Source organism: Eleutherodactylus coqui, chromosome 6, assembly GCF_035609145.1.
Source record: "Eleutherodactylus coqui strain aEleCoq1 chromosome 6, aEleCoq1.hap1, whole genome shotgun sequence".
Classification (NCBI taxonomy): Eukaryota; Metazoa; Chordata; class Amphibia; order Anura; family Eleutherodactylidae; genus Eleutherodactylus; species Eleutherodactylus coqui.
In genome coordinates, this window is record NC_089842.1 from 112,350,115 (window position 1) to 112,422,203 (window position 72,089).

Sequence of the window (72,089 nt, forward strand, 5' to 3'; positions counted from 1 at the left end):
TGTAAGATTCCATTATGATGTCATAATTCAAAATTCCATTATGATGTCATAATGTAAAAATTTTATTATGATATCATAATGCAAAATTCCATTATGATGTCATAATGTAAAATTCCATTATGATGTCATAATGTAAAATTCCATTATGATGTCATAATGCAAAATTCCATTATGATGTCATAATGTAAAAATTCCATTATGATGGCATAATGCAAAATTCCATTATGATGTCATAATGTAAAATTCCATTATGATGTCATAATGCAAAATTCCATTATGATGTCATAATGTAAAATTCCATTATGATGTCATAATGCAAAATTCCATTATGATGTCATAATGTAAAATTCCATTACGATGTCATAATGCAAAATTCCATTATGATGTCATAATGTAAAATTCCATTACGATGTCATAATGCAAAATTCCATTATGATGTCATAATGCAAAATTCCATTATGATGTCATAATGTAAAATTCCATTATGATGTCATAATGTAACATTCCATTATGATGTCATAATGCAAAATTCCATTATGATGTCATAATGTGACATTCCATTATGATGTCATAATGTAACATTCCATTATGATGTCATAATGCAAAATTCCATTATGATGTCATAATGTAACATTCCATTATGATGTCATAATGCAAAATTCCATTATGATGTCATAATGTGACATTCCATTATGATGTCATAATGTAACATTCCATTATGATGTCATAATGCAAAATTCCATTATGATGTCATAATGTAAAATTCCATTATGATGGCATAATGTAAAAATTCCATTATGATGTCATAATGCAAAATTCCATTATGATGTCATAATGCAAAATGCCATTATGATGTCATAATGCTAAATTCCATTATGATGTCATAATGTAAAATTCCATTATGATGTCATAATGTAACATTCCATTATGATGTTATAATGCAAAATTCCATTATGATGTCATAATGTAACATTCCATTATGATGTCATAATGTGACATTCCATTATGATGTCATAATGCAACATTCCATTATGATGTCATAATGCAAAATTCCATTATGATGTCATAATGTGACATTCCATTATGATGTCATATTGTAACATTCCATTATGATGTCATAATGCAAAATTCCATTATGATGTCATAAAGTAAAATTCCATTATGATGTCATAATGTAAAAATTCCTTTATGATGTCATAATGCAAAATTCCATTATGATGTCATAATGGAAAATTCCATTATGATGTCATAATGCAACATTCCATTATGATGTCATAATGCAAAATTCCATTATGATGTCATAATGCAACATTCCATTATGATGGCATAATGTAAAATGCCATTATGATGTAATAATGCAACATTCCATTATGATGTCATAATGTAAAATTCCATTATGATGTCATAATGCAACATTCCATTATGATGTCATAATGTAACATTCCATTATGATGTCATAATGCAAAATTCCATTATGATGTCATAATGCAAAATTCCATTATGATGTCATAATGTAAAAATATTATTATGATATCATAATGCAAAATTCCATTATGATGTCATAATGTAAAATTCCATTATGATGTCATAATGCAAAATTCCATTATGATGTCATAATGCAAAATTCCATTATGATGTCATAATGTAAAAATTACATTATGATGGCATAATGCAAAATTCCATTATGATGTCATAATGTAAAATTCCATTATGATGTCATAATGTAAAATTCCATTATGATGTCATAATGCAGCATTCCATTATGATGTCATAATGTTAAATTCCATTATGATGTCGTAATGCAACATTCCATTATGATGTCATAATGTAAAATTCCATTATGATGGCATAATGCAAAATTCCATTATGATGTCACAATGTAAAATTCCATGATGATGTCATAATGTAAAATTCCATTATGATGTCATAATGCAAAATTCCATTATGATGTCATAATGCAAAATTCCATTATGATGTCATAATGCAACATTCCATTATGATGTCATAATGCAAAATTCCATTATCATGTCATAATGCAACACTCCATTATGATGGCATAATGTAAAATTCCATTATGATGTAATAATGCAACATTCCATTATGATGTCATAATGTAAAATTCCATTATGATGTCATAATGCAACATTCCATTATGATGTCATAATGTAACATTCCATTATGATGTCATAATTCAAAATTCCATTATGATGTCATAATGTAAAAATTTTATTATGATATCATAATGTAAAATTCCATTATGATGTCATAATGCAAAATTCCATTATGATGTCATAATGCAAAATTCCATTATGATGTCATAATGCAAAATTCCATTATGATGTCATAATGTAAAATTCCATTACGATGTCATAATGTAACATTCCATTATGATGTCATAATGCAAAATTCCATTATGATGTCATAATGTGACATTCCATTATGATGTCATATTGTAACATTCCATTATGATGTCATAATGCAAAATTCCATTATGATGTCATAAAGTAAAATTCCATTATGATGTCATAATGTAAAAATTCCTTTATGATGTCATAATGCAAAATTCCATTATGATGTCATAATGCAAAATTCCATTATGATGTCATAATGCAACATTCCATTATGATGTCATAATGCAAAATTCCATTATGATGTCATAATGCAACATTCCATTATGATGGCATAATGTAAAATTCCATTATGATGTAATAATGCAACATTCCATTATGATGTCATAATGTAAAATTCCATTATGATGTCATAATGCAACATTCCATTATGATGTAATAATGTAACATTCCATTATGATGTCATAATGCAAAATTCCATTATGATGTCATAATGTAAAAATATTATTATGATATCATAATGCAAAATTCCATTATGATGTCATAATGTAAAATTCCATTATGATGTCATAATGCAAAATTCCATTATGATGTCATAATGCAAAATTCCATTATGATGTCATAATGTAAAAATTACTTTATATTGGCATAATGCAAAATTCCATTATGATGTCATAATGTAAAATTCCATTATGATGTCATAATGTAAAATTCCATTATGATGTCATAATGCAGCATTCCATTATGATGTCATAATGTTAAATTCCATTATGATGTCGTAATGCAACATTCCATTATGATGTCATAATGTAAAATTCCATTATGATGGCATAATGCAAAATTCCATTATGATGTCACAATGTAAAATTCCATGATGATGTCATAATGTAAAATTCCATTATGATGTCATAATGCAACATTCCATTATGATGTTGTATTGTAAAATTCCATTATGATGTCATAATGTAAAATTCCATTATGATGTCATAATGCAACATTCCATTATGATGTCATAATGCAAAATTCCATTATGATGTTATAATGCAACATTCCATTATGATGTCATAATGTAAAATTCCATTATGATGTCATAATGCAAAATTCCATTATGATGTCATAATGTAAAAATTCCATTATGATGTCATAATGCAACATTCCATTATGATGTCATAATGCAAAATTCCATTATGATGTCATAATGCAACATTCCATTATGATGTCATAATGTAAAAATTTTATTATGATATCATAATGCAAAATTCCATTATGATGTCATAATGTAAAATTCCATTATAATGTCATAATGTAAAATTCCATTATGATGTCATAATGCAAAATTCCATTATGATGTCATAATGTAAAAATTCCATTATGATGGCATAATGCAAAATTCCATTATGATGTCATAATGTAAAATTCCATTATGATGTCATAATGTAAAATTCCATTATGATGTCATAATGCAACATTCCATTATGATGTCATAATGCAGCATTCCATTATGATGTCATAATGTAAAATTCCATTATGATGTCGTAATGCAACATTCCATTATGATGTCATAATGTAAAATTCCATTATGATGTCATAATGCAACATTCCATTATGATGTCATAATGTAAAATTCCATTATGATGTCATAATGCAACATTCCATTATGATGTCATAATGCAACATTCCATTAAGATGTCATAATGCAACATTCCATTATGATGTCATAATGCAAAATCCCATTATGATGTCATAATGCAAAATTCCATTATGATGTCATAATGTAAAAATTCCATTACGATATCATAATGCAAAATTCCATTATGATGTCATAATGTAAAAATTCCATTACAATGTCATAATGCAAAATTCCATTATGATGTCATAATGTAAAATTCCATTATGATGTAATAATGCAACATTCCATTATGATGTCATAATGTAAAATTCCATTATGATGTAATAATGCAACATTCCATTATGATGTCATAATGCAAAATTCCATTATGATGTCATAATGCAAAATTCCATTATGATGTCATAATGCAACATTCCATTATGATGTCATAATGCAAAATTCCATTATGATGTCATAATGCAACATTCCATTATGATGGCATAATGTAAAATTCCATTATGATGTAATAATGCAACATTCCATTATGATGTCATAATGTAAAATTCCATTATGATGTCATAATGCAACATTCCATTATGATGTAATAATGTAACATTCCATTATGATGTCATAATGCAAAATTCCATTATGATGTCATAATGTAAAAATATTATTATGATATCATAATGCAAAATTCCATTATGATGTCATAATGTAAAATTCCATTATGATGTCATAATGCAAAATTCCATTATGATGTCATAATGCAAAATTCCATTATGATGTCATAATGTAAAAATTACTTTATATTGGCATAATGCAAAATTCCATTATGATGTCATAATGTAAAATTCCATTATGATGTCATAATGTAAAATTCCATTATGATGTCATAATGCAGCATTCCATTATGATGTCATAATGTTAAATTCCATTATGATGTCGTAATGCAACATTCCATTATGATGTCATAATGTAAAATTCCATTATGATGGCATAATGCAAAATTCCATTATGATGTCACAATGTAAAATTCCATGATGATGTCATAATGTAAAATTCCATTATGATGTCATAATGCAAAATTCCATTATGATGTCATAATGCAAAATTCCATTATGATGTCATAATGCAACATTCCATTATGATGTCATAATGCAAAATTCCATTATGATGTCATAATGCAACATTCCATTATGATGGCATAATGTAAAATTCCATTATGATGTAATAATGCAACATTCCATTATGATGTCATAATGTAAAATTCCATTATGATGTCATAATGCAACATTCCATTATGATGTCATAATGTAAAATTCCATTATGATGTCATAATGTAACATTCCATTATGATGTCATAATTCAAAATTCCATTATGATGTCATAATGTAAAAATTTTATTATGATATCATAATGCAAAATTCCATTATGATGTCATAATGTAAAATTCCATTATAATGTCATAATGTAAAATTCCATTATGATGTCATAATGCAAAATTCCATTATGATGTCATAATGTAAAAATTCCATTATGATGGCATAATGCAAAATTCCATTATGATGTCATAATGTAAAATTCCATTATGATGTCATAATGTAAAATTCCATTATGATGTCATAATGCAACATTCCATTATGATGTCATAATGCAGCATTCCATTATGATGTCATAATGTAAAATTCCATTATGATGTCGTAATGCAACATTCCATTATGATGTCATAATGTAAAATTCCATTATGATGTCATAATGCAACATTCCATTATGATGTCATAATGTAAAATTCCATTATGATGTCATAATGCAACATTCCATTATGATGTCATAATGCAACATTCCATTAAGATGTCATAATGCAACATTCCATTATGATGTCATAATGCAAAATCCCATTATGATGTCATAATGCAAAATTCCATTATGATGTCATAATGTAAAAATTCCATTACGATATCATAATGCAAAATTCCATTATGATGTCATAATGTAAAAATTCCATTACAATGTCATAATGCAAAATTCCATTATGATGTCATAATGTAAAATTCCATTATGATGTAATAATGCAACATTCCATTATGATGTCATAATGTAAAATTCCATTATGATGTCATAATGCAACATTCCATTATGATGTCATAATGTAACAATCCATTATGATGTCATAATGCAAAATTCCATTATGATGTCATAATGTAAAAATTTTATTATGATGTCATAATGCAAAATTCCATTATGATGTCATAATGTAAAATTCCATTATGATGTCATAATGCAAAATTCCATTATGATGTCATAATGTAAAAATTCCATTATGATGTCATAATGTAAAAATTCCATTATGATGGCATAATGCAAAATTCCATTATGATGTCAGAATGTAAAATTCCATTATGATGTCATAATGTAAAATTCCATTATGATGTCATAATGCAAAATTCCATTATGATGTCATAATGCAAAATTCCATTATGATGTCATAATGCAACATTCCATTATGATGTCATAATGCAAAATTCCATTATGATGTCATAATGCAACATTCCATTATGATGGCATAATGTAAAATTCCATTATGATGTAATAATGCAACATTCCATTATGATGTCATAATGTAAAATTCCATTATGATGTCATAATGCAACATTCCATTATGATGTCATAATGTAACATTCCATTATGATGTCATAATTCAAAATTCCATTATGATGTCATAATGTAAAAATTTTATTATGATATCATAATGCAAAATTCCATTATGATGTCATAATGTAAAATTCCATTATGATGTCATAATGTAAAATTCCATTATGATGTCATAATGCAAAATTCCATTATGATGTCATAATGTAAAAATTCCATTATGATGGCATAATGCAAAATTCCATTATGATGTCATAATGTAAAATTCCATTATGATGTCATAATGCAAAATTCCATTATGATGTCATAATGTAAAATTCCATTATGATGTCATAATGCAAAATTCCATTATGATGTCATAATGTAAAATTCCATTACGATGTCATAATGCAAAATTCCATTATGATGTCATAATGTAAAATTCCATTACGATGTCATAATGCAAAATTCCATTATGATGTCATAATGCAAAATTCCATTATGATGTCATAATGTAAAATTCCATTATGATGTCATAATGTAACATTCCATTATGATGTCATAATGCAAAATTCCATTATGATGTCATAATGTGGCATTCCATTATGATGTCATAATGTAACATTCCATTATGATGTCATAATGCAAAATTCCATTATGATGTCATAATGTAACATTCCATTATGATGTCATAATGCAAAATTCCATTATGATGTCATAATGTGACATTCCATTATGATGTCATAATGTAACATTCCATTATGATGTCATAATGCAAAATTCCATTATGATGTCATAATGTAAAATTCCATTATGATGGCATAATGTAAAAATTCCATTATGATGTCATAATGCAAAATTCCATTATGATGTCATAATGCAAAATGCCATTATGATGTCATAATGCTAAATTCCATTATGATGTCATAATGTAAAATTCCATTATGATGTCATAATGTAACATTCCATTATGATGTTATAATGCAAAATTCCATTCTGATGTCATAATGTAACATTCCATTATGATGTCATAATGCAAAATTCCATTATGATGTCATAATGTAAAAATTCCATTATGATGGCATAATGCAAAATTCCATTATGATGTCATAATGTAAAATTCCATTATGATGTCATAATGTAAAATTCCATTATGATGTCATAATGCAACATTCCATTATGATGTCATAATGCAAAATTCCATTATCATGTCATAATGCAACATTCCATTATGATGTCATAATGCAAAATTCCATTATGATGTCATAATGCAACATTCCATTATGATGGCATAATGTAAAATTCCATTATGATGTAATAATGCAACATTCCATTATGATGTCATAATGTAAAAATTCCATTATGATGGCATAATGCAAAATTCCATTATGATGTCATAATGTAAAATTCCATTATGATGTCATAATGTAAAATTCCATTATGATGTCATAATGCAAAATTCCATTATGATGTCATAATGCAAAATTCCATTATGATGTCATAATGCAACATTCCATTATGATGTCATAATGCAAAATTCCATTATGATGTCATAATGCAACATTCCATTATGATGGCATAATGTAAAATTCCATTATGATGTAATAATGTAACATTCCATTATGATGTCATAATGTAAAATTCCATTATGATGTCATAATGCAACATTCCATTATGATGTCATAATGTAACATTCCATTATGATGTCATAATTCAAAATTCCATTATGATGTCATAATGTAAAAATATTATTATGATATCATAATGCAAAATTCCATTATGATGTCATAATGTAAAATTCCATTATGATGTCATAATGCAAAATTCCATTATGATGTCATAATGTAAAAATTACATTATGATGGCATAATGCAAAATTCCATTATGATGTCATAATGTAAAATTCCATTATGATGTCATAATGTAAAATTCCATTATGATGTCATAATGCAGCATTCCATTATGATGTCATAATGTAAAATTCCATTATGATGTCGGAATGCAACATTCCATTATGATGTCATAATGTAAAATTCCATTACGATGTCATAATGCAACATTCCATTATGATGTCATAATGTAAAATTCCATTATGATGTCATAATGCAATATTCCATTATGATGTCATAATGCAACATTCCATTAAGATGTCATAATGCAACATTCCATTATGATGTCATAATGCAAAATCCCATTATGATGTCATAATGCAAAATTCTATTATGATGTCATAATGTAAAAATTCCATTACGATGTCATAATGCAAAATTCCATTATGATGTCATAATGTAAAAATTTTATTATGATATCATAATGCAAAATTCCATTATGATGTCATAATGTAAAATTCCATTATGATGTCATAATGTAAAATTCCATTATGATGTCATAATGCAAAATTCCATTATGATGTCATAATGCAAAATTCCATTATGATGTCATAATGTAACATTCAATTAGGATGTCATAATGCAAAATTCCATAATGATGTCATAATGCAAAATTCCATTATGATGTCATAATGCAACATTCCATTATGATGTCGTATTGTAAAATTCCATTATGATGTCATAATGTAAAATTCCATTATGATGTCATAATGCAACATTCCATTATGATGTCATAATGCAAAATTCCATTATGATGTTATAATGCAACATTCCATTATGATGTCATAATGTAAAATTCCATTATGATGTCATAATGCAAAATTCCATTATGATGTCATAATGTAAAAATTCCATTATGATGTCATAATGCAACATTCCATTATGATGTCATAATGCAAAATTCCATTATGATGGCATAATGCAACATTCCATTATGATGTCATAATGCAAAATTCCATTATGATGTCATAATGCAACATTCCATTATGATGTCATAATGCAAAATTCCATTATGATGTCATAATTCAACATTCCATTATGATGTCATAATGTAACATTCCATTATGATGGCATAATGCAAAATTCCATTATGATGTCATAATGTAAAAATTCCATTATTATGGCATAATGCAAAATTCCATTATGATGTCATAATGTAAAAATTCCATTATTATGGCATAATGCAAAATTCCATTATGATATCATAATGTAAAAATTCCATTATTATGGCATAATGTAAAATTCCATTATGATGTCATAATGCAACATTCCATTATGTCATAATGCAAAATTCCATTATCATGTCATGATGCAACATTCCATTATGATGTCATAATGCAAAATTCCATTATGATGTCATAATGTGACATTCCATTATGATGTCATAATGTAACATTCCATTATGATGTCATAATGCAAAATTCCATTATGATGTCATAATGTAAAATTCCATTATGATGTCATAATGTAAAAATTCTATTATGATGTCATAATGCAAAATTCCATTATGATGTCATAATGCAAAATTCCATTATGATGTCATAATGCAACATTCCATTATGATGTCATAATGCAAAATTCCATTATGATGTCGTATTGTAAAATTCCATTATGATGTCATAATGTAAAATTCCATTATGATGTCATAATGCAACATTCCATTATGATGTCATAATGCAAAATCCCATTATGATGTTATAATGCAACATTCCATTATGATGTCATAATGTAAAATTCCATTATGATGTCATAATGCAAAATTCCATTATGATGTCATAATGCAAAATTCCATTATGATGTCATAATGCAAAATGCCATTATGATGTCATAATGCAACATTCCGTTATGATGTCATAATGTAACATTCCATTATGATGTCATAATGCAAAATTCCATTATGATGTCATAATGTAAAAATTCCATTATGATGTCATAATGCAACATTCCATTATGATGTCATAATGGAAAAATTCCATTATGATGTCATAATGCAAAATTCCATAATGATGTCATAATGCAAAATTCCATTATGATGTCATAATGTAAAAATTCCATTATGATGTCATAATGCAAAATTCCATTATGATGTCATAATGCTAAATTCCATTATGATGTCATAATGTAAAAATTCCATTATGATGTCATAATGCAAAATGCCATTATGATGTCATAATGTAAAATTCCATTATGATGTCATAATGTACAATTCCATTATGATGTCATAATGCAAAATTCCATTATGATGTCATAATGTAACATTCCATTATGATGTCATAATGTAACATTCCATTATGATGTCATAATGCAACATTCCATAATGATGTCATAATGCAAAATTCCATTATGATGTCAAAATGTAAAAATTCCATTATGATGTCATAATGCAAAATTCCATTATGATGTCATAATGCAACATTCCAAAATGATGTCATAATGCAAAATTCCATTATGATGTCATAATTCAACATTCCATTATGATGTCATAATGTAACATTCCATTATGATGGCATAATGCAAAATTCCATTATGATGTCATAATGTAAAAATTCCATTATTATGGCATAATGCAAAATTCCATTATGATGTCATAATGTAAAAATTCCATTATTATGGCATAATGCAAAATTCCATTATGATATCATAATGTAAAAATTCCATTATTATGGCATAATGTAAAATTCCATTATGATGTCATAATGCAACATTCCATTATGTCATAATGCAAAATTCCATTATCATGTCATGATGCAACATTCCATTATGATGTCATAATGCAAAATTCCATTATGATGTCATAATGTGACATTCCATTATGATGTCATAATGTAACATTCCATTATGATGTCATAATGCAAAATTCCATTATGATGTCATAATGTAAAATTCCATTATGATGTCATAATGTAAAAATTCTATTATGATGTCATAATGCAAAATTCCATTATGATGTCATAATGCAAAATTCCATTATGATGTCATAATGCAACATTCCATTATGATGTCATAATGCAAAATTCCATTATGATGTCGTATTGTAAAATTCCATTATGATGTCATAATGTAAAATTCCATTATGATGTCATAATGCAACATTCCATTATGATGTCATAATGCAAAATCCCATTATGATGTTATAATGCAACATTCCATTATGATGTCATAATGTAAAATTCCATTATGATGTCATAATGCAAAATTCCATTATGATGTCATAATGCAAAATTCCATTATGATGTCATAATGCAAAATTCCATTATGATGTCATAATGCAAAATGCCATTATGATGTCATAATGCAACATTCCGTTATGATGTCATAATGTAACATTCCATTATGATGTCATAATGCAAAATTCCATTATGATGTCATAATGTAAAAATTCCATTATGATGTCATAATGCAACATTCCATTATGATGTCATAATGGAAAAATTCCATTATGATGTCATAATGCAAAATTCCATAATGATGTCATAATGCAAAATTCCATTATGATGTCATAATGTAAAAATTCCATTATGATGTCATAATGCAAAATTCCATTATGATGTCATAATGCTAAATTCCATTATGATGTCATAATGTAAAAATTCCATTATGATGTCATAATGCAAAATGCCATTATGATGTCATAATGTAAAATTCCATTATGATGTCATAATGTACAATTCCATTATGATGTCATAATGCAAAATTCCATTATGATGTCATAATGTAACATTCCATTATGATGTCATAATGTAACATTCCATTATGATGTCATAATGCAACATTCCATAATGATGTCATAATGCAAAATTCCATTATGATGTCAAAATGTAAAAATTCCATTATGATGTCATAATGCAAAATTCCATTATGATGTCATAATGCAACATTCCATTATGATGTCATAATGCAAAATTCCATTATGATGTCATAATTCAACATTCCATTATGATGTCATAATGTAACATTCCATTATGATGGCATAATGCAAAATTCCATTATGATGTCATAATGTAAAAATTCCATTATTATGGCATAATGCAAAATTCCATTATGATGTCATAATGTAAAAATTCCATTATTATGGCATAATGCAAAATTCCATTATGATATCATAATGTAAAAATTCCATTATTATGGCATAATGTAAAATTCCATTATGATGTCATAATGCAACATTCCATTATGTCATAATGCAAAATTCCATTATCATGTCATGATGCAACATTCCATTATGATGTCATAATGCAAAATTCCATTATGATGTCATAATGTGACATTCCATTATGATGTCATAATGTAACATTCCATTATGATGTCATAATGCAAAATTCCATTATGATGTCATAATGTAAAATTCCATTATGATGTCATAATGTAAAAATTCTATTATGATGTCATAATGCAAAATTCCATTATGATGTCATAATGCAAAATTCCATTATGATGTCATAATGCAACATTCCATTATGATGTCATAATGCAAAATTCCATTATGATGTCGTATTGTAAAATTCCATTATGATGTCATAATGTAAAATTCCATTATGATGTCATAATGCAACATTCCATTATGATGTCATAATGCAAAATCCCATTATGATGTTATAATGCAACATTCCATTATGATGTCATAATGTAAAATTCCATTATGATGTCATAATGCAAAATTCCATTATGATGTCATAATGCAAAATTCCATTATGATGTCATAATGCAAAATGCCATTATGATGTCATAATGCAACATTCCGTTATGATGTCATAATGTAACATTCCATTATGATGTCATAATGCAAAATTCCATTATGATGTCATAATGTAAAAATTCCATTATGATGTCATAATGCAACATTCCATTATGATGTCATAATGGAAAAATTCCATTATGATGTCATAATGCAAAATTCCATAATGATGTCATAATGCAAAATTCCATTATGATGTCATAATGTAAAAATTCCATTATGATGTCATAATGCAAAATTCCATTATGATGTCATAATGCTAAATTCCATTATGATGTCATAATGTAAAAATTCCATTATGATGTCATAATGCAAAATGCCATTATGATGTCATAATGTAAAATTCCATTATGATGTCATAATGTACAATTCCATTATGATGTCATAATGCAAAATTCCATTATGATGTCATAATGTAACATTCCATTATGATGTCATAATGTAACATTCCATTATGATGTCATAATGCAACATTCCATAATGATGTCATAATGCAAAATTCCATTATGATGTCAAAATGTAAAAATTCCATTATGATGTCATAATGCAAAATTCCATTATGATGTCATAATGCAACATTCCATTATGATGTCATAATGCAAAATTCCATTATGATGTCATAATTCAACATTCCATTATGATGTCATAATGTAACATTCCATTATGATGGCATAATGCAAAATTCCATTATGATGTCATAATGTAAAAATTCCATTATTATGGCATAATGCAAAATTCCATTATGATGTCATAATGTAAAAATTCCATTATTATGGCATAATGCAAAATTCCATTATGATATCATAATGTAAAAATTCCATTATTATGGCATAATGTAAAATTCCATTATGATGTCATAATGCAACATTCCATTATGTCATAATGCAAAATTCCATTATCATGTCATGATGCAACATTCCATTATGATGTCATAATGCAAAATTCCATTATGATGTCATAATGTGACATTCCATTATGATGTCATAATGTAACATTCCATTATGATGTCATAATGCAAAATTCCATTATGATGTCATAATGTAAAATTCCATTATGATGTCATAATGTAAAAATTCTATTATGATGTCATAATGCAAAATTCCATTATGATGTCATAATGCAAAATTCCATTATGATGTCATAATGCAACATTCCATTATGATGTCATAATGCAAAATTCCATTATGATGTCGTATTGTAAAATTCCATTATGATGTCATAATGTAAAATTCCATTATGATGTCATAATGCAACATTCCATTATGATGTCATAATGCAAAATCCCATTATGATGTTATAATGCAACATTCCATTATGATGTCATAATGTAAAATTCCATTATGATGTCATAATGCAAAATTCCATTATGATGTCATAATGCAAAATTCCATTATGATGTCATAATGCAAAATGCCATTATGATGTCATAATGCAACATTCCGTTATGATGTCATAATGTAACATTCCATTATGATGTCATAATGCAAAATTCCATTATGATGTCATAATGTAAAAATTCCATTATGATGTCATAATGCAACATTCCATTATGATGTCATAATGGAAAAATTCCATTATGATGTCATAATGCAAAATTCCATAATGATGTCATAATGCAAAATTCCATTATGATGTCATAATGTAAAAATTCCATTATGATGTCATAATGCAAAATTCCATTATGATGTCATAATGCTAAATTCCATTATGATGTCATAATGTAAAAATTCCATTATGATGTCATAATGCAAAATGCCATTATGATGTCATAATGTAAAATTCCATTATGATGTCATAATGTACAATTCCATTATGATGTCATAATGCAAAATTCCATTATGATGTCATAATGTAACATTCCATTATGATGTCAAAATGTAACATTCCATTATGATGTCATAATGCAACATTCCATAATGATGTCATAATGCAAAATTCCATTATGATGTCAAAATGTAAAAATTCCATTATGATGTCATAATGCAAAATTCCATTATGATGTCATAATGTAACATTCAATTAGGATGTCATAATGCAAAATTCCATAATGATGTCATAATGCAAAATTCCATTATGATGTCATAATGCAACATTCCATTATGATGTCATAATGTAACATTCCATTATGATGTCATAATGCAAAATTCCATTATGATGTCATAATTCAACATTCCATTATGATGTCATAATGTAACATTCCATTATGATGGCATAATGCAAAATTCCATTATGATGTCATAATGTAAAAATTCCATTATTATGGCATAATGCAAAATTCCATTATGATGTCATAATGTAAAAATTCCATTATTATGGCATAATGCAAAATTCCATTATGATATCATAATGTAAAAATTCCATTATTATGGCATAATGTAAAATTCCATTATGATGTCATAATGCAACATTCCATTATGTCATAATGCAAAATTCCATTATCATGTCATGATGCAACATTCCATTATGATGTCATAATGCAAAATTCCATTATGATGTCATAATGTGACATTCCATTATGATGTCATAATGTAACATTCCATTATGATGTCATAATGCAAAATTCCATTATGATGTCATAATGTAAAATTCCATTATGATGTCATAATGTAAAAATTCTATTATGATGTCATAATGCAAAATTCCATTATGATGTCATAATGCAAAATTCCATTATGATGTCATAATGCAACATTCCATTATGATGTCATAATGCAAAATTCCATTATGATGTCGTATTGTAAAATTCCATTATGATGTCATAATGTAAAATTCCATTATGATGTCATAATGCAACATTCCATTATGATGTCATAATGCAAAATCCCATTATGATGTTATAATGCAACATTCCATTATGATGTCATAATGTAAAATTCCATTATGATGTCATAATGCAAAATTCCATTATGATGTCATAATGCAAAATTCCATTATGATGTCATAATGCAAAATGCCATTATGATGTCATAATGCAACATTCCGTTATGATGTCATAATGTAACATTCCATTATGATGTCATAATGCAAAATTCCATTATGATGTCATAATGTAAAAATTCCATTATGATGTCATAATGCAACATTCCATTATGATGTCATAATGGAAAAATTCCATTATGATGTCATAATGCAAAATTCCATAATGATGTCATAATGCAAAATTCCATTATGATGTCATAATGTAAAAATTCCATTATGATGTCATAATGCAAAATTCCATTATGATGTCATAATGCTAAATTCCATTATGATGTCATAATGTAAAAATTCCATTATGATGTCATAATGCAAAATGCCATTATGATGTCATAATGTAAAATTCCATTATGATGTCATAATGTACAATTCCATTATGATGTCATAATGCAAAATTCCATTATGATGTCATAATGTAACATTCCATTATGATGTCAAAATGTAACATTCCATTATGATGTCATAATGCAACATTCCATAATGATGTCATAATGCAAAATTCCATTATGATGTCAAAATGTAAAAATTCCATTATGATGTCATAATGCAAAATTCCATTATGATGTCATAATGTAACATTCAATTAGGATGTCATAATGCAAAATTCCATAATGATGTCATAATGCAAAATTCCATTATGATGTCATAATGCAACATTCCATTATGATGTCATAATGTAACATTCCATTATGATGTCATAATGCAAAATTCCATTATGATGTCATAATTAGAGATGAGCGAACACGTTCGGCTCCGCCCCTTTTTCGCCCGAACACCGAACTTTGCGAACACTTCAGTGTTCGGGCGAAAAAGTTCGGGGGCCGCCGTGGCAGCGCGGGGGGGTGCGGCGGGGAGTGGGGGGGAGAGGGAGAGAGAGAGGGCTCCCCCCTGTTCCCCGCTACTGCCGCCCGCGCCACCGCGCATTTCCCCGCCCCCCGGCGGCACCCGGACACTTACGCGCGAACACTGCAGTGTTCGGCAAAGCCGGTGTCCGGGTGCGGATGTGTCCGTAACGGACACGTTCGCTCATCCCTAGTCATAATGTAAAATTCCATTATGATGTCATAATGTAAAAATTCCATTATGATGTCATAATGCAAAATTCCATTATGATGTCATAATGCAAAATTCCATTATGATGTCGTATTGTAAAATTCCATTATGATGTCATAATGTAAAATTCCATTATGATGTCATAATGCAACATTCCATTATGATGTCATAATGCAAAATCCCATTATGATGTCATAATGCAACATTCCATTATGATGTCATAATGTAAAATTCCATTATGATGTCATAATGCAAAATTCCATTATGATGTCATAATGCAAAATTCCATTATGATGTCATAATGCAAAATGCCATTATGATGTCATAATGCAACATTCCGTTATGATGTCATAATGTAAAATTCCATTATGATGTCATAATGCAACATTCCATTATGATGTCATAATGCAACATTCCATTAAGATGTCATAATGCAACATTCCATTATGATGTCATAATGCAAAATCCCATTATGATGTCGTATTGTAAAATTCCATTATGATGTCATAATGTAAAATTCCATTATGATGTCATAATGCAACATTCCATTATGATGTCATAATGCAAAATCCCATTATGATGTTATAATGCAACATTCCATTATGATGTCATAATGTAAAATTCCATTATGATGTCATAATGCAAAATTCCATTATGATGTCATAATGCAAAATTCCATTATGATGTCATAATGCAAAATGCCATTATGATGTCATAATGCAACATTCCGTTATGATGTCATAATGTAAAATTCCATTATGATGTCATAATGCAACATTCCATTATGATGTCATAATGCAACATTCCATTAAGATGTCATAATGCAACATTCCATTATGATGTCATAATGCAAAATCCCATTATGATGTCATAATGCAAAATTCCATTATGATGTCATAATGTAAAAATTCCATTACGATGTCATAATGTAAAAATTCCATTACAATGTCATAATGCAAAATTCCATTACGATGTCATAATGTAAAATTCCATTATGATGTCATAATGCAAAATTCCATTATGATGTCATAATGCAAAATTCCATTATGATGTCATAATGTAAAATTCCATTATGATGTCATAATGCAAAATTCCATTATGATGTCATAATGCAAAATTCCATTATGATGTCATAATGCAAAATTCCATTATGATGTCATAATGTAAAATTCCATTACGATGTCATAATGTAACATTCCATTATGATGTCATAATGCAAAATTCCATTATGATGTCATAATGTGACATTCCATTATGATGTCATATTGTAACATTCCATTATGATGTCATAATGCAAAATTCCATTATGATGTCATAAAGTAAAATTCCATTATGATGTCATAATGTAAAAATTCCTTTATGATGTCATAATGCAAAATTCCATTATGATGTCATAATGCAAAATTCCATTATGATGTCATAATGCAACATTCCATTATGATGTCATAATGCAAAATTCCATTATGATGTCATAATGCAACATTCCATTATGATGGCATAATGTAAAATTCCATTATGATGTAATAATGCAACATTCCATTATGATGTCATAATGTAAAATTCCATTATGATGTCATAATGCAACATTCCATTATGATGTCATAATGTAACATTCCATTATGATGTCATAATGCAAAATTCCATTATGATGTCATAATGTAAAAATATTATTATGATATCATAATGCAAAATTCCATTATGATGTCATAATGTAAAATTCCATTATGATGTCATAATGCAAAATTCCATTATGATGTCATAATGCAAAATTCCATTATGATGTCATAATGTAAAAATTACATTATGATGGCATAATGCAAAATTCCATTATGATGTCATAATGTAAAATTCCATTATGATGTCATAATGTAAAATTCCATTATGATGTCATAATGCAGCATTCCATTATGATGTCATAATGTTAAATTCCATTATGATGTCGTAATGCAACATTCCATTATGATGTCATAATGTAAAATTCCATTATGATGGCATAATGCAAAATTCCATTATGATGTCACAATGTAAAATTCCATTATGATGTCACAATGTAAAATTCCATGATGATGTCATAATGTAAAATTCCATTATGATGTCATAATGCAAAATTCCATTATGATGTCATAATGCAAAATTCCATTATGATGTCATAATGCAACATTCCATTATGATGTCATAATGCAAAATTCCATTATGATGTCATAATGCAACATTCCATTATGATGGCATAATGTAAAATTCCATTATGATGTAATAATGCAACATTCCATTATGATGTCATAATGTAAAATTCCATTATGATGTCATAATGCAACATTCCATTATGATGTCATAATGTACCATTCCATTATGATGTCATAATTCAAAATTCCATTATGATGTCATAATGTAAAAATTTTATTATGATATCATAATGTAAAATTCCATTATGATGTCATAATGCAAAATTCCATTATGATGTCATAATGCAAAATTCCATTATGATGTCATAATGCAAAATTCCATTATGATGTCATAATGTAAAATTCCATTACGATGTCATAATGTAACATTCCATTATGATGTCATAATGCAAAATTCCATTATGATGTCATAATGTGACATTCCATTATGATGTCATATTGTAACATTCCATTATGATGTCATAATGCAAAATTCCATTATGATGTCATAAAGTAAAATTCCATTATGATGTCATAATGTAAAAATTCCTTTATGATGTCATAATGCAAAATTCCATTATGATGTCATAATGCAAAATTCCATTATGATGTCATAATGCAACATTCCATTATGATGTCATAATGCAAAATTCCATTATGATGTCATAATGCAACATTCCATTATGATGGCATAATGTAAAATTCCATTATGATGTAATAATGCAACATTCCATTATGATGTCATAATGTAAAATTCCATTATGATGTCATAATGCAACATTCCATTATGATGTCATAATGTAACATTCCATTATGATGTCATAATGCAAAATTCCATTATGATGTCATAATGTAAAAATATTATTATGATATCATAATGCAAAATTCCATTATGATGTCATAATGTAAAATTCCATTATGATGTCATAATGCAAAATTCCATTATGATGTCATAATGCAAAATTCCATTATGATGTCATAATGCTAAATTCCATTATGATGTCATAATGTAAAAATTCCATTATGATGTCATAATGCAAAATGCCATTATGATGTCATAATGTAAAATTCCATTATGATGTCATAATGTACAATTCCATTATGATGTCATAATGCAAAATTCCATTATGATGTCATAATGTAACATTCCATTATGATGTCAAAATGTAACATTCCATTATGATGTCATAATGCAACATTCCATAATGATGTCATAATGCAAAATTCCATTATGATGTCAAAATGTAAAAATTCCATTATGATGTCATAATGCAAAATTCCATTATGATGTCATAATGTAACATTCAATTAGGATGTCATAATGCAAAATTCCATAATGATGTCATAATGCAAAATTCCATTATGATGTCATAATGCAACATTCCATTATGATGTCATAATGTAACATTCCATTATGATGTCATAATGCAAAATTCCATTATGATGTCATAATTAGAGATGAGCGAACACGTTCGGCTCCGCCCCTTTTTCGCCCGAACACCGAACTTTGCGAACACTTCAGTGTTCGGGCGAAAAAGTTCGGGGGCCGCCGTGGCAGCGCGGGGGGGTGCGGCGGGGAGTGGGGGGGAGAGGGAGAGAGAGAGGGCTCCCCCCTGTTCCCCGCTACTGCCGCCCGCGCCGCCGCGCATTTCCCCGCCCCCCGGCGGCACCCGGACACTTACGCGCGAACACTGCAGTGTTCGGCAAAGCCGGTGTCCGGGTGCGGATGTGTCCGTAACGGACACGTTCGCTCATCCCTAGTCATAATGTAAAATTCCATTATGATGTCATAATGTAAAAATTCCATTATGATGTCATAATGCAAAATTCCATTATGATGTCATAATGCAAAATTCCATTATGATGTCGTATTGTAAAATTCCATTATGATGTCATAATGTAAAATTCCATTATGATGTCATAATGCAACATTCCATTATGATGTCATAATGCAAAATCCCATTATGATGTCATAATGCAACATTCCATTATGATGTCATAATGTAAAATTCCATTATGATGTCATAATGCAAAATTCCATTATGATGTCATAATGCAAAATTCCATTATGATGTCATAATGCAAAATGCCATTATGATGTCATAATGCAACATTCCGTTATGATGTCATAATGTAAAATTCCATTATGATGTCATAATGCAACATTCCATTATGATGTCATAATGCAACATTCCATTAAGATGTCATAATGCAACATTCCATTATGATGTCATAATGCAAAATCCCATTATGATGTCGTATTGTAAAATTCCATTATGATGTCATAATGTAAAATTCCATTATGATGTCATAATGCAACATTCCATTATGATGTCATAATGCAAAATCCCATTATGATGTTATAATGCAACATTCCATTATGATGTCATAATGTAAAATTCCATTATGATGTCATAATGCAAAATTCCATTATGATGTCATAATGCAAAATTCCATTATGATGTCATAATGCAAAATGCCATTATGATGTCATAATGCAACATTCCGTTATGATGTCATAATGTAAAATTCCATTATGATGTCATAATGCAACATTCCATTATGATGTCATAATGCAACATTCCATTAAGATGTCATAATGCAACATTCCATTATGATGTCATAATGCAAAATCCCATTATGATGTCATAATGCAAAATTCCATTATGATGTCATAATGTAAAAATTCCATTACGATGTCATAATGTAAAAATTCCATTACAATGTCATAATGCAAAATTCCATTACGATGTCATAATGTAAAATTCCATTATGATGTCATAATGCAAAATTCCATTATGATGTCATAATGCAAAATTCCATTATGATGTCATAATGTAAAATTCCATTATGATGTCATAATGCAAAATTCCATTATGATGTCATAATGCAAAATTCCATTATGATGTCATAATGCAAAATTCCATTATGATGTCATAATGTAAAATTCCATTACGATGTCATAATGTAACATTCCATTATGATGTCATAATGCAAAATTCCATTATGATGTCATAATGTGACATTCCATTATGATGTCATATTGTAACATTCCATTATGATGTCATAATGCAAAATTCCATTATGATGTCATAAAGTAAAATTCCATTATGATGTCATAATGTAAAAATTCCTTTATGATGTCATAATGCAAAATTCCATTATGATGTCATAATGCAAAATTCCATTATGATGTCATAATGCAACATTCCATTATGATGTCATAATGCAAAATTCCATTATGATGTCATAATGCAACATTCCATTATGATGGCATAATGTAAAATTCCATTATGATGTAATAATGCAACATTCCATTATGATGTCATAATGTAAAATTCCATTATGATGTCATAATGCAACATTCCATTATGATGTCATAATGTAACATTCCATTATGATGTCATAATGCAAAATTCCATTATGATGTCATAATGTAAAAATATTATTATGATATCATAATGCAAAATTCCATTATGATGTCATAATGTAAAATTCCATTATGATGTCATAATGCAAAATTCCATTATGATGTCATAATGCAAAATTCCATTATGATGTCATAATGTAAAAATTACATTATGATGGCATAATGCAAAATTCCATTATGATGTCATAATGTAAAATTCCATTATGATGTCATAATGTAAAATTCCATTATGATGTCATAATGCAGCATTCCATTATGATGTCATAATGTTAAATTCCATTATGATGTCGTAATGCAACATTCCATTATGATGTCATAATGTAAAATTCCATTATGATGGCATAATGCAAAATTCCATTATGATGTCACAATGTAAAATTCCATGATGATGTCATAATGTAAAATTCCATTATGATGTCATAATGCAAAATTCCATTATGATGTCATAATGCAAAATTCCATTATGATGTCATAATGCAACATTCCATTATGATGTCATAATGCAAAATTCCATTATGATGTCATAATGCAACATTCCATTATGATGGCATAATGTAAAATTCCATTATGATGTAATAATGCAACATTCCATTATGATGTCATAATGTAAAATTCCATTATGATGTCATAATGCAACATTCCATTATGATGTCATAATGTACCATTCCATTATGATGTCATAATTCAAAATTCCATTATGATGTCATAATGTAAAAATTTTATTATGATATCATAATGTAAAATTCCATTATGATGTCATAATGCAAAATTCCATTATGATGTCATAATGCAAAATTCCATTATGATGTCATAATGCAAAATTCCATTATGATGTCATAATGTAAAATTCCATTACGATGTCATAATGTAACATTCCATTATGATGTCATAATGCAAAATTCCATTATGATGTCATAATGTGACATTCCATTATGATGTCATATTGTAACATTCCATTATGATGTCATAATGCAAAATTCCATTATGATGTCATAAAGTAAAATTCCATTATGATGTCATAATGTAAAAATTCCTTTATGATGTCATAATGCAAAATTCCATTATGATGTCATAATGCAAAATTCCATTATGATGTCATAATGCAACATTCCATTATGATGTCATAATGCAAAATTCCATTATGATGTCATAATGCAACATTCCATTATGATGGCATAATGTAAAATTCCATTATGATGTAATAATGCAACATTCCATTATGATGTCATAATGTAAAATTCCATTATGATGTCATAATGCAACATTCCATTATGATGTCATAATGTAACATTCCATTATGATGTCATAATGCAAAATTCCATTATGATGTCATAATGTAAAAATATTATTATGATATCATAATGCAAAATTCCATTATGATGTCATAATGTAAAATTCCATTATGATGTCATAATGCAAAATTCCATTATGATGTCATAATGCAAAATTCCATTATGATGTCATAATGTAAAAATTACATTATGATGGCATAATGCAAAATTCCATTATGATGTCATAATGTAAAATCCCATTATGATGTCATAATGTAAAATTCCATTATGATGTCATAATGCAGCATTCCATTATGATGTCATAATGTTAAATTCCATTATGATGTCGTAATGCAACATTCCATTATGATGTCATAATGTAAAATTCCATTATGATGGCATAATGCAAAATTCCATTATGATGTCACAATGTAAAATTCCATGATGATGTCATAATGTAAAATTCCATTATGATGTCATAATGCAACATTCTATTATGATGTCATAATGTAACATTCCATTATGATGTCATAATGCAAAATTCCATTATGATGTCATAATGTAAAAATTCCATTATGATGGCATAATGCAAAATTCCATTATGATGTCATAATGTAAAATTCCATTATGATGTCATAATGTAAAATTCCATTATGATGTCATAATGCAACATTCCATTATGATGTCATAATGCAAAATTCCATTATCATGTCATAATGCAACATTCCATTATGATGGCATAATGTAAAATTCCATTATGATGTAATAATGCAACATTCCATTATGATGTCATAATGCAAAATTCCATTATGATGTCATAATGTAAAAATTCCATTATGATGGCATAATGCAAAATTCCATTATGATGTCAGAATGTAAAATTCCATTATGATGTCATAATGTAAAATTCCATTATGATGTCATAATGCAAAATTCCATTATGATGTCATAATGCAACATTCCATTATGATGTCATAATGCAACATTCCATTATGATGTCATAATGCAAAATTCCATTATGATGTCATAATGCAACATTCCATTATGATGGCATAATGTAACATTCCATTATGATGTAATAATGCAACATTCCATTATGATGTCATAATGTAAAATTCCATTATGATGTCATAATGCAACATTCCATTATGATGTCATAATGTAACATTCCATTATGATGTCATAATTCAAAATTCCATTATGATGTCATAATGTAAAAATTTTATTATGATATCATAATGCAAAATTCCATTATGATGTCATAATGTAAAATTCCATTATGATGTCATAATGTAAAATTCCATTATGATGTCATAATGCAAAATTCCATTATGATGTCATAATGTAAAAATTCCATTATGATGGCATAATGCAAAATTCCATTATGATGTCATAATGTAAAATTCCATTATGATGTCATAATGCAAAATTCCATTATGATGTCATAATGTAAAATTCCATTATGATGTCATAATGCAAAATTCCATTATGATGTCATAATGTAAAATTCCATTACGATGTCATAATGCAAAATTCCATTATGATGTCATAATGTAAAATTCCATTACGATGTCATAATGCAAAATTCCATTATGATGTCATAATGCAAAATTCCATTATGATGTCATAATGTAAAATTCCATTATGATGTCATAATGTAACATTCCATTATGATGTCATAATGCAAAATTCCATTATGATGTCATAATGTGACATTCCATTATGATGTCATAATGTAACATTCCATTATGATGTCATAATGCAAAATTCCATTATGATGTCATAATGTAACATTCCATTATGATGTCATAATGCAAAATTCCATTATGATGTCATAATGTGACATTCCATTATGATGTCATAATGTAACATTCCATTATGATGGCATAATGTAAAAATTCCATTATGATGTCATAATGCAAAATTCCATTATGATGTCATAATGCAAAATGCCATTATGATGTCATAATGCTAAATTCCATTATGATGTCATAATGTAAAATTCCATTATGATGTCATAATGTAACATTCCATTATGATGTTATAATGCAAAATTCCATTATGATGTCATAATGTAACATTCCATTATGATGTCATAATGCGACATTCCATTATGATGTCATAATGCAACATTCCATTATGATGTCATAATGCAAAATTCCATTATGAAGTCATAATGCAAAATTCCATTATGATGTCATAATGCAACATTCTATTATGATGTCATAATGTAACATTCCATTATGATGTCATAATGCAAAATTCCATTATGATGTCATAATGTAAAAATTCCATTATGATGGCATAATGCAAAATTCCATTATGATGTCATAATGTAAAATTCCATTATGATGTCATAATGTAAAATTCCATTATGATGTCATAATGCAACATTCCATTATGATGTCATAATGCAAAATTCCATTATGATGTCATAATGCAACATTCCATTATGATGTCATAATGCAAAATTCCATTATGATGTCATAATGCAACATTCCATTATGATGGCATAATGTAAAATTCCATTATGATGTAATAATGCAACATTCCATTATGATGTCATAATGTAAAAATTCCATTATGATGGCATAATGCAAAATTCCATTATGATGTCATAATGTAAAATTCCATTATGATGTCATAATGTAAAATTCCATTATGATGTCATAATGCAAAATTCCATTATGATGTCATAATGCAAAATTCCATTATGATGTCATAATGCAACATTCCATTATGATGTCATAATGCAAAATTCCATTATGATGTCATAATGCAACATTCCATTATGATGGCATAATGTAAAATTCCATTATGATGGCATAATGTAAAATTCCATTATGATGTAATAATGTAACATTCCATTATGATGTCATAATGTAAAATTCCATTATGATGTCATAATGCAACATTCCATTATGATGTCATAATGTAACATTCCATTATGATGTCATAATTCAAAATTCCATTATGATGTCATAATGTAAAAATATTATTATGATATCATAATGCAAAATTCCATTATGATGTCATAATGTAAAATTCCATTATGATGTCATAATGTAAAATTCCATTATGATGTCATAATGCAAAATTCCATTATGATGTCATAATGTAAAAATTACATTATGATGGCATAATGCAAAATTCCATTATGATGTCATAATGTAAAATTCCATTATGATGTCATAATGTAAAATTCCATTATGATGTCATAATGCAGCATTCCATTATGATGTCATAATGTTAAATTCCATTATGATGTCGGAATGCAACATTCCATTATGATGTCATAGTGTAAAATTCCATTATGATGTCATAATGTAAAATTCCATTATGATGTCATAATGCAACATTCCATTATGATGTCATAATGTAAAATTCCATTATGATGTCATAATGCAACATTCCATTATGATGTCATAATGCAACATTCCATTAAGATGTCATAATGCAACATTCCATTATGATGTCATAATGCAAAATCCCATTATGATGTCATAATGCAAAATTCCATTATGATGTCATAATGTAAAAATTCCATTACGATGTCATAATGCAAAATTCCATTATGATGTCATAATGTAAAAATTTTATTATGATATCATAATGCAAAATTCCATTATGATGTCATAATGTAAAATTCCATTATGATGTCATAATGTAAAATTCCATTATGATGTCATAATGCAAAATTCCATTATGATGTCATAATGCAAAATTCCATTATGATGTCATAATGTAACATTCAATTAGGATGTCATAATGCAAAATTCCATAATGATGTCATAATGCAAAATTCCATTATGATGTCATAATGCAACATTCCATTATGATGTCGTATTGTAAAATTCCATTATGATGTCATAATGTAAAATTCCATTATGATGTCATAATGCAACATTCCATTATGATGTCATAATGCAAAATTCCATTATGATGTTATAATGCAACATTCCATTATGATGTCATAATGTAAAATTCCATTATGATGTCATAATGCAAAATTCCATTATGATGTCATAATGTAAAAATTCCATTATGATGTCATAATGCAACATTCCATTATGATGTCATAATGCAAAATTCCATTATGATGGCATAATGCAACATTCCATTATGATGTCATAATGCAAAATTCCATTATGATGTCATAATGCAACATTCCATTATGATGTCATAATGCAAAATTCCATTATGATGTCATAATTCAACATTCCATTATGATGTCATAATGTAACATTCCATTATGATGGCATAATGCAAAATTCCATTATGATGTCATAATGTAAAAATTCCATTATTATGGCATAATGCAAAATTCCATTATGATGTCATAATGTAAAAATTCCATTATTATGGCATAATGCAAAATTCCATTATGATATCATAATGTAAAAATTCCATTATTATGGCATAATGTAAAATTCCATTATGATGTCATAATGCAACATTCCATTATGTCATAATGCAAAATTCCATTATCATGTCATGATGCAACATTCCATTATGATGTCATAATGCAAAATTCCATTATGATGTCATAATGTGACATTCCATTATGATGTCATAATGTAACATTCCATTATGATGTCATAATGCAAAATTCCATTATGATGTCATAATGCAAAATTCCATTATGATGTCATAATGCAAAATTCCATTATGATGTCATAATGCAACATTCCATTATGATGTCATAATGCAAAATTCCATTATGATGTCATAATGCAACATTCCATTATGATGGCATAATGTAAAATTCCATTATGATGTAATAATGCAACATTCCATTATGATGTCATAATGTAAAATTCCATTATGATGTCATAATGCAACATTCCATTATGATGTCATATTGTAACATTCCATTATGATGTCATAATGCAAAATTCCATTATGATGTCATAATGTAAAAATATTATTATGATATCATAATGCAAAATTCCATTATGATGTCATAATGTAAAATTCCATTATGATGTCATAATGTAAAATTCCATTATGATGTCATAATGCAAAATTCCATTATGATGTCATAATGTAAAAATTACATTATGATGGCATAATGCAAAATTCCATTATGATGTCATAATGTAAAATTCCATTATGATGTCATAATGTAAAATTCCATTATGATGTCATAATGCAGCATTCCATTATGATGTCATAATGTAAAATTCCATTATGATGTCATAATGCAACATTCCATTATGATGTCATAATGTAAAATTCCATTATGATATCATAATGCAAAATTCCATTATGATGTCATAATGTAAAATTCCATTATGATGTCATAATGTTAAATTCCATTATGATGTCGTAATGCAACATTCCATTATGATGTCATAATGTAAAATTCCATTATGATGTCGTAATGCAACATTCCATTATGATGTCATAATGTAAAATTCCATTATGATGTCATAATGCAACATTCCATTATGATGTCATAATGTAAAATTCCATTATGATGTCATAATGCAACATTCCATTATGATGTCATAATGTAAAATTCCATTATGATGTCATAATGCAACATTCCATTATGATGTCATAATGCAACATTCCATTAAGATGTCATAATGCAACATTCCATTATGATGTCATAATGCAAAATCCCATTATGATGTCATAATGCAAAATTCCATTATGATGTCATAATGTAAAAATTCCATTACGATGTCATAATGTAAAAATTCCATTACAATGTCATAATGCAAAATTCCATTACGATGTCATAATGTAAAATTCCATTATGATGCCATAATGCAAAATTCCATTATGATGTCATAATGCAAAATGCCATTATGATGTCATAATGTAAAATTCCATTATGATGTCATAATGCAAAATTCCATTATGATGTCATAATGCAAAATTCCATTATGATGTCATAATGCAAAATTCCATTATGATGTCATAATGTAAAATTCCATTACGATGTCATAATGTAACATTCCATTATGATGTCATAATGCAAAATTCCATTATGATGTCATAATGTGACATTCCATTATGATGTCATATTGTAACATTCCATTATGATGTCATAATGCAAAATTCCATTATGATGTCATAAAGTAAAATTCCATTATGATGTCATAATGTAAAAATTCCATTATGATGTCATAATGCAAAATTCCATTATGATGTCATAATGCAAAATTCCATTATGATGTCATAATGCAACATTCCATTATGATGTCATAATGCAAAATTCCATTATGATGTCATAATGCAACATTCCATTATGATGGCATAATGTAAAATTCCATTATGATGTAATAATGCAACATTCCATTATGATGTCATAATGTAAAATTCCATTATGATGTCATAATGCAACATTCCATTATGATGTCATAATGTAACATTCCATTATGATGTTATAATGCAAAATTCCATTATGATGTCATAATATAAAAATTTTATTATGATATCATAATGCAAAATTCCATTATGATGTCATAATGTAAAATTCCATTATGATGTCATAATGTAAAATTCCATTATGATGTCATAATGCAAAATTCCATTATGATGTCATAATGTAAAAATTCCATTATGATGGCATAATGCAAAATTCCATTATGATGTCATAATGTAAAATTCCATTATGATGTCATAATGTAAAATTCCATTATGATGTCATAATGCAACATTCCATTATGATGTCATAATGCAAAATTCCATTATCATGTCATAATGCAACATTCCATTATGATGTCATAATGCAAAATTACATTATGATGTCATAATGCAACATTCCATTATGATGGCATAATGTAAAATTCCATTATGATGTAATAATGCAACATCCCATTATGATGTCATAATGTAAAATTCCATTATGATGTCATAATGCAACATTCCATTATGTCATAATGCAAAATTCCATTATCATGTCATGATGCAACATTCCATTATGCTGTCATAATGCAAAATTCCATTATGATGTCATAATGTGACATTCCATTATGATGTCATAATGTGACATTCCATTATGATGTCATAATGCAAAATTCCATTATGATGTCATAATGTAAAATTCCATTATGATGTCATAATGTAAAAATTCCATTATGATGTCATAATGCAAAATTCCATTATGATGTCATAATGCAAAATTCCATTATGATGTCATAATGCAACATTCCATTATGATGGCATAATGCAAAATTCCATTATGATGTAATAATGCAACATTCCATTATGATGTCATAATGTTAAATTCCATTATGATGTCATAATGCAACATTCCATTATGATGTCATAATGTAACATTCCATTATGATGTCATAATGCAAAATTCCATTATGATGTCATAATGTAAAAATATTATTATGATATCATAATGCAAAATTCCATTATGATGTCATAATGTAAAATTCTATTATGATGTCATAATGTAAAATTCCATTATGATGCCATAATGCAAAATTCCATTATGATGTCATAATGTAAAAATTACATTATGATGGCATAATGCAAAATTCCATTATGATGTCATAATGTAAAATTCCATTATGATGTCATAATGTAAAATTCCATTATGATGTCATAATGCAGCATTCCATTATGATGTCATAATGTTAAATTCCATTATGATGTCGTAATGAAACATTCCATTATGATGTCATAATGTAAAATTCCATTATGATGGCATAATGCAAAATTCCATTATGATGTCATAATGTAAAATTCCATTATGATGTCATAATGTAAAATTCCATTATGATGTCATAATGCAAAATTCCATTATGATGTCATAATGCAAAATTCCATTATGATGTCATAATGCAAAATTCCATTATGATGTCATAATGTAAAAATTCCATTATGATGGCATAATGCAAAATTCCATTATGATGTCATAATGTAAAATTCCATTATGATGTCATAATGTAAAATTCCATTATGATGTCATAATGCAACATTCCATTATGATGTCATAATGCAAAATTCCATTATCATGTCATAATGCAACATTCCATTATGATGTCATAATGCAAAATTACATTATGATGTCATAATGCAACATTCCATTATGATGGCATAATGTAAAATTCCATTATGATGTAATAATGCAACATCCCATTATGATGTCATAATGTAAAATTCCATTATGATGTCATAATGCAACATTCCATTATGTCATAATGCAAAATTCCATTATCATGTCATGATGCAACATTCCATTATGCTGTCATAATGCAAAATTCCATTATGATGTCATAATGTGACATTCCATTATGATGTCATAATGTGACATTCCATTATGATGTCATAATGCAAAATTCCATTATGATGTCATAATGTAAAATTCCATTATGATGTCATAATGTAAAAATTCCATTATGATGTCATAATGCAAAATTCCATTATGATGTCATAATGCAAAATTCCATTATGATGTCATAATGCAACATTCCATTATGATGTCATAATGCAAAATTCCATTATGATGTCATAATGCAACATTCCATTATGATGGCATAATGCAAAATTCCATTATGATGTAATAATGCAACATTCCATTATGATGTCATAATGTTAAATTCCATTATGATGTCATAATGCAACATTCCATTATGATGTCATAATGTAACATTCCATTATGATGTCATAATGCAAAATTCCATTATGATGTCATAATGTAAAAATATTATTATGATATCATAATGCAAAATTCCATTATGATGTCATAATGTAAAATTCTATTATGATGTCATAATGTAAAATTCCATTATGATGCCATAATGCAAAATTCCATTATGATGTCATAATGTAAAAATTACATTATGATGGCATAATGCAAAATTCCATTATGATGTCATAATGTAAAATTCCATTATGATGTCATAATGTAAAATTCCATTATGATGTCATAATGCAGCATTCCATTATGATGTCATAATGTTAAATTCCATTATGATGTCGTAATGAAACATTCCATTATGATGTCATAATGTAAAATTCCATTATGATGGCATAATGCAAAATTCCATTATGATGTCATAATGTAAAATTCCATTATGATGTCATAATGTAAAATTCCATTATGATGTCATAATGCAAAATTCCATTATGATGTCATAATGCAAAATTCCATTATGATGTCATAATGCAACATTCCATTATGATGTCATAATGCAAAATTCCATTATGATGTCATAATGCAACATTCCATTATGATGGCATAATGTAAAATTCCATTATGATGTAATAATGCAACATTCCATTATGATGTCATAATGTAAAATTCCATTATGATGTCATAATGCAACATTCCATTATGATGGCATAATGTAAAATTCCATTATGATGTCATAATGTAAAAATTTTATTATGATATCATAATGCAAAATTCCATTATGATGTCATAATGTAAAATTCCATTATAATGTCATAATGTAAAATTCCATTATGATGTCATAATGCAAAATTCCATTATGATGTCATAATGTAAAAATTCCATTATGATGGCATAATGCAAAATTCCATTATGATGTCATAATGTAAAATTCCATTATGATGTCATAATGTAAAATTCCATTATGATGTCATAATGCAACATTCCATTATGATGTCATAATGCAGCATTCCATTATGATGTCATAATGTAAAATTCCATTATGATGTCGTAATGCAACATTCCATTATGATGTCATAATGTAAAATTCCATTATGATGTCATAATGCAACATTCCATTATGATGTCATAATGTAAAATTCCATTATGATGTCATAATGCAACATTCCATTATGATGTCATAATGCAACATTTCATTAAGATGTCATAATGCAACATTCCATTATGATGTCATAATGCAAAATCCCATTATGATGTCATAATGCAAAATTCCATTATGATGTCATAATGTAAAAATTCCATTACAATGTCATAATGCAAAATTCCATTATGATGTCATAATGTAAAATGCCATTATGATGTCATAATGCAAAATTCCATTATGATGTCATAATGTAAAATTCCATTATGATGTCATAATGCAAAATTCCATTATGATGTCATAATGTAAAATTCCATTACGATGTCATAATGCAAAATTCCATTATGATGTCATAATGTAAAATTCCATTACGATGTCATAATGCAAAATTCCATTATGATGTCATAATGTAAAATTCCATTATGATGTCATAATGCAAAATTCCATTATGATGTCATAATGTAAAATTCCATTACGATGTCATAATGTAACATTCCATTATGATGTCATAATGCAAAATTCCATTATGATGTCATAATGTAACATTCCATTATGATGTCATAATGTAACATTCCATTATGATGTCATAATGCAAAATTCCATTATGATGTCATAATGTAAAATTCCATTATGATGTCATAATGTAAAATTCCATTATGATGTCATAATGCAAAATTCCATTATGATGTCATAATGTAAAATTCCATTATGATGTCATAATGCAAAATTCCATTATGATGTCATAATGTAAAAATTCCATTATGATGTCATAATGTAAAATTCCATTATGATGTCATAATGTAAAATTCCATTATGATGTCATAATGCAAAATTCCATTATGATGTCATAATGTAAAATTCCATTATGATGTAATAATGCAAAATTCCATTATGATGTCATAATGTAAAAATTCCATTATGATGGCATAATGCAAAATTCCATTATGATGTCATAATGTAAAATTCCATTATGATGTCATAATGTAAAATTCCATTATGATGTCATAATGCAACATTCCATTATGATGTCATAATGTAAAAATTCCATTATGATGGCATAATGCAAAATTCCATTATGATGTCATAATGTAAAATTCCATTATGATGTCATAATGTAAAATTCCATTATGATGTCATGATGCAAAATTCCATTATGATGTCATAATGCAAAATTCCATTATGATGTCATAATGCAACATTCCATTATGATGTCATAATGCAAAATTCCATTATGATGTCATAATGCAACATTCCATTATGATGTCATAATGTAAAATTCCATTATGATGTAATAATGCAACATTCCATTATGATGTCATAATGTAAAATTCCATTATGATGTCATAATGCAACATTCCATTATGATGTCATAATGTAAAATTCCATTATGATGTCATAATGCAAAATTCCATTATGATGTCATAATGCAAAATTCCATTATGATGTCATAATGTAACATTCAATTAGGATGTCATAATGCAAAATTCCATAATGATGTCATAATGCAAAATTCCATAATGATGTCATAATGCAACATTCCATTATGATGTTGTATTGTAAAATTCCATTATGATGTCATAATGTAAAATTCCATTATGATGTCATAATGCAACATTCCATTATGATGTCATAATGCAAAATTCCATTATGATGTTATAATGCAACATTCCATTATGATTAGAGATGAGCGAACACGTTCGGCCCCGCCCCTTTTTCGCCCGAACACCGAACTTTGCGAACACCTCGGTGTTCGGGCGAAAAAGTTCGGGGGCCGCCGTGGCAGCGCGGGGGGTGCGGCGGGGAGCGGGGGGAAGAGGGAGAGAGAGAGGGCTCCCCCCTGTTCCCCGCTACTGCCGCCCGCGCCGCCGCGCATCTCCCCGCCCCCCGGCGGCACCCGGACACTTACGCGCGAACACTCCAGTGTTCGCTAAAGCCGGTGTCCGGGTGCGGATGTGTCCGTTACGGACACGTTCGCTCATCTCTAATTATGATGTCATAATGTAAAATTCCATTATGATGTCATAATGCAAAATTCCATTATGATGTCATAATGTAAAAATTATATTATGATGTCATAATGCAACATTCAATTATGATGTCATAATGCAAAATTCCATTATGATGGCATAATGCAACATTCCATTATGATGTCATAATGCAAAATTCCATTATGATGTCATAATGCAACATTCCATTATGATGTCATAATGCAAAATTCCATTATGATGTCATAATTCAACATTCCATTATGATGTCATAATGTAACATTCCATTATGATGGCATAATGCAAAATTCCATTATGATGTCATAATGTAAAAATTCCATTATTATGGCATAATGCAAAATTCCATTATGATGTCATAATGTAAAAATTCCATTATTATGGCATAATGCAAAATTCCATTATGATATCATAATGTAAAAATTCCATTATTATGGCATAATGTAAAATTCCATTATGATGTCATAATGCAACATTCCATTATGTCATAATGCAAAATTCCATTATCATGTCATGATGCAACATTCCATTATGATGTCATAATGCAAAATTCCATTATGATGTCATAATGTGACATTCCATTATGATGTCATAATGTAACATTTCATTATGATGTCATAATGCAAAATTCCATTATGATGTAATAATGTAAAATTCCATTATGATGTCATAATGCAAAATTCCATTATGATGTCATAATGTGACATTCCATTATGATGTCATAATGTAACATTCCATTATGATGTCATAATGCAAAATTCCATTATGATGTAATAATGTAAAATTCCATTATGATGTCATAATGTAAAAATTCCATTATGATGTCATAATGCAAAATTCCATTATGATGTCATAATGCAAAATTCCATTATGATGGCATAATGCAACATTCCATTATGATGTCATAAAGCAACGTTCCATTATGATGGCATAATGTAAAATTCCATTATGATGTAATAATGCAACATTCCATTATGATGTCATAATGTAAAATTCCATTATGATGTCATAATGCAACATTCCATTATGTCATAATGCAAAATTCCATTATCATGTCATGATGCAACATTCCATTATGATGTCATAATGCAAAATTCCATTATGATGTCATAATGTGACATTCCATTATGATGTCATAATGTAACATTCCATTATGATGTCATAATGTAAAATTCCATTATGATGTCATAATGTAAAAATTCCATTATGATGTCATAATGCAAAATTCCATTATGATGTCATAATGCAAAATTCCATTATGATGTCATAATGCAACATTCCATTATGATGTCATAATGCAAAATTCCATTATGATGTCATAATGCAACATTCCATTATGATGTCATAATGTGACATTCCATTATGATGTCATAATGTAACATTCAATTATGATGTCATAATGCAAAATTCCATTATGATGTCATAATGTAAAATTCCATTATGATGTCATAATGTAAAATTCCATTATGATGTCATAATGCAAAATTCCATTATGATGTCATAATGTAAAATTCCATTATGATGTCATAATGCAAAATTCCATTATGATGTCATAATGTAAAAATTACATTATGATGTCATAATGTAAAATTCCATTATGATGTCATAATGTAAAATTCCATTATGATGTCATAATGCAAAATTCCATTATGATGTCATAATGTAAAATTCCATTATGATGTAATAATGCAAAATTCCATTATGATGTCATAATGTAACATTCCATTATGATGTCATAATGCAAAATTCCATTATGATGTCATAATGTAACATTCCATTATGATGTCATAATGTAAAATTCCATTATGATGTCATAATGTAAAAATTCCATTATGATGTCATAATGCAAAATTCCATTATGATGTCATAATGCAAAATTCCATTATGATGTCATAATGCAACATTCCATTATGATGTCATAATGCAAAATTCCATTATGATGTCATAATGCAACATTCCATTATGATGGCATAATGTAAAATTCCATTATGATGTCATAATGCAACATTCCTTTATGATGTCATAATGAGATTTTAGAAAAATTATAATAAGATAACAATATATTTTTTTAAAAAAAAATAATGAGAAAAAATATATATATAAAAAACTTAGAGAAAAAGGTAAAGGAAATACTAAAAATTAAATGTAAAGGAATATATACACATATAGAGGTTGGTGAGGATTATAAAATTAAAATCCACCTATGCATTATGGTCCATAATTTATATGAATATTTGGGGAAATATATGTGCTTGATTGTATATAGGTGTATATATATATATATATATATATATATATATATATATATATATATATATATATATATTTTGATTTTTGGTATATAAGGATTTTTAAAAAAATATTTATATTTTATATCATATTTTAGATTGCATATGAAAATAATTTTATATGAGCAAATTTTATTGGGATGTTTTTCATATGTATGTGCAGAAAGTAGGATGTATAGGTTTTTATGGTAGATATATGTACAATATAATATAAAGCACACCGTGGAGGCTAGAGACACGGTGGAGCATAGTACACAAACAGCAACCACGGCCATGCTTATCCATAGAAGCTACGGTACGATTTGAACTGTGTATAATGGTAACCATGGCAATTTTCATTCATAGAAGCTGTGGCACGGCCCGAGCTTACTCCTCCCCGCACTAGGGGCGGCGCCCAAGGAGCGACGTCTAGGTCATGTGTGCCTGCGTCACTAGTGATGCAGGATGCAGGGCGGGACGCCGCCGGACGCCGGAGAGGAACGGGACTCCCGAGCCCAGCTGATCAACTAAGGTAATTACCATTTAATGTGTATATATAGGGGTGTTTTTTTATATGTGAGAATATGTACCTGAGGAAGTCCATAGGACGAAACGCGTAGTACGGATTAATAAACAAGGAGAAGTAAATATACAGCTGTTTGGGGTGTGTATATCCCGAGGAGCGCGGTATCCTATTTTTATATATCAAGACTATACTGTAGCGGCTCCCTGGCCAGGGAGACGGAGGATCTGCAGAAGCTCTCCCGCAGTCTAGCCCTGAGGGATCTTGAGGGATTCACCAGCAGCAATCATTTACAGGCTTTCCTGGATATTGGGTGGTGGCAGAGATCCGTGCAAAGGTCTCTGCCATACACCGGGTAAGTGTGTTTTTCACTTTTAAACACACGGAAATACTAGCACCAGTGGTGTTTTTTTCAGGAGCGCTAACCTATTTGTACTTTGGTTGATGTCATAATGTAACATTCCATTATGATGTCATAATGTAAAAATATTATTATGATATCATAATGCAAAATTCCATTATGATGTCATAATGTAAAATTCCATTATGATGTCATAATGTAAAATTCCATTATGATGTCATAATGCAAAATTCCATTATGATGTCATAATGTAAAAATTACATTATGATGGCATAATGCAAAATTCCATTATGATGTCATAATGTAAAATTCCATTATGATGTCATAATGTAAAATTCCATTATGATGTCATAATGCAGCATTCCATTATGATGTCATAATGTTAAATTCCATTATGATGTCGTAATGCAACATTCCATTATGATGTCATAATGTAAAATTCCATTATGATGGCATAATGCAAAATTCCATTATGATGTCATAATGTAAAATTCCATTATGATGTCATAATGTAAAATTCCATTATGATGTCATAATGCAAAATTCCATTATGATGTCATAATGCAAAATTCCATTATGATGTCATAATGCAACATTCCATTATGATGTCATAATGTTAAATTCCATTATGATGTCGTAATGCAACATTCCATTATGATGTCATAATGTAAAATTCCATTATGATGGCATAATGCAAAATTCCATTATGATGTCATAATGTAAAATTCCATTATGATGTCATAATGTAAAATTCCATTATGATGTCATAATGCAAAATTCCATTATGATGTCATAATGCAAAATTCCATTATGATGTCATAATGCAACATTCCATTATGATGGCATAATGCAAAATTCCATTATGATGTCATAATGCAACATTCCATTATGATGGCATAATGTAAAATTCCATTATGATGTAATAATGCAACATTCCATTATGATGTCATAATGTAAAATTCCATTATGATGTCATAATGCAACATTCCATTATGATGTCATAATGTAACATTCCATTATGATGTCATAATTCAAAATTCCATTATGATGTCATAATGTAAAAATTTTATTATGATATCATAATGCAAAATTCCATTATGATGTCATAATGTAAAATTCCATTATGATGTCATAATGTAAAATTCCATTATGATGTCATAATGTAAAATTCCATTATGATGTCATAATGCAAAATTCCATTATGATGTCATAATGCAACATTCCATTATGATGTCATAATGTTAAATTCCATTATGATGTCGTAATGCAACATTCCATTATGATGTCATAATGTAAAATTCCATTATGATGGCATAATGCAAAATTCCATTATGATGTCATAATGTAAAATTCCATTATGATGTCATAATGTAAAATTCCATTATGATGTCATAATGCAAAATTCCATTATGATGTCATAATGCAAAATTCCATTATGATGTCATAATGCAACATTCCATTATGATGTCATAATGCAAAATTCCATTATGATGTCATAATGCAACATTCCATTATGATGGCATAATGTAAAATTCCATTATGATGTAATAATGCAACATTCCATTATGATGTCATAATGTAAAATTCCATTATGATGTCATAATGCAACATTCCATTATGATGTCATAATGTAACATTCCATTATGATGTCATAATTCAAAATTCCATTATGATGTCATAATGTAAAAATTTTATTATGATATCATAATGCAAAATTCCATTATGATGTCATAATGTAAAATTCCATTATAATGTCATAATGTAAAATTCCATTATGATGTCATAATGTAAAAATTTTATTATGATATCATAATGCAAAATTCCATTATGATGTCATAATGTAAAATTCCATTATAATGTCATAATGTTAAATTCCATTATGATGTCATAATGCAAAATTCCATTATGATGTCATAATGTAAAAATTCCATTATTATGGCATAATGCAAAATTCCATTATGATGTCATAATGCAACATTCCATTATGATGTCATAATGCAACATTCCATTATGATGTCATAATGCAGCATTCCATTATGATGTCATAATGTAAAATTCCATTATGATGTCGTAATGCAACATTCCATTATGATGTCATAATGTAAAATTCCATTATGATGTCATAATGCAACATTCCATTATGATGTCATAATGTAAAATTCCATTATGATGTCATAATGCAACATTCCATTATGATGTCATAATGCAACATTTCATTAAGATGTCATAATGCAACATTCCATTATGATGTCATAATGCAAAATCCCATTATGATGTCATAATGCAAAATTCCATTATGATGTCATAATGTAAAAATTCCATTACGATATCATAATGCAAAATTCCATTATGATGTCATAATGTAAAAATTCCATTACAATGTCATAATGCAAAATTCCATTATGATGTCATAATGTAAAATGCCATTATGATGTCATAATGCAAAATTCCATTATGATGTCATAATGTAAAATTCCATTACGATGTCATAATGCAAAATTCCATTATGATGTCATAATGTAAAATTCCATTACGATGTCATAATGCAAAATTCCATTATGATGTCATAATGTAAAATTCCATTATGATGTCATAATGCAAAATTCCATTATGATGTCATAATGTAAAATTCCATTACGATGTCATAATGTAACATTCCATTATGATGTCATAATGCAAAATTCCATTATGATGTCATAATGTGACATTCCATTATGATGTCATAATGTAACATTCCATTATGATGTCATAATGCAAAATTCCATTATGATGTCATAATGTAAAATTCCATTATGATGTCATAATGTAAAATTCCATTATGATGTCATAATGCAAAATTCCATTATGATGTCATAATGTAAAATTCCATTATGATGTCATAATGCAAAATTCCATTATGATGTCATAATGTAAAAATTCCATTATGATGTCATAATGTAAAATTCCATTATGATGTCATAATGTAAAATTCCATTATGATGTCATAATGCAAAATTCCATTATGATGTCATAATGTAAAATTCCATTATGATGTAATAATGCAAAATTCCATTATGATGTCATAATGTAAAAATTCCATTATGATGGCATAATGCAAAATTCCATTATGATGTCATAATGTAAAATTCCATTATGATGTCATAATGTAAAATTCCATTATGATGTCATAATGCAACATTCCATTATGATGTCATAATGCAAAATTCCATTATCATGTCATAATGCAACATTCCATTATGATGTCATAATGCAAAATTCCATTATGATGTCATAATGCAACATTCCATTATGATGGCATAATGTAAAATTCCATTATGATGTAATAATGCAACATTCCATTATGATGTCATAATGTAAAAATTCCATTATGATGGCATAATGCAAAATTCCATTATGATGTCATAATGTAAAATTCCATTATGATGTCATAATGTAAAATTCCATTATGATGTCATGATGCAAAATTCCATTATGATGTCATAATGCAAAATTCCATTATGATGTCATAATGCAACATTCCATTATGATGTCATAATGCAAAATTCCATTATGATGTCATAATGCAACATTCCATTATGATGTCATAATGTAAAATTCCATTATGATGTCATAATGCAACATTCCATTATGATGTCATAATGTAAAATTCCATTATGATGTCATAATGCAAAATTCCATTATGATGTCATAATGTAACATTCAATTAGGATGTCATAATGCAAAATTCCATAATGATGTCATAATGCAAAATTCCATAATGATGTCATAATGCAACATTCCATTATGATGTTGTATTGTAAAATTCCATTATGATGTCATAATGTAAAATTCCATTATGATGTCATAATGCAACATTCCATTATGATGTCATAATGCAAAATTCCATTATGATGTTATAATGCAACATTCCATTATGATGTCATAATGTAAAATTCCATTATGATGTCATAATGCAAAATTCCATTATGATGTCATAATGTAAAAATTCCATTATGATGTCATAATGCAACATTCAATTATGATGTCATAATGCAAAATTCCATTATGATGGCATAATGCAACATTCCATTATGATGTCATAATGCAAAATTCCATTATGATGTCATAATGCAACATTCCATTATGATGTCATAATGCAAAATTCCATTATGATGTCATAATTCAACATTCCATTATGATGTCATAATGTAACATTCCATTATGATGGCATAATGCAAAATTCCATTATGATGTCATAATGTAAAAATTCCATTATTATGGCATAATGCAAAATTCCATTATGATGTCATAATGTAAAAATTCCATTATTATGGCATAATGCAAAATTCCATTATGATATCATAATGTAAAAATTCCATTATTATGGCATAATGTAAAATTCCATTATGATGTCATAATGCAACATTCCATTATGTCATAATGCAAAATTCCATTATCATGTCATGATGCAACATTCCATTATGATGTCATAATGCAAAATTCCATTATGATGTCATAATGTGACATTCCATTATGATGTCATAATGTAACATTCCATTATGATGTCATAATGCAAAATTCCATTATGATGTAATAATGTAAAATTCCATTATGATGTCATAATGCAAAATTCCATTATGATGTCATAATGTGACATTCCATTATGATGTCATAATGTAACATTCCATTATGATGTCATAATGCAAAATTCCATTATGATGTAATAATGTAAAATTCCATTATGATGTCATAATGTAAAAATTCCATTATGATGTCATAATGCAAAATTCCATTATGATGTCATAATGCAAAATTCCATTATGATGGCATAATGCAACATTCCATTATGATGTCATAAAGCAACGTTCCATTATGATGGCATAATGTAAAATTCCATTAGGCCTTAGTCACACGGGCGTTTTTTCACGCGATTTGCGCATCGCATGACGGATGCGCATGCGCAAATCGCGTGACCGGCGCCGAAAAATCGGCCCAAAAATCGCCCGAAAATCTGCTCCTAGCCGCGTTTCATTAGAAACGGGCCGGAGCTGTCCAGCGCATTGCATTCAATGGAGCCGGCAATACAGCGGCTCCATTGAATGCAAGCGCTGCGGGCGTGCGCGGGGTTAATTGTCGGGAAGGGGTTAAATATATAACCCCTTACCTGCAATGCATCCTTAAATGTGAAAAAATAAAAAAAAAGGATGTACTCACCTGCTCCCGGCAGCTGGAGATCCCGGCGGTCGGCCTGCAGTGGGTGTGAAGGAGGTGTGACTCAGGCTTGCCCCTGATTGGCTCAGCGCTGAGCCAATCAGAAGCAAGTCTCAGTCACACCCATTCATGAATTCATGAATGGGTGTGACTGAGCTCAGCCTCTGATTGGCTCAGGCTGAGCCAATCAGGGGCAAGCCTGAGTCACACCTCCTTCACACCCACTGCAGGCCGACCGCCGGGATCTCCAGCTGCCGGGAGCAGGTGAGAACATCCTTTTTTTTTATTTTTTCACATTTAAGGATGCATTGCAGGTAAGGGGTTATATATTTAACCCCTTCCCGACAATTAACCCCGCGCACGCCGGCAGCCCATTGCTTTCAATGGAGCGGCTGTATTGCCGCTCCATTGAATTCAATGGGCAAACATCGTTCTTCTCTGCCACAGCTGTTCCAGCTGTGGCAGAGAAGAATGATTTGTCTTCTATATGTTCTCAATGGGGTCGGCGCTGCTGCCGCCGGCCCCGTTGAGCGCATATAGAGAAGAGAACAGGAATCGCAGATCGCAGATAGGTGCGATCTGCGATTTCTGTTCTCTAATTTATCGGACGAGCGCATAAAAAGCGCTCATGTGTCCGATACCATTGCAAAGCAATGGTTTTAAAAAGTCGCCGGACGCATGCGCATGCGCAAATCGCGGCAATAAACGCCCGTGTGACTAAGCCCTTATGATGTAATAATGCAACATTCCATTATGATGTCATAATGTAAAATTCCATTATGATGTCATAATGCAACATTCCATTATGTCATAATGCAAAATTCCATTATCATGTCATGATGCAACATTCCATTATGATGTCATAATGCAAAATTCCATTATGATGTCATAATGTGACATTCCATTATGATGTCATAATGTAACATTCCATTATGATGTCATAATGCAAAATTCCATTATGATGTCATAATGTAACATTCCATTATGATGTCATAATGTAAAATTCCATTATGATGTCATAATGTAAAAATTCCATTATGTCATAATGCAAAATTCCATTATGATGTCATAATGCAAAATTCCATTATGATGTCATAATGCAACATTCCATTATGATGTCATAATGCAAAATTCCATTATGATGTCATAATGCAACATTCCATTATGATGGCATAATGTAAAATTCCATTATGATGTCATAATGCAACATTCCTTTATGATGTCATAATGTAACATTCCATTATGATGTCATAATGCAAAATTCCACTATGATGTCATAATGTAAAAATATTATTATGATATCATAATGCAAAATTCCATTATGATGTCATAATGTAAAATTCCATTATGATGTCATAATGTAAAATTCCATTATGATGTCATAATGCAAAATTCCATTATGATGTCATAATGTAAAAATTACATTATGATGGCATAATGCAAAATTCCATTATGATGTCATAATGTAAAATTCCATTATGATGTCATAATGTAAAATTCCATTATGATGTCATAATGCAGCATTCCATTATGATGTCATAATGTTAAATTCCATTATGATGTCGTAATGCAACATTCCATTATGATGTCATAATGTAACATTCCATTATGATGGCATAATGCAAAATTCCATTATGATGTCATAATGTAAAATTCCATTATGATGTCATAATGTAAAATTCCATTATGATGTCATAATGCAAAATTCCATTATGATGTCATAATGCAAAATTCCATTATGATGTCATAATGCAACATTCCATTATGATGTCATAATGTTAAATTCCATTATGATGTCGTAATGCAACATTCCATTATGATGTCATAATGTAAAATTCCATTATGATGGCATAATGCAAAATTCCATTATGATGTCATAATGTAAAATTCCATTATGATGTCATAATGTAAAATTCCATTATGATGTCATAATGCAAAATTCCATTATGATGTCATAATGCAAAATTCCATTATGATGTCATAATGCAACATTCCATTATGATGTCATAATGCAAAATTCCATTATGATGTCATAATGCAACATTCCATTATGATGGCATAATGTAAAATTCCATTATGATGTAATAATGCAACATTCCATTATGATGTCATAATGTAAAATTCCATTATGATGTAATAATGCAACATTCCATTATGATGTCATAATGTAACATTCCATTATGATGTCATAATTCAAAATTCCATTATGATGTCATAATGTAAAAATTTTATTATGATATCATAATGCAAAATTCCATTATGATGTCATAATGTAAAATTCCATTATGATGTCATAATGTAAAATTCCATTATGATGTCATAATGTAAAATTCCATTATGATGTCATAATGCAAAATTCCATTATGATGTCATAATGCAACATTCCATTATGATGTCATAATGTTAAATTCCATTATGATGTCGTAATGCAACATTCCATTATGATGTCATAATGTAAAATTCCATTATGATGGCATAATGCAAAATTCCATTATGATGTCATAATGTAAAATTCCATTATGATGTCATAATGTAAAAATCCATTATGATGTCATAATGCAAAATTCCATTATGATGTCATAATGCAAAATTCCATTATTATGTCATAATGCAACATTCCATTATGATGTCATAATGCAACATTCCATTATGATGTCATAATGCAAAATTCCATTATGATGTCATAATGCAACATTCCATTATGATGGCATAATGTAAAATTCCATTATGATGTAATAATGCAACATTCCATTATGATGTCATAATGTAAAATTCCAATATGATGTCATAATGCAACATTCCATTATGATGTCATAATGTAACATTCCATTATGATGTCATAATTCAAAATTCCATTATGATGTCATAATGTAAAAATTTTATTATGATATCATAATGCAAAATTCCATTATGATGTCATAATGTAAAATTCCATTATAATGTCATAATGTAAAATTCCATTATGATGTCATAATGTAAAAATTTTATTATGATATCATAATGCAAAATTCCATTATGATGTCATAATGTAAAATTCCATTATAATGTCATAATGTTAAATTCCATTATGATGTCATAATGCAAAATTCCATTATGATGTCATAATGTAAAAATTCCATTATTATGGCATAATGCAAAATTCCATTATGATGGCATAATGCAACATTCCATTATGATGTCATAATGCAACATTCCATTAAGATGTCATAATGCAACATTCCATTAAGATGTCATAATGCAACATTCCATTATGATGTCATAATGCAAAATCCCATTATGATGTCATAATGCAAAATTCCATTATGATGTCATAATGTAAAAATTCCATTACGATATCATAATGCAAAATTCCATTATGATGTCATAATGTAAAAATTCCATTATTATGGCATAATGCAAAATTCCATTATGATATCATAATGTAAAAATTCCATTATTATGGCATAATGTAAAATTCCATTATGATGTCATAATGCAACATTCCATCATGTCATAATGCAAAATTCCATTATCATGTCATGATGCAACATTCCATTATGATGTCATAATGCAAAATTCCATTATGATGTCATAATGTGACATTCCATTATGATGTCATAATGTAACATTCCATTATGATGTCATAATGCAAAATTCCATTATGATGTAATAATGTAAAATTCCATTATGATGTCATAATGCAAAATTCCATTATGATGTCATAATGCAACATTCCATTATGATGGCATAATGTAAAATTCCATTATGATGTAATAATGCAACATTCCATTATGTCATAATGCAAAATTCCATTATCATGTCATGATGCAACATTCCATTATGATGCCATAATGCAAAATTCCATTATGATGTCATAATGTGACATTCCATTATGATGTCATAATGTAACATTCCATTATGATGTCATAATGCAAAATTCCATTATGATGTAATAATGTAAAATTCCATTATGATGTCATAATGCAAAATTCCATTATGATGTCATAATGCAACATTCCATTATGATGGCATAATGTAAAATTCCATTATGATGTAATAATGCAACATTCCATTATGATGTCATAATGTAAAATTCCATTATGATGTCATAATGCAACATTCCATTATGATGTCATAATGTAACATTCCATTATGATGTCATAATTCAAAATTCCATTATGATGTCATAATGTAAAAATTTTATTATGATATCATAATGCAAAATTCCATTATGATGTCATAATGTAAAATTCCATTATAATGTCATAATGTAAAATTCCATTATGATGTCATAATGTAAAAATTTTATTATGATATCATAATGCAAAATTCCATTATGATGTCATAATGTAAAATTCCATTATAATGTCATAATGTAAAATTCCATTATGATGTCATAATGCAAAATTCCATTATGATGTCATAATGTAAAAATTCCATTATTATGGCATAATGCAAAATTCCATTATGATGTCATAATGTAAAATTCCCTTATGATGTCATAATGTAAAATTCCATTATGATGTCATAATGCAACATTCCATTATGATGTCATAATGCAGCATTCCATTATGATGTCATAATGTAAAATTCCATTATGATGTCGTAATGCAACATTCCATTATGATGTCATAATGTAAAATTCCGTTATGATGTCATAATGCAACATTCCATTATGATGTCATAATGTAAAATTCCATTATGATGTCATAATGCAACATTCCATTATGATGTCATAATGCAACATTCCATTAAGATGTCATAATGCAACATTCCATTATGATGTCATAATGCAAAATCCCATTATGATGTCATAATGCAAAATTCCATTATGATGTCATAATGTAAAAATTCCATTACGATATCATAATGCAAAATTCCATTATGATGTCATAATGTAAAAATTCCATTACAATGTCATAATGCAAAATTCCATTATGATGTCATAATGTAAAATTCCATTATGATGTCATAATGCAAAATTCCATTATGATGTCATAATGCAACATTCCATTATGATGTCATAATGCAACATTCCATTATGATGTCATAATGTAAAAATTCCATTATGATGTCATAATGTAACATTCCATTATGATGTCATAATGTAAAATTCCATTATGATGTCATAATGTAACATTCCATTATGATGTCATAATGCAGCATTCCATTATGATGTCATAATGTTAAATTCCATTATGATGTCGTAATGCAACATTCCATTATGATGTCATAATGTAAAATTCCATTATGATGGCATAATGCAAAATTCCATTATGATGTCATAATGTAAAATTCCATTATGATGTCATAATGTAAAATTCCATTATGATGTCATAATGCAAAATTCCATTATGATGTCATAATGCAAAATATCATTATGATGTCATAATGCAACATTCCATTATGATGTCATAATGCAAAATTCCATTATGATGTCATAATGCAACATTCCATTATGATGGCATAATGTAAAATTCCATTATGATGTAATAATGCAACATTCCATTATGATGTCATAATGTAAAATTCCATTATGATGTCATAATGCAACATTCCATTATGATGTCATAATGTAACATTCCATTATGATGTCATAATTCAAAATTCCATTATGATGTCATAATGTAAACATTTTATTATGATATCATAATGCAAAATTCCATTATGATGTCATAATGTAAAATTCCATTATAATGTCATAATGTAAAATTCCATTATGATGTCATAATGTAAAAATTTTATTATGATATCATAATGCAAAATTCCATTATGATGTCATAATGTAAAATTCCATTATAATGTCATAATGTAAAATTCCATTATGATGTCATAATGCAAAATTCCATTATGATGTCATAATGTAAAAATTCCATTATTATGGCAAAATGCAAAATTCCATTATGATGTCATAATGTAAAATTCCATTATGATGTCATAATGTAAAATTCCATTATGATGTCATAATGCAACATTCCATTATGATGTCATAATGCAGCATTCCATTATGATGTCATAATGTAAAATTCCATTATGATGTCGTAATGCAACATTCCATTATGATGTCATAATGTAAAATTCCATTATGATGTCATAATGCAACATTCCATTATGATGTCATAATGTAAAATTCCATTATGATGTCATAATGCAACATTCCATTATGATGTCATAATGCAACATTCCATTAAGATGTCATAATGCAACATTCCATTATGATGTCATAATGCAAAATCCCATTATGATGTCATAATGCAAAATTCCATTATGATGTCATAATGCAAAATCCCATTATGATATCATAATGCAAAATTCCATTATGATGTCATAATGTAAAAATTCCATTACGATATCATATGCAAAATTCCATTATGATGTCATAATGTAAAAATTCCATTACAATGTCATAATGCAAAATTCCATTATGATGTCATAATGTAAAATTCCATTATGATGTCATAATGCAAAATTCCATTATGATGTCATAATGTAAAATTCCATTATGATGTCATAATGCAAAATTCCATTATGATGTCATAATGTAAAATTCCATTACGATGTCATAATGCAAAATTCCATTATGACGTCATAATGTAAAATTGCATTATGATGTCATAATGCAAAATTCCATTATGATGTCATAATGTAAAATTCCATTACGATGTCATAATGTAACATTCCATTATGATGTCATAATGCCAAATACCATTATGATGTCATAATGTGACATTCCATTATGATGTAATAATGCAACATTCCATTATGATGTCATAATGTAAAATTCCATTATGATGTCATAATGCAACATTCCATTATGATGTCATAATGTAACATTCCATTATGATGTCATAATGCAAAATTCCATTATGATGTCATAATGTAAAAATTTTATTATGATATCATAATGCAAAATTCCATTATGATGTCATAATGTAAAATTCCATTATGATGTCATAATGCAAAATTCCATTATGATGTCATAATGTAAAAATTCCATTATGATGGCATAATGCAAAATTCCATTATGATGTCATAATGTAAAATTCCATTATGATGTCATAATGTAAAATTCCATTATGATGTCATAATGCAACATTCCATTATGATGTCATAATGCAAAATTCCATTATCATGTCATAATGCAACATTCCATTATGATGTCATAATGCAAAATTCCATTATGATGTCATAATGCAACATTCCATTATGATGGCATAATGTAAAATTCCATTATGATGTAATAATGCAACATTCCATTATGATGTCATAATGTAAAAATTCCATTATGATGGCATAATGCAAAATTCCATTATGATGTCATAATGTAAAAATTCCATTACGATATCATAATGCAAAATTCCATTATGATGTCATAATGTAAAAATTCCATTACAATGTCATAATGCAAAATTCCATTATGATGTCATAATGTAAAATGCCATTATGATGTCATAATGCAAAATTCCATTATGATGTCATAATGTAAAATTCCATTATGATGTCATAATGCAAAATTCCATTATGATGTCATAATGTAAAATTCCATTACGATGTCATAATGCAAAATTCCATTACGATGTCATAATGTAAAATTCCATTACGATGTCATAATGCAAAATTCCATAATGATGTCATAATGTAAAATTCCATTATGATGTCATAATGCAAAATTCCATTATGATGTCATAATGTAAAATTCCATTACGATGTCATAATGTAACATTCCATTATGATGTCATAATGCAAAATTCCATTATGATGTCATAATGCAAAATTCCATTATGATGTCATAATGTGACATTCCATTATGATGTCATAATGTAAAATTCCATTATGATGTCATAATGTAAAATTCCATTATGATGTCATAATGCAAAATTCCATTATGATGTCATAATGTAAAATTCCATTATGATGTCATAATGCAAAATTCCATTATGATGTCATAATGTAAAAATTCCATTATGATGTCATAATGTAAAATTCCATTATGATGTCATAATGTAAAATTCCATTATGATGTCATAATGCAAAATTCCATTATGATGTCATAATGTAAAATTCCATTATGATGTAATAATGCAAAATTCCATTATGATGTCATAATGTAAAAATTCCATTATGATGGCATAATGCAAAATTCCATTATGATGTCATAATGTAAAATTCCATTATGATGTCATAATGTAAAATTCCATTATGATGTCATAATGCAACATTCCATTATGATGTCATAATGCAAAATTCCATTATCATGTCATAATGCAACATTCCATTATGATGTCATAATGCAAAATTCCATTATGATGTCATAATGCAACATTCCATTATGATGGCATAATGTAAAATTCCATTATGATGTAATAATGCAACATTCCATTATGATGTCATAATGTAAAAATTCCATTATGATGGCATAATGCAAAATTCCATTATGATGTCATAATGTAAAATTCCATTATGATGTCATAATGTAAAATTCCATTATGATGTCATGATGCAAAATTCCATTATGATGTCATAATGCAAAATTCCATTATGATGTCATAATGCAACATTCCATTATGATGTCATAATGCAAAATTCCATTATGATGTCATAATGCAACATTCCATTATGATGTCATAATGTAAAATTCCATTATGATGTAATAATGCAACATTCCATTATGATGTCATAATGTAAAATTCCATTATGATGTCATAATGCAACATTCCATTATGATGTCATAATGTAAAATTCCATTATGATGTCATAATGCAAAATTCCATTATGATGTCATAATGCAAAATTCCATTATGATGTCATAATGTAACATTCAATTAGGATGTCATAATGCAAAATTCCATAATGATGTCATAATGCAAAATTCCATAATGATGTCATAATGCAACATTCCATTATGATGTTGTATTGTAAAATTCCATTATGATGTCATAATGTAAAATTCCATTATGATGTCATAATGCAACATTCCATTATGATGTCATAATGCAAAATTCCATTATGATGTTATAATGCAACATTCCATTATGATGTCATAATGTAAAATTCCATTATGATGTCATAATGCAAAATTCCATTATGATGTCATAATGTAAAAATTCCATTATGATGTCATAATGCAACATTCAATTATGATGTCATAATGCAAAATTCCATTATGATGGCATAATGCAACATTCCATTATGATGTCATAATTCAAAATTCCATTATGATGTCATAATGCAACATTCCATTATGATGTCATAATGCAAAATTCCATTATGATGTCATAATTCAACATTCCATTATGATGTCATAATGTAACATTCCATTATGATGGCATAATGCAAAATTCCATTATGATGTCATAATGTAAAAATTCCATTATTATGGCATAATGCAAAATTCCATTATGATGTCATAATGTAAAAATTCCATTATTATGGCATAATGCAAAATTCCATTATGATATCATAATGTAAAAATTCCATTATTATGGCATAATGTAAAATTCCATTATGATGTCATAATGCAACATTCCATTATGTCATAATGCAAAATTCCATTATCATGTCATGATGCAACATTCCATTATGATGTCATAATGCAAAATTCCATTATGATGTCATAATGTGACATTCCATTATGATGTCATAATGTAACATTCCATTATGATGTCATAATGCAAAATTCCATTATGATGTAATAATGTAAAATTCCATTATGATGTCATAATGCAAAATTCCATTATGATGTCATAATGTGACATTCCATTATGATGTCATAATGTAACATTCCATTATGATGTCATAATGCAAAATTCCATTATGATGTAATAATGTAAAATTCCATTATGATGTCATAATGTAAAAATTCCATTATGATGTCATAATGCAAAATTCCATTATGATGTCATAATGCAAAATTCCATTATGATGGCATAATGCAACATTCCATTATGATGTCATAAAGCAATGTTCCATTATGATGGCATAATGTAAAATTCCATTATGATGTAATAATGCAACATTCCATTATGATGTCATAATGTAAAATTCCATTATGATGTCATAATGCAACATTCCATTATGTCATAATGCAAAATTCCATTATCATGTCATGATGCAACATTCCATTATGATGTCATAATGTAAAATTCCATTATGATGTCATAATGTAAAAATTCCATTATGATGTCATAATGCAAAATTCCATTATGATGTCATAATGCAAAATTCTATTATGATGTCATAATGCAACATTCCATTATGATGTCATAATGCAAAATTCCATTATGATGTCATAATGCAACATTCCATTATGATGGCATAATGTAAAATTCCATTATGATGTCATAATGCAACATTCCTTTATGATGTCATAATGTAACATTCCATTATGATGTCATAATGCAAAATTCCATTATGATGTCATAATGTAACATTCCATTATGATGTCATAATGTAAAATTCCATTATGATGTCATAATGTAAAAATTCCATTATGATGTCATAATGCAAAATTCCATTATGATGTCATAATGCAAAATTCCATTATGATGTCATAATGCAACATTCCATTATGATGTCATAATGCAAAATTCCATTATGATGTCATAATGCAACATTCCATTATGATGTCATAATGTAACATTCCATTATGATGTCATAATGCAAAATTCCACTATGATGTCATAATGCAACATTCCTTTATGATGTCATAATGTAACATTCCATTATGATGTCATAATGCAAAATTCCACTATGATGTCATAATGTAAAAATATTATTATGATATCATAATGCAAAATTCCATTATGATGTCATAATGTAAAATTCCATTATGATGTCATAATGTAAAATTCCATTATGATGTCATAATGCAAAATTCCATTATGATGTCATAATGTAAAAATTACATTATGATGGCATAATGCAAAATTCCATTATGATGTCATAATGTAAAATTCCATTATGATGTCATAATGTAAAATTCCATTATGATGTCATAATGCAGCATTCCATTATGATGTCATAATGTTAAATTCCATTATGATGTCGTAATGCAACATTCCATTATGATGTCATAATGTAAAATTCCATTATGATGGCATAATGCAAAATTCCATTATGATGTCATAATGTAAAATTCCATTATGATGTCATAATGTAAAATTCCATTATGATGTCATAATGCAAAATTCCATTATGATGTCATAATGCAAAATTCCATTATGATGTCATAATGCAACATTCCATTATGATGTCATAATGTTAAATTCCATTATGATGTCGTAATGCAACATTCCATTATGATGTCATAATGTAAAATTCCATTATGATGGCATAATGCAAAATTCCATTATGATGTCATAATGTAAAATTCCATTATGATGTCATAATGTAAAATTCCATTATGATGTCATAATGCAAAATTCCATTATGATGTCATAATGCAAAATTCCATTATGATGTCATAATGCAACATTCCATTATGATGTCATAATGCAAAATTCCATTATGATGTCATAATGCAACATTCCATTATGATGGCATAATGTAAAATTCCATTATGATGTAATAATGCAACATTCCATTATGATGTCATAATGTAAAATTCCATTATGATGTCATAATGCAACATTCCATTATGATGTCATAATGTAACATTCCATTATGATGTCATAATTCAAAATTCCATTATGATGTCATAATGTAAAAATTTTATTATGATATCATAATGCAAAATTCCATTATGATGTCATAATGTAAAATTCCATTATGATGTCATAATGTAAAATTCCATTATGATGTCATAATGTAAAATTCCATTATGATGTCATAATGCAAAATTCCATTATGATGTCATAATGTAAAATTCCATTATAATGTCATAATGTTAAATTCCATTATGATGTCATAATGCAAAATTCCATTATGATGTCATAATGTAAAAATTCCATTATTATGGCATAATGCAAAATTCCATTATGATGTCATAATGCAACATTCCATTATGATGTCATAATGCAACATTCCATTAAGATGTCATAATGCAACATTCCATTATGATGTCATAATGCAAAATCCCATTATGATGTCATAATGCAAAATTCCATTATGATGTCATAATGTAAAAATTCCATTACGATATCATAATGCAAAATTCCATTATGATGTCATAATGTAAAAATTCCATTATGATGTCATAATGCAACATTCAATTATGATGTCATAATGCAAAATTCCATTATGATGTTATAATGCAACATTCCATTATGATGTCATAATGTAAAATTCCATTATGATGTCATAATGCAAAATTCCATTATGATGTCATAATGTAAAAATTCCATTATTATGGCATAATGCAAAATTCCATTATGATATCATAATGTAAAAATTCCATTATTATGGCATAATGTAAAATTCCATTATGATGTCATAATGCAACATTCCATCATGTCATAATGCAAAATTCCATTATCATGTCATGATGCAACATTCCATTATGATGTCATAATGCAAAATTCCATTATGATGTCATAATGTGACATTCCATTATGATGTCATAATGTAACATTCCATTATGATGTCATAATGCAAAATTCCATTATGATGTAATAATGTAAAATTCCATTATGATGTCATAATGCAAAATTCCATTATGATGTCATAATGCAACATTCCATTATGATGGCATAATGTAAAATTCCATTATGATGTAATAATGCAACATTCCATTATGTCATAATGCAAAATTCCATTATCATGTCATGATGCAACATTCCATTATGATGCCATAATGCAAAATTCCATTATGATGTCATAATGTGACATTCCATTATGATGTCATAATGTAACATTCCATTATGATGTCATAATGCAAAATTCCATTATGATGTAATAATGTAAAATTCCATTATGATGTCATAATGCAAAATTCCATTATGATGTCATAATGCAACATTCCATTATGATGGCATAATGTAAAATTCCATTATGATGTAATAATGCAACATTCCATTATGATGTCATAATGTAAAATTCCATTATGATGTCATAATGCAACATTCCATTATGATGTCATAATGTAACATTCCATTATGATGTCATAATTCAAAATTCCATTATGATGTCATAATGTAAAAATTTTATTATGATATCATAATGCAAAATTCCATTATGATGTCATAATGTAAAATTCCATTATAATGTCATAATGTAAAATTCCATTATGATGTCATAATGTAAAAATTTTATTATGATATCATAATGCAAAATTCCATTATGATGTCATAATGTAAAATTCCATTATAATGTCATAATGTAAAATTCCATTATGATGTCATAATGCAAAATTCCATTATGATGTCATAATGTAAAAATTCCATTATTATGGCATAATGCAAAATTCCATTATGATGTCATAATGTAAAATTCCCTTATGATGTCATAATGTAAAATTCCATTATGATGTCATAATGCAACATTCCATTATGATGTCATAATGCAGCATTCCATTATGATGTCATAATGTAAAATTCCATTATGATGTCGTAATGCAACATTCCATTATGATGTCATAATGTAAAATTCCGTTATGATGTCATAATGCAACATTCCATTATGATGTCATAATGTAAAATTCCATTATGATGTCATAATGCAACATTCCATTATGATGTCATAATGCAACATTCCATTAAGATGTCATAATGCAACATTCCATTATGATGTCATAATGCAAAATCCCATTATGATGTCATAATGCAAAATTCCATTATGATGTCATAATGTAAAAATTCCATTACGATATCATAATGCAAAATTCCATTATGATGTCATAATGTAAAAATTCCATTACAATGTCATAATGCAAAATTCCATTATGATGTCATAATGTAAAATTCCATTATGATGTCATAATGCAAAATTCCATTATGATGTCATAATGCAACATTCCATTATGATGTCATAATGCAACATTCCATTATGATGTCATAATGTAAAAATTCCATTATGATGTCATAATGTAACATTCCATTATGATGTCATAATGTAAAATTCCATTATGATGTCATAATGTAACATTCCATTATGATGTCATAATGCAGCATTCCATTATGATGTCATAATGTTAAATTCCATTATGATGTCGTAATGCAACATTCCATTATGATGTCATAATGTAAAATTCCATTATGATGGCATAATGCAAAATTCCATTATGATGTCATAATGTAAAATTCCATTATGATGTCATAATGTAAAATTCCATTATGATGTCATAATGCAAAATTCCATTATGATGTCATAATGCAAAATATCATTATGATGTCATAATGCAACATTCCATTATGATGTCATAATGCAAAATTCCATTATGATGTCATAATGCAACATTCCATTATGATGGCATAATGTAAAATTCCATTATGATGTAATAATGCAACATTCCATTATGATGTCATAATGTAAAATTCCATTATGATGTCATAATGCAACATTCCATTATGATGTCATAATGTAACATTCCATTATGATGTCATAATTCAAAATTCCATTATGATGTCATAATGTAAACATTTTATTATGATATCATAATGCAAAATTCCATTATGATGTCATAATGTAAAATTCCATTATAATGTCATAATGTAAAATTCCATTATGATGTCATAATGTAAAAATTTTATTATGATATCATAATGCAAAATTCCATTATGATGTCATAATGTAAAATTCCATTATAATGTCATAATGTAAAATTCCATTATGATGTCATAATGCAAAATTCCATTATGATGTCATAATGTAAAAATTCCATTATTATGGCAAAATGCAAAATTCCATTATGATGTCATAATGTAAAATTCCATTATGATGTCATAATGTAAAATTCCATTATGATGTCATAATGCAACATTCCATTATGATGTCATAATGCAGCATTCCATTATGATGTCATAATGTAAAATTCCATTATGATGTCGTAATGCAACATTCCATTATGATGTCATAATGTAAAATTCCATTATGATGTCATAATGCAACATTCCATTATGATGTCATAATGTAAAATTCCATTATGATGTCATAATGCAACATTCCATTATGATGTCATAATGCAACATTCCATTAAGATGTCATAATGCAACATTCCATTATGATGTCATAATGCAAAATCCCATTATGATGTCATAATGCAAAATTCCATTATGATGTCATAATGCAAAATCCCATTATGATATCATAATGCAAAATTCCATTATGATGTCATAATGTAAAAATTCCATTACGATATCATATGCAAAATTCCATTATGATGTCATAATGTAAAAATTCCATTACAATGTCATAATGCAAAATTCCATTATGATGTCATAATGTAAAATTCCATTATGATGTCATAATGCAAAATTCCATTATGATGTCATAATGTAAAATTCCATTATGATGTCATAATGCAAAATTCCATTATGATGTCATAATGTAAAATTCCATTACGATGTCATAATGCAAAATTCCATTATGACGTCATAATGTAAAATTGCATTATGATGTCATAATGCAAAATTCCATTATGATGTCATAATGTAAAATTCCATTACGATGTCATAATGTAACATTCCATTATGATGTCATAATGCCAAATACCATTATGATGTCATAATGTGACATTCCATTATGATGTAATAATGCAACATTCCATTATGATGTCATAATGTAAAATTCCATTATGATGTCATAATGCAACATTCCATTATGATGTCATAATGTAACATTCCATTATGATGTCATAATGCAAAATTCCATTATGATGTCATAATGTAAAAATTTTATTATGATATCATAATGCAAAATTCCATTATGATGTCATAATGTAAAATTCCATTATGATGTCATAATGCAAAATTCCATTATGATGTCATAATGTAAAAATTCCATTATGATGGCATAATGCAAAATTCCATTATGATGTCATAATGTAAAATTCCATTATGATGTCATAATGTAAAATTCCATTATGATGTCATAATGCAACATTCCATTATGATGTCATAATGCAAAATTCCATTATCATGTCATAATGCAACATTCCATTATGATGTCATAATGCAAAATTCCATTATGATGTCATAATGCAACATTCCATTATGATGGCATAATGTAAAATTCCATTATGATGTAATAATGCAACATTCCATTATGATGTCATAATGTAAAAATTCCATTATGATGGCATAATGCAAAATTCCATTATGATGTCATAATGTAAAATTCCATTATGATGTCGTAATGCAACATTCCATTATGATGTCATAATGTAAAATTCCATTATGATGTCATAATGCAACATTCCATTATGATGTCATAATGTAAAATTCCATTATGATGTCATAATGCAACATTCCATTATGATGTCATAATGCAACATTTCATTAAGATGTCATAATGCAACATTCCATTATGATGTCATAATGCAAAATCCCATTATGATGTCATAATGCAAAATTCCATTATGATGTCATAATGTAAAAATTCCATTACGATATCATAATGCAAAATTCCATTATGATGTCATAATGTAAAAATTCCATTACAATGTCATAATGCAAAATTCCATTATGATGTCATAATGTAAAATGCCATTATGATGTCATAATGCAAAATTCCATTATGATGTCATAATGTAAAATTCCATTATGATGTCATAATGCAAAATTCCATTATGATGTCATAATGTAAAATTCCATTACGATGTCATAATGCAAAATTCCATTACGATGTCATAATGTAAAATTCCATTACGATGTCATAATGCAAAATTCCATAATGATGTCATAATGTAAAATTCCATTATGATGTCATAATGCAAAATTCCATTATGATGTCATAATGTAAAATTCCATTACGATGTCATAATGTAACATTCCATTATGATGTCATAATGCAAAATTCCATTATGATGTCATAATGCAAAATTCCATTATGATGTCATAATGTGACATTCCATTATGATGTCATAATGCAAAATCCCATTATGATGTCATAATGCAAAATTCCATTATGATGTCATAATGCAAAATCCCATTATGATATCATAATGCAAAATTCCATTATGATGTCATAATGTAAAAATTCCATTACGATATCATATGCAAAATTCCATTATGATGTCATAATGTAAAAATTCCATTACAATGTCATAATGCAAAATTCCATTATGATGTCATAATGTAAAATTCCATTATGATGTCATAATGCAAAATTCCATTATGATGTCATAATGTAAAATTCCATTATGATGTCATAATGCAAAATTCCATTATGATGTCATAATGTAAAATTCCATTACGATGTCATAATGCAAAATTCCATTATGACGTCATAATGTAAAATTGCATTATGATGTCATAATGCAAAATTCCATTATGATGTCATAATGTAAAATTCCATTACGATGTCATAATGTAACATTCCATTATGATGTCATAATGCCAAATACCATTATGATGTCATAATGTGACATTCCATTATGATGTAATAATGCAACATTCCATTATGATGTCATAATGTAAAATTCCATTATGATGTCATAATGCAACATTCCATTATGATGTCATAATGTAACATTCCATTATGATGTCATAATGCAAAATTCCATTATGATGTCATAATGTAAAAATTTTATTATGATATCATAATGCAAAATTCCATTATGATGTCATAATGTAAAATTCCATTATGATGTCATAATGCAAAATTCCATTATGATGTCATAATGTAAAAATTCCATTATGATGGCATAATGCAAAATTCCATTATGATGTCATAATGTAAAATTCCATTATGATGTCATAATGTAAAATTCCATTATGATGTCATAATGCAACATTCCATTATGATGTCATAATGCAAAATTCCATTATCATGTCATAATGCAACATTCCATTATGATGTCATAATGCAAAATTCCATTATGATGTCATAATGCAACATTCCATTATGATGGCATAATGTAAAATTCCATTATGATGTAATAATGCAACATTCCATTATGATGTCATAATGTAAAAATTCCATTATGATGGCATAATGCAAAATTCCATTATGATGTCATAATGTAAAATTCCATTATGATGTCGTAATGCAACATTCCATTATGATGTCATAATGTAAAATTCCATTATGATGTCATAATGCAACATTCCATTATGATGTCATAATGTAAAATTCCATTATGATGTCATAATGCAACATTCCATTATGATGTCATAATGCAACATTTCATTAAGATGTCATAATGCAACATTCCATTATGATGTCATAATGCAAAATCCCATTATGATGTCATAATGCAAAATTCCATTATGATGTCATAATGTAAAAATTCCATTACGATATCATAATGCAAAATTCCATTATGATGTCATAATGTAAAAATTCCATTACAATGTCATAATGCAAAATTCCATTATGATGTCATAATGTAAAATGCCATTATGATGTCATAATGCAAAATTCCATTATGATGTCATAATGTAAAATTCCATTATGATGTCATAATGCAAAATTCCATTATGATGTCATAATGTAAAATTCCATTACGATGTCATAATGCAAAATTCCATTACGATGTCATAATGTAAAATTCCATTACGATGTCATAATGCAAAATTCCATAATGATGTCATAATGTAAAATTCCATTATGATGTCATAATGCAAAATTCCATTATGATGTCATAATGTAAAATTCCATTACGATGTCATAATGTAACATTCCATTATGATGTCATAATGCAAAATTCCATTATGATGTCATAATGCAAAATTCCATTATGATGTCATAATGTGACATTCCATTATGATGTCATAATGTAAAATTCCATTATGATGTCATAATGTAAAATTCCATTATGATGTCATAATGCAAAATTCCATTATGATGTCATAATGTAAAATTCCATTATGATGTCATAATGCAAAATTCCATTATGATGTCATAATGTAAAAATTCCATTATGATGTCATAATGTAAAATTCCATTATGATGTCATAATGTAAAATTCCATTATGATGTCATAATGCAAAATTCCATTATGATGTCATAATGTAAAATTCCATTATGATGTAATAATGCAAAATTCCATTATGATGTCATAATGTAAAAATTCCATTATGATGGCATAATGCAAAATTCCATTATGATGTCATAATGTAAAATTCCATTATGATGTCATAATGTAAAATTCCATTATGATGTCATAATGCAACATTCCATTATGATGTCATAATGCAAAATTCCATTATCATGTCATAATGCAACATTCCATTATGATGTCATAATGCAAAATTCCATTATGATGTCATAATGCAACATTCCATTATGATGGCATAATGTAAAATTCCATTATGATGTAATAATGCAACATTCCATTATGATGTCATAATGTAAAAATTCCATTATGATGGCATAATGCAAAATTCCATTATGATGTCATAATGTAAAATTCCATTATGATGTCATAATGTAAAATTCCATTATGATGTCATGATGCAAAATTCCATTATGATGTCATAATGCAAAATTCCATTATGATGTCATAATGCAACATTCCATTATGATGTCATAATGCAAAATTCCATTATGATGTCATAATGCAACATTCCATTATGATGTCATAATGTAAAATTCCATTATGATGTAATAATGCAACATTCCATTATGATGTCATAATGTAAAATTCCATTATGATGTCATAATGCAACATTCCATTATGATGTCATAATGTAAAATTCCATTATGATGTCATAATGCAAAATTCCATTATGATGTCATAATGCAAAATTCCATTATGATGTCATAATGTAACATTCAATTAGGATGTCATAATGCAAAATTCCATAATGATGTCATAATGCAAAATTCCATAATGATGTCATAATGCAACATTCCATTATGATGTTGTATTGTAAAATTCCATTATGATGTCATAATGTAAAATTCCATTATGATGTCATAATGCAACATTCCATTATGATGTCATAATGCAAAATTCCATTATGATGTTATAATGCAACATTCCATTATGATGTCATAATGTAAAATTCCATTATGATGTCATAATGCAAAATTCCATTATGATGTCATAATGTAAAAATTCCATTATGATGTCATAATGCAACATTCAATTATGATGTCATAATGCAAAATTCCATTATGATGGCATAATGCAACATTCCATTATGATGTCATAATTCAAAATTCCATTATGATGTCATAATGCAACATTCCATTATGATGTCATAATGCAAAATTCCATTATGATGTCATAATTCAACATTCCATTATGATGTCATAATGTAACATTCCATTATGATGGCATAATGCAAAATTCCATTATGATGTCATAATGTAAAAATTCCATTATTATGGCATAATGCAAAATTCCATTATGATGTCATAATGTAAAAATTCCATTATTATGGCATAATGCAAAATTCCATTATGATATCATAATGTAAAAATTCCATTATTATGGCATAATGTAAAATTCCATTATGATGTCATAATGCAACATTCCATTATGTCATAATGCAAAATTCCATTATCATGTCATGATGCAACATTCCATTATGATGTCATAATGCAAAATTCCATTATGATGTCATAATGTGACATTCCATTATGATGTCATAATGTAACATTCCATTATGATGTCATAATGCAAAATTCCATTATGATGTAATAATGTAAAATTCCATTATGATGTCATAATGCAAAATTCCATTATGATGTCATAATGTGACATTCCATTATGATGTCATAATGTAACATTCCATTATGATGTCATAATGCAAAATTCCATTATGATGTAATAATGTAAAATTCCATTATGATGTCATAATGTAAAAATTCCATTATGATGTCATAATGCAAAATTCCATTATGATGTCATAATGCAAAATTCCATTATGATGGCATAATGCAACATTCCATTATGATGTCATAAAGCAATGTTCCATTATGATGGCATAATGTAAAATTCCATTATGATGTAATAATGCAACATTCCATTATGATGTCATAATGTAAAATTCCATTATGATGTCATAATGCAACATTCCATTATGTCATAATGCAAAATTCCATTATCATGTCATGATGCAACATTCCATTATGATGTCATAATGTAAAATTCCATTATGATGTCATAATGTAAAAATTCCATTATGATGTCATAATGCAAAATTCCATTATGATGTCATAATGCAAAATTCTATTATGATGTCATAATGCAACATTCCATTATGATGTCATAATGCAAAATTCCATTATGATGTCATAATGCAACATTCCATTATGATGGCATAATGTAAAATTCCATTATGATGTCATAATGCAACATTCCTTTATGATGTCATAATGTAACATTCCATTATGATGTCATAATGCAAAATTCCATTATGATGTCATAATGTAACATTCCATTATGATGTCATAATGTAAAATTCCATTATGATGTCATAATGTAAAAATTCCATTATGATGTCATAATGCAAAATTCCATTATGATGTCATAATGCAAAATTCCATTATGATGTCATAATGCAACATTCCATTATGATGTCATAATGCAAAATTCCATTATGATGTCATAATGCAACATTCCATTATGATGTCATAATGTAACATTCCATTATGATGTCATAATGCAAAATTCCACTATGATGTCATAATGCAACATTCCTTTATGATGTCATAATGTAACATTCCATTATGATGTCATAATGCAAAATTCCACTATGATGTCATAATGTAAAAATATTATTATGATATCATAATGCAAAATTCCATTATGATGTCATAATGTAAAATTCCATTATGATGTCATAATGTAAAATTCCATTATGATGTCATAATGCAAAATTCCATTATGATGTCATAATGTAAAAATTACATTATGATGGCATAATGCAAAATTCCATTATGATGTCATAATGTAAAATTCCATTATGATGTCATAATGTAAAATTCCATTATGATGTCATAATGCAGCATTCCATTATGATGTCATAATGTTAAATTCCATTATGATGTCGTAATGCAACATTCCATTATGATGTCATAATGTAAAATTCCATTATGATGGCATAATGCAAAATTCCATTATGATGTCATAATGTAAAATTCCATTATGATGTCATAATGTAAAATTCCATTATGATGTCATAATGCAAAATTCCATTATGATGTCATAATGCAAAATTCCATTATGATGTCATAATGCAACATTCCATTATGATGTCATAATGTTAAATTCCATTATGATGTCGTAATGCAACATTCCATTATGATGTCATAATGTAAAATTCCATTATGATGGCATAATGCAAAATTCCATTATGATGTCATAATGTAAAATTCCATTATGATGTCATAATGTAAAATTCCATTATGATGTCATAATGCAAAATTCCATTATGATGTCATAATGCAAAATTCCATTATGATGTCATAATGCAACATTCCATTATGATGTCATAATGCAAAATTCCATTATGATGTCATAATGCAACATTCCATTATGATGGCATAATGTAAAATTCCATTATGATGTAATAATGCAACATTCCATTATGATGTCATAATGTAAAATTCCATTATGATGTCATAATGCAACATTCCATTATGATGTCATAATGTAACATTCCATTATGATGTCATAATTCAAAATTCCATTATGATGTCATAATGTAAAAATTTTATTATGATATCATAATGCAAAATTCCATTATGATGTCATAATGTAAAATTCCATTATGATGTCATAATGTAAAATTCCATTATGATGTCATAATGTAAAATTCCATTATGATGTCATAATGCAAAATTCCATTATGATGTCATAATGTAAAATTCCATTATAATGTCATAATGTTAAATTCCATTATGATGTCATAATGCAAAATTCCATTATGATGTCATAATGTAAAAATTCCATTATTATGGCATAATGCAAAATTCCATTATGATGTCATAATGCAACATTCCATTATGATGTCATAATGCAACATTCCATTAAGATGTCATAATGCAACATTCCATTATGATGTCATAATGCAAAATCCCATTATGATGTCATAATGCAAAATTCCATTATGATGTCATAATGTAAAAATTCCATTACGATATCATAATGCAAAATTCCATTATGATGTCATAATGTAAAAATTCCATTATGATGTCATAATGCAACATTCAATTATGATGTCATAATGCAAAATTCCATTATGATGTTATAATGCAACATTCCATTATGATGTCATAATGTAAAATTCCATTATGATGTCATAATGCAAAATTCCATTATGATGTCATAATGTAAAAATTCCATTATTATGGCATAATGCAAAATTCCATTATGATATCATAATGTAAAAATTCCATTATTATGGCATAATGTAAAATTCCATTATGATGTCATAATGCAACATTCCATCATGTCATAATGCAAAATTCCATTATCATGTCATGATGCAACATTCCATTATGATGTCATAATGCAAAATTCCATTATGATGTCATAATGTGACATTCCATTATGATGTCATAATGTAAAAAATTCCATTATGATGTCATAATGTAAAAATTCCATTATTATGGCATAATGCAAAATTCCATTATGATGTCATAATGTAAAAATTCCATTATTATGGCATAATGCAAAATTCCATTATGATATCATAATGTAAAAATTCCATTATTATGGCATAATGTAAAATTCCATTATGATGTCATAATGCAACATTCCATTATGTCATAATGCAAAATTCCATTATCATGTCATGATGCAACATTCCATTATGATGTCATAATGCAAAATTCCATTATGATGTCATAATGTGACATTCCATTATGATGTCATAATGTAACATTCCATTATGATGTCATAATGCAAAATTCCATTATGATGTAATAATGTAAAATTCCATTATGATGTCATAATGCAAAATTCCATTATGATGTCATAATGTGACATTCCATTATGATGTCATAATGTAACATTCCATTATGATGTCATAATGCAAAATTCCATTATGATGTAATAATGTAAAATTCCATTATGATGTCATAATGTAAAAATTCCATTATGATGTCATAATGCAAAATTCCATTATGATGTCATAATGCAAAATTCCATTATGATGGCATAATGCAACATTCCATTATGATGTCATAAAGCAATGTTCCATTATGATGGCATAATGTAAAATTCCATTATGATGTAATAATGCAACATTCCATTATGATGTCATAATGTAAAATTCCATTATGATGTCATAATGCAACATTCCATTATGTCATAATGCAAAATTCCATTATCATGTCATGATGCAACATTCCATTATGATGTCATAATGTAAAATTCCATTATGATGTCATAATGTAAAAATTCCATTATGATGTCATAATGCAAAATTCCATTATGATGTCATAATGCAAAATTCCATTATGATGTCATAATGCAACATTCCATTATGATGTCATAATGCAAAATTCCATTATGATGTCATAATGCAACATTCCATTATGATGGCATAATGTAAAATTCCATTATGATGTCATAATGCAACATTCCTTTATGATGTCATAATGTAACATTCCATTATGATGTCATAATGCAAAATTCCATTATGATGTCATAATGTAACATTCCATTATGATGTCATAATGTAAAATTCCATTATGATGTCATAATGTAAAAATTCCATTATGATGTCATAATGCAAAATTCCATTATGATGTCATAATGCAACATTCCATTATGATGTCATAATGCAAAATTCCATTATGATGTCATAATGCAACATTCCATTATGATGGCATAATGTAAAATTCCATTATGATGTCATAATGCAACATTCCTTTATGATGTCATAATGTAACATTCCATTATGATGTCATAATGCAAAATTCCACTATGATGTCATAATGTAAAAATATTATTATGATATCATAATGCAAAATTCCATTATGATGTCATAATGTAAAATTCCATTATGATGTCATAATGTAAAATTCCATTATGATGTCATAATGCAAAATTCCATTATGATGTCATAATGCAAAATTACATTATGATGGCATAATGCAAAATTCCATTATGATGTCATAATGTAAAATTCCATTATGATGTCATAATGTAAAATTCCATTATGATGTCATAATGCAGCATTCCATTATGATGTCATAATGTTAAATTCCATTATGATGTCGTAATGCAACATTCCATTATGATGTCATAATGTAAAATTCCATTATGATGGCATAATGCAAAATTCCATTATGATGTCATAATGTAAAATTCCATTATGATGTCATAATGTAAAATTCCATTATGATGTCATAATGCAAAATTCCATTATGATGTCATAATGCAAAATTCCATTATGATGTCATAATGCAACATTCCATTATGATGTCATAATGTTAAATTCCATTATGATGTCGTAATGCAACATTCCATTATGATGTCATAATGTAAAATTCCATTATGATGGCATAATGCAAAATTCCATTATGATGTCATAATGTAAAATTCCATTATGATGTCATAATGTAAAATTCCATTATGATGTCATAATGCAAAATTCCATTATGATGTCATAATGCAAAATTCCATTATGATGTCATAATGCAACATTCCATTATGATGTCATAATGCAAAATTCCATTATGATGTCATAATGCAACATTCCATTATGATGGCATAATGTAAAATTCCATTATGATGTAATAATGCAACATTCCATTATGATGTCATAATGTAAAATTCCATTATGATGTCATAATGCAACATTCCATTATGATGTCATAATGTAACATTCCATTATGATGTCATAATTCAAAATTCCATTATGATGTCATAATGTAAAAATTTTATTATGATATCATAATGCAAAATTCCATTATGATGTCATAATGTAAAATTCCATTATGATGTCATAATGTAAAATTCCATTATGATGTCATAATGTAAAATTCCATTATGATGTCATAATGCAAAATTCCATTATGATGTCATAATGTAAAATTCCATTATAATGTCATAATGTTAAATTCCATTATGATGTCATAATGCAAAATTCCATTATGATGTCATAATGTAAAAATTCCATTATTATGGCATAATGCAAAATTCCATTATGATGTCATAATGCAACATTCCATTATGATGTCATAATGCAACATTCCATTAAGATGTCATAATGCAACATTCCATTATGATGTCATAATGCAAAATCCCATTATGATGTCATAATGCAAAATTCCATTATGATGTCATAATGTAAAAATTCCATTACGATATCATAATGCAAAATTCCATTATGATGTCATAATGTAAGAATTCCATTATTATGGCATAATGCAAAATTCCATTATGATATCATAATGTAAAAATTCCATTATTATGGCATAATGTAAAATTCCATTATGATGTCATAATGCAACATTCCATTATGTCATAATGCAAAATTCCATTATCATGTCATGATGCAACATTCCATTATGATGTCATAATGCAAAATTCCATTATGATGTCATAATGTGACATTCCATTATGATGTCATAATGTAACATTCCATTATGATGTCATAATGCAAAATTCCATTATGATGTAATAATGTAAAATTCCATTATGATGTCATAATGCAAAATTCCATTATGATGTCATAATGCAACATTCCATTATGATGGCATAATGTAAAATTCCATTATGATGTAATAATGCAACATTCCATTATGTCATAATGCAAAATTCCATTATCATGTCATGATGCAACATTCCATTATGATGTCATAATGCAAAATTCCATTATGATGTCATAATGTGACATTCCATTATGATGTCATAATGTAACATTCCATTATGATGTCATAATGCAAAATTCCATTATGATGTCATAATGCAACATTCCATTATGATGGCATAATGTAAAATTCCATTATGATGTAATAATGCAACATTCCATTATGATGTCATAAAGTAAAATTCCATTATGATGTCATAATGCAACATTCCATTATGATGTCATAATGTAACATTCCATTATGATGTCATAATTCAAAATTCCATTATGATGTCATAATGTAAAAATTTTATTATGATATCATAATGCAAAATTCCATTATGATGTCATAATGTAAAATTCCATTATAATGTCATAATGTAAAATTCCATTATGATGTCATAATGTAAAAATTTTATTATGATATCATAATTGAAAATTCCATTATGATGTCATAATGTAAAATTCCATTATAATGTCATAATGTAAAATTCCATTATGATGTCATAATGCAAAATTCCATTATGATGTCATAATGCAACATTCCATTATGATGTCATAATGCAACATTCCATTATGATGGCATAATGTAAAATTCCATTATGATGTAATAATGCAACATTCCATTATGATGTCATAATGTAAAATTCCATTATGATGTCATAATGCAACATTCCATTATGTCATAATGCAAAATTCCATTATCATGTCATGATGCAACATTCCATTATCATGTCATAATGCAAAATTCCATTATGATGTCATAATGTAAAAATTTTATTATGATATCATAATGCAAAATTCCATTATGATGTCATAATGTAAAATTCCATTATAATGTCATAATGTAAAATTCCATTATGATGTCATAATGTAAAAATTTTATTATGATATCATAATTGAAAATTCCATTATGATGTCATAATGTAAAATTCCATTATGATGTCATAATGTAAAATTCCATTATGATGTCATAATGCAAAATTCCATTATGATGTCATAATGCAACATTCCATTATGATGTCATAATGCAACATTCCATTATGATGGCATAATGTAAAATTCCATTATGA